General features: G+C 45.9%; 3 protein-coding genes and 1 long non-coding RNA gene across 9 annotated transcripts; 2 read left to right on the plus strand and 2 right to left on the minus strand.

The window, feature by feature from the left end:
- Positions 1 to 245: 245 nt before the first annotated feature.
- On the plus strand, positions 246 to 29,704 carry mxd3 (MAX dimerization protein 3). Of its 2 annotated transcripts, XM_046322841.1 has the most exons (6): positions 246 to 432; positions 15,110 to 15,215; positions 16,995 to 17,024; positions 24,544 to 24,658; positions 26,601 to 26,832; positions 28,440 to 29,704. In XM_046322841.1, the coding sequence occupies exons 1-6, from the start codon at positions 363 to 365 to the stop codon at positions 28,562 to 28,564; spliced, it is 678 nt and encodes a 225-aa protein (XP_046178797.1). In that variant the 5' UTR covers positions 246 to 362; the 3' UTR covers positions 28,565 to 29,704. The 2 variants fall into 2 exon arrangements, with proteins under 2 accessions (XP_046178797.1, XP_046178796.1); XM_046322840.1 differs by lacking the exon at positions 246 to 432 and having other exon boundaries at positions 14,773 to 15,215.
- A 5,485-nt stretch (positions 29,705 to 35,189) lies between these two features.
- Positions 35,190 to 37,347, plus strand: LOC124011409. Its single transcript, XR_006834578.1, has 2 exons — positions 35,190 to 37,134; positions 37,166 to 37,347. It is a non-coding gene; the product is annotated as an uncharacterized LOC124011409 (long non-coding RNA).
- A 3,560-nt stretch (positions 37,348 to 40,907) lies between these two features.
- Positions 40,908 to 49,723, minus strand: LOC124011149 (PRELI domain-containing protein 1, mitochondrial-like). Of its 5 annotated transcripts, none has more exons than XM_046324215.1 (6): positions 49,579 to 49,723; positions 48,861 to 49,002; positions 45,610 to 45,835; positions 45,151 to 45,264; positions 42,782 to 42,860; positions 40,908 to 41,853 (listed from the first exon to the last, which is right to left on the minus strand). In XM_046324215.1, exons 2-6 carry the CDS (start codon positions 48,950 to 48,952, stop codon positions 41,729 to 41,731), a joined length of 636 nt encoding a protein of 211 aa, XP_046180171.1. In that variant the 5' UTR covers positions 48,953 to 49,002; positions 49,579 to 49,723; the 3' UTR covers positions 40,908 to 41,728. The 5 variants fall into 5 exon arrangements, with proteins under 5 accessions (XP_046180171.1, XP_046180169.1, XP_046180172.1 ...); XM_046324213.1 differs by having other exon boundaries at positions 48,861 to 49,005; XM_046324216.1 differs by lacking the exon at positions 49,579 to 49,723 and adding an exon at positions 49,281 to 49,394.
- A 12,340-nt stretch (positions 49,724 to 62,063) lies between these two features.
- LOC124010496 (neuropeptide Y receptor type 2-like) lies at positions 62,064 to 63,146 on the minus strand. Its single transcript, XM_046322983.1, has one exon. The coding sequence runs from the start codon at positions 63,144 to 63,146 to the stop codon at positions 62,064 to 62,066; it is 1,083 nt and encodes a 360-aa protein (XP_046178939.1).
- Between the last annotated feature and the right edge of the window lie 8,943 nt (positions 63,147 to 72,089).

A 72,089-nucleotide genomic window follows, 5' to 3' on the forward strand; every position in this document is an offset into this window, starting at 1 on the left:
GTGAAAATCGCGCGCTCCTCGGACGGAGGCGGCTGGAAAACAAGGGAGCGGTAAGTCTGGGAGGCGGCTGGAAAACAAAGCGGTAAGTCTGGGAGGCGGCTGGAAAACAAGGGAGCGGTAAGTCTGGGAGGCGGCTGGTAAGTCTGGGAGGCAGCTGGAAAACAAGGGAGCGGTAAGTCTGGGAGGCGGCTGGAAAACAAGGGAGCGGTAAGTCTGGGAGGCGGCGGACTGACGTCAATCACGTCGTCAGAGAAGGTGATTCCTCACTGAAGCGCAGAAGACCAAGCGCATACTACTGCAGCACTCTTGTCGTTGAGATACATTTTGATTGGTATATTTACCTATATTTCAACTATTTTACAATGGACGCGAACACTTGCAACATTCAGGTTCTTCTGCAAGCTGCTGAGTTCTTGGAGAGAAGAGAACGAGGTAAACGGAAGGTTTATAGGTTTCTGTTCTGTCAACTTCACTTGTCAACCAGCTGGGGCACAATAACGAAATGTACACAAATAGCGAATATCTATTAATTAACTGCAAATATCTGACACAGATTGTGCATGTTACGGTTAAGATCGTTACTATTCAGTAATAACGCGATGCAGTAAGCAGTTAAGGGAGTCTAGGTTTATATCTGACTCTGTGACCTAGATACGGGACTCATAGTTGTACACAAAGGCGCCAAGTCTGGAGCGGTTTTGAAAATAAAGCCAGAGCAGCGATATAATTTAATGAATGACAATGCATGAACCGATAAAGATTTTGCAATTCCAGCAGTTGTTCTTTGTAGCCGAATGGCACGAATAACCAAAATAGTCCATATTGATGTACTGTGATACAATTGGGTGATCGCGCCAAAAAAAAAACCCCGAATAAACCAAACGTCAGCAGCATCTGTGTCTGACACTTGGATGGAAGAATAGAACAAGACACCCGGCTTTTCTTTCTTCTGCACAATAGCCATGCCGCATAAAATTGATCTTTGTGTTTGCAATCACAGCTATATTTCCTCACTTCACCTGTTTATTGAGTGTTGTTCAATATCCCATGTAGCGGTTAAGTTCTGGGGACTTGTGTATATTTGTCATCTGAAACATCCTACAGTTTGCAGTGCCTTCAGAAAGTATTCAATAATAGCCCTCGATTTATTCCACAGTTTGTTGTAAAAACAATTATTTCACCCATCTACACACAATACCCCATAATGAAAAAGTCTAAACATTTAGAAATGTTAGCAAATGTATTGAAAATTAAATACAGAAATATCTATTAGATGTAGGCTAGTTGTCTCGTAATATTGGTGTCTAGTGATATTGGTGTCTAGCTGTAGGCTAGGAGTCTAATGATGTTGGTGTCTAGCTGTAGGCTAGTTGTCTAGTGATATTGGTGTCTATCTGTAGGCTAGTTGTCTAGTGATATTGGTGTCTATCTGTAGACTAGTTGTCTAATGATATTATTGGTGTCTAGCTGTAGACTAGTTGTCTAATGATATTATTGGTGTCTATCTGTAGGCTAGTTGTCTAGTGATATTGGTGTCTAGCTGTAGACTAGTTGTCTAATGATATTATTGGTGTCTATCTGTAGGCTAGTTGTCTAGTGATATTGGTGTCTAGCTGTAGGCTAGTTGTCTAATGATGTTGGTGTCTAGCTGTAGGCTAGTTGTCTAGTGATATTGGTGTCTAGCTGTAGGCTAGTTGTCTAGTGATATTGGTGTCTATCTGTAGGCTAGTTGTCTAATGATATTGGTGTCTAGCTGTAGGCTAGTTGTCTAGTGATATTGGTGTCTAGCTGTAGGCTAGTTGTCTAGTGATATTGGTGTCTAGTGATATTGGTGTCTAGCTGTAGGCTAGTTGTCTAGTGATATTGGTGTCTAGCTGTAGGCTAGTTGTCTAGTGATATTATTGGTGTCTAGCTGTAGGCTAGTTGTCTAGTGATATTGGTGTCTAGTGATATTGGTGTCTAGTGATATTGGTGTCTAGCTGTAGGCTAGTTGTCTAGTGATATTATTGGTGTCTAGCTGTAGGCTAGTTGTCTAGTGATATTGGTGTCTATCTGTAGGCTAGTTGTCTAGTGATATTATTGGTGTCTAGCTGTAGGCTAGTTGTCTAGTGATATTGGTGTCTAGTGATATTATTGGTGTCTAGATGTAGGCTAGTTGTCTAGTGATATTGGTGTCTATCTATAGGCTAGTTGTCTGGTGATATTGGTGTCTATCTATAGGCTAGTTGTCTAGTGATATTGGTGTCGAGCTGTAGGCTAGTGATATTATTGGTGTCTAGCTGTACACTAGTTGTCTAGCGATATTGGTGTCTAGCTGTTGTCTGGTGATATTATCGGTGTCTAGCTGTAGACTAGTTGTCTAGTGATATTGGTGTCTAGCTGTAGACTAGTTGTCTAATGATATTATTGGTGTCCAGCTGTACACTAGTTGTCTAGTGATATTGGTGTCTAGCTGTTGTCTAGTGATATTATTGGTGTCTAGCTGTAGACTAGTTGTCTAATGATATTATTGGTGTCTAGCTGTATGCTAGTTGTCTAGTGATATTGGTGTCTAGCTGTAGGCTAGTTGTCTAGTGATATTGGTGTCGAGCTGTAGGCTAGGTGTCTAGTGATATTGGTGTCTAGCTGTAGGCTAGTTGTCTAATGATATTATTGGTGTCTAGCTGTAGGCTGTTGTCTAATGATATTATTGGTTTCTAGCTGTAGGCTAGTTGTCTAGTGATATTGGTGTCTAGCTGTAGGCTAGTTGGCTAGTGATATTGGTGTCTAGCTGTAGGCTAGTTGGCTAGTGATATTGGTGTCTAGCTGTAGGCTAGTTGTCTAGTGATATTGGTGTCTAGTGATATTGGTGTCTAGCTGTATGCTAGTTGTCTAGTGATATTGGTGTCTAGCTGTAGGCTAGTTGTCTAGTGATATTGGTGTCGAGCTGTAGGCTAGGTGTCTAGTGATATTGGTGTCTAGCTGTAGGCTAGTTGTCTAATGATATTATTGGTGTCTAGCTGTAGGCTAGTTGTCTAATGATATTATTGGTTTCTAGCTGTAGGCTAGTTGTCTAGTGATATTGGTGTCTAGCTGTAGGCTAGTTGGCTAGTGATATTGGTGTCTAGCTGTAGGCTAGTTGTCTAGTGATATTGGTGTCTAGCTGTAGGCTAGTTGTCTAGTGATATTGGTGTCTAGCTGTAGGCTAGTTGTCTAGTGATATTGGTGTCTAGCTGTAGGCTAGTTGGCTAGTGATATTGGTGTCTAGCTGTAGGCTAGTTGTCTAGTGATATTGGTGTCTAGCTGTAGGCTAGTTGTCTAGTGATATTGGTGTCTAGCTGTAGGCTAGTTGTCTAGTGATGTTGGTGTCTAGCTGTAGGCTAGTTGTCTAGTGATATTGGTGTCTAGCTGTAGGCTAGTGATATTGGTGTCTATCTGTAGGCTAGTGATATTGGTGTCTAGCTGTTGGCTAGTTGTCTCGTGATATTGGTGTCTAGCTGTAGGCTAGTTGTCTAGTGATATTGGTGTCTATCTGTAGGCTAGTTGTCTAGTGATATTGTTGTCTAGTGATATTGGTGTCTAGCTGTAGGCCAGTTGTCTAGTGATATTGGTGTCTAGCTGTAGGCTAGGTGTCTAGTGTTATTGGTGTCTAGCTATAGACTAGGTGTCTAGTGATATTGGTGTCTAGTGATATTGGTGTCTAGCTGTAGGCTAGTTGTCTAGTGATATTGGTGTCTAGCTGTAGGCCAGTTGTCTAGTGATATTGGTGTCTAGCTGTAGGCTAGTTGTCTAGTGATATTGGTGTCTAGCTATAGACTAGGTGTCTAGTGATATTGGTGTCTAGTGATATTGGTGTCTAGCTGTAGGCTAGTTGTCTAGTGATATTGGTGTCTAGCTGTAGGCTAGTTGTCTAGTGATATTGGTGTCTAGCTGTAGGCTAGTTGTCTGCTCCAGTTTCAACTGTTCTGCCTTGTTATTATTCTACCATGCTGGTCATTTATGAACATTTGAACATCTTGGCCATGTTCTGTTATAATCTCCACCCGGCACAGCCAGAATAGGACTGGCCACCCCACATAGCCTGGTTCCTCTCTAGGTTTCTAATCTCCACCCGGCACAGCCAGAAGAGGACTGGCCACCCCTCATAGCCTGGTTCCTCTCTAGGTTTATAATCTCCACCCGGCACAGCCAGAAGAGGACTGGCCACCCCACATAGCCTGGTTCCTCTCTAGGTTTCTTACTAGGTTTTGGCCTTTCTAGGGAGTTTTTCCTAGCCACCGTGCTTCTACACCTGCATTGCTTGCTGTTTGGGGTTTTAGGCTGGGTTTCTGTACAGCACTTTGAGATATCAGCTGATGTACGAAGGGCTATATAAATACATTTGATTTGATATTATTGGTGTCTAGCTGTAGGCAAGGTGTCTGGTGATATTGGTGTCTAGCTGTAGACTAGTTGTCTAGTGATATTGGTGTCTATGTAACAGATGTGAAATGGCTAGCTTAGTTAGCGGTGATGGCACTTGCTCTGAGACCTTGAAGTAGTAGTTCCCCTTGCTCTGCAAGGGCCGCGGCTTTTGTGGAGCGATGTGTAACGATGCTTCGTGGGTGACTGTTGTTGATGTGTGCAGAGGGTCCCTGATTCCCGCTCGGGTATGGGCGAGGGGACGGTCTAAAGTTATACTGTTACATCTAGCTGTAGGCTAGTTGTCGAGTGATTTTGGTGTCTAGCTGTAGGCTAGTTGTCTGGTGATATTGGTGTCGAGCTGTAGGCTAGGTGTCTAGTGATATTGGTGTCTAGCTGTTGTCTAGTGATATTGGTGTCTAGCTGTAGGCTAGTTGTCTGGTGATATTGGTGTCTATCTATAGGCTAGGAGTCTAGTGATATTGGTGTCTAGCTGTAGGCTAGTTGTCTGGTGATATTGGTGTCTAGCTGTTGGCTTGTTGTCTCGTGATGTTGGTGTCTATCTGTAGGCTAGTTGTCTAGTGATATTGGTGTCTAGCTGTTGTCTAGTGGTATTGGTGTCTAGCTGTTGTCTAGTGGTATTGGTGTCTAGCTGTAGGCTAGTTGTCTAGTGATATTGGTGTCTAGCTGTTGGCTAGTTGTCTAGTGATATTGGTGTCTAGCTGTTGTCTAGTGGTATTGGTGTCTAGTGATATTGGTGTCTATCTATAGGCTAGTTGTCTAGTGATATTGATGTCTAGCTGTAGGCTAGTTGTCTAGTGATATTGGTGTCTAGCTGTTGTCTAGTGGTATTGGTGTCTAGTGATATTGGTGTCTAGTGATATTGGTGTCTAGTGATATAGGCGTCTAGTGATATTGGTGTCTAGTGATATTGGTGTCTAGCTGTAGGCTAGTTGTCTAGTGATATTGGTGTCTAGCTGTAGGCTAGTTGTCTAGTAGGCTAATATCAGTGATGTTGTTGACCATCATCAGCTGATCCAGGAAATAAAACAAATACTCATAGAAAACAAAAAAAAGTTAAATAAGTGAACTACTTCTTGTGGCCACTGATTTCACAGAGAACACCAATACCCACGGTGCACCTGTAAAATCAATCAGCGCTCTAAACATCTGGCTGACCAAAGCAGACAGTGATACATCAATGTATACATCTAATGGAATAAAGGCTAAGGACAAAAACAAAGGGAGAAGAAGTGCAAAGGGATATCTGTTCTTATAGGAGCTGAGGCTGAAATTCAGCACTACTGAGGGCTGGACCATTCGTCAACAAGGAGATGGAGCCACATAGAAACACATGGTTTAAACCAAGACACAGAGGTGGGAGGTGTTGCTTTCATTTGGAAGCTTTTATTTTCATATTCACCACTAAAATATATTCACCACTAAAACATATTCACCACTAAAACATATTTACCACTAAAACATATTTACCACTAAAACATATTCACCACTAAAACATATTCACCACTAAAACATATTCACCACTAAAACATATTTACCACTAAAACATATTTACCACTAAAACATATTTACCACTAAAACATATTTACCACTAAAACATATTCACCACTAAAACATATTCACCACTAAAACATATTCACCACTAAAACATATTCACCACTAAAACATATTCACCACTAAAACATATTCACCACTAAAACATATTCACCACTAAAACATATTCACCACTAAAACATATTCACCACTAAAACATATTCACCACTAAAACATACTCACCACTAAAACATATTCACCACTAAAACATATTCACCACTAAAACATATTTACCACTGTATTATAAATAATAGGAGAATGGTTAAATGTCTTTATTTAGAGACCATCCCCAAAGTTGAACTCAGGGGAGCTGAGGAAAACCTCCCTGGTCTTTGTGGTTGAATCTGTGTTTGAAATTCACTGCTCAACTGAGGGACCTTACAATTATCTGTATGTGTGGGGTACAGAGATGAGGTAGTCATTCAGAAATCATGTTAAACACTATTATTGCACACAGAGTGAGTCCATGTAACGTATTATGTGACTTGTTAAGCACATTTGTACTCCTGAACCAGTTTAGGCATAACAAAAAGAGGCTGAATCCTTATTGACTAAAGACATTTCAGATTTTAATTTATTTTTATTTTGTTGTTGTTGTTGTTGTTGTTGTTGTTGTTGTTGTAAACATTTCTAAAAACACAAGTCCACTTTGACATTATGGCATATTGTATGTCGTCCAGTGACACAAACATCTGCATTGAATCCATTTTAACTTCAGCTTGTAACAACAACACGAAGTGCAAAAGTCTCGGGCATCAATACGTTCTGTAACAACAACACGATGGGCATCAATACGTTCTGTAACAACAACACGATGGGCATCAATACACGATGGGCATCAATACGTTCTGTAACAACAACATGATGGGCATCAATACGTTCTGTAACAACAACACGAAGTGCAAAAGTCTCGGGCATCAATACGTTCTGTAACAACAACACGATGGGCATCAATACATGATGGGCATCAATACGTTCTGTAACAACAACACGATGGGCATCAATACACGATGGGCATCAATACGTTCTGTAACAACAACACGATGGGCATCAATACATGATGTGCATCAATACGTTCTGTAACAACAACATGATGGGCATCAATACGTTCTGTAACAACAACACGGTGGGCATCAATACGTTCTGTAACAACAACACGGTGGGCATCAATACACGATGGGCATCAATACGTTCTGTAACAACAACACGGTGGGCATCAATACGTTCGGTAACAACAACACGATGGGCATCAATACACGATGGGCATCAATACGTTCTGTAACAACAACACGGTGGGCATCAATACACAATGGGCATCAATACGTTCTGTAACAACAACACGGTGGGCATCAATACGTTCGGTAACAACAACACGATGGGCATCAATACACGATGGGCATCAATACGTTCTGTAACAACAACACGGTGGGCATCAATACACGATGGGCATCAATACGTTCTGTAACAACAACACGGTGGGCATCAATACACGATGGGCATCAATACGTTCTGTAACAACAACACGGTGGGCATCAATACACGATGGGCATCAATACGTTCTGTAACAACAACACGATGGGCATCAATACGTTCTGTAACAACAACACGATGGGCATCAATACGTTCTGTAGCAACACGGTGGGCATCAATACGTTCTGTAACAACAACAACACAATGGGCATCAATACGTTCTGTAAAAACAACACGGTGGGCATCAATACACGGTGGGCATCAATACGTTCTGTAACAACAACACGGTGGGCATCAATACGTTCTGTAACAACAACACGATGGGCATCAATACGTTCTGTAACAACAACACGATGGGCATCAACACGTTCTGTAACAACAACACGATGGGCATCAATACGTTCTGTAACAACAACACGGTGGGCATCAATACGTTCTGTAACAACAACACGATGGGCATCAATACGTTCTGTAACAACAACACGATGGGCATCAATACGTTCTGTAACAACAACACGATGGGCATCAATACACGGTGGGCATCAATACATTCTGTAACAACAACACAGTGGGCATCAATACGTTCTGTAACAACAACACGATGGGCATCAATACACGGTGGGCATCAATACACGATGGGCATCAATACACGATGGGCATCAATACACGATGGGCATCAATACACGGTGGGCATCAATACACGATGGGCATCAATACGTTCTGTAACAACAACACGATGGGCATCAATACGTTCTGTAACAACAACACAATGGGCATCAACACGTTCTGTAACAACAACACGATGGGCATCAATACGTTCTGTAACAACACGATGTGCATCAATACGTTCTGTAACAACAACACGGTGGGCATCAATACGTTCTGTAACAACAACACGATGGGCATCAATACGTTCTGTAACAACAACACGATGGGCATCAATACGTTCTGTAACAACAACACGATGGGCATCAATACACGGTGGGCATCAATACGTTCTGTAACAACAACACGATGGGCATCAATACGTTCTGTAACAACAACACGATGGGCATCAATACGTTCTGTAACAACAACACGATGGGCATCAATACGTTCTGTAACAACAACACGATGCGCATCAATACGTTCTGTAACAACAACACGATGGGCATCAATACGTTCTGTAACAACAACACGATGGGCATCAATACGTTCTGTAACAACAACATGATGGGCATCAATACACGATGGGCATCAATACACGATGGGCATCAATACGTTCTGTAACAACAACACGATGGGCATCAATACGTTCTGTAACAACAACACGATGGGCATCAATACGTTCTGTAACAACAACACGATGGGGATGGGCATCAATACGTTCTGTAACAACAACATGATGGGCATCAATACGTTCTGTAACAACAACACGATGGGCATCAATACACGATGGGCATCAATACGTTCTGTAACAACAACACAATGGGCATCAATACTTTCCGTAACAACAACATGATGGGCATCAATACACGGTGGGCATCAATACGTTCTGTAACAACAACACGATGGGCATCAATACGTTCTGTAACAACAACACGATGGGCATCAATACGTTCTGTAACAACAACACGATGGGCATCAATACGTTCTGTAATAACAACACGATGGGCATCAATACGTTCTGTAACAACAACACGGTGGGCATCAATACGTTCTGTAACAACAACACGATGGGCATCAATACGTTCTGTAACAACAACACGATGGGCATCAATACGTTCTGTAACAACAACAACACGGTGGGCATCAATACGTTCTGTAACAACAACACTGTGGGCATCAATACACGATGGGCATCAATACGTTCTGTAACAACAACACGGTGGGCATCAATACGTTCGGTAACAACAACACGATGGGCATCAATACACGATGGGCATCAATACGTTCTGTAACAACAACACGGTGGGCATCAATACACAATGGGCATCAATACGTTCTGTAACAACAACACGGTGGGCATCAATACGTTCTGTAACAACAACACGGTGGGCATCAATACACGATGGGCGTCAATACGTTCTGTAACAACAACACGGTGGGCATCAATACACGATGGGCATCAATACGTTCTGTAACAACAACACGGTGGGCATCAATACACGATGGGCATCAATACGTTCTGTAACAACAACACGATGGGCATCAATACGTTCTGTAACAACAACACGATGGGCATCAATACGTTCTGTAGCAACACGGTGGGCATCAATACGTTCTGTAACAACAACAACACAATGGGCATCAATACGTTCTGTAAAAACAACACGGTGGGCATCAATACACGGTGGGCATCAATACGTTCTGTAACAACAACACGGTGGGCATCAATACGTTCTGTAACAACAACACGATGGGCATCAATACGTTCTGTAACAACAACACGATGGGCATCAACACGTTCTGTAACAACAACACGATGGGCATCAATACGTTCTGTAACAACAACACGGTGGGCATCAATACGTTCTGTAACAACAACACGATGGGCATCAATACGTTCTGTAACAACAACACGATGGGCATCAATACGTTCTGTAACAACAACACGATGGGCATCAATACACGGTGGGCATCAATACATTCTGTAACAACAACACAGTGGGCATCAATACGTTCTGTAACAACAACACGATGGGCATCAATACACGGTGGGCATCAATACACGATGGGCATCAATACACGATGGGCATCAATACACGATGGGCATCAATACGGTGGGCATCAATACACGATGGGCATCAATACGTTCTGTAACAACAACACGATGGGCATCAATACGTTCTGTAACAACAACACGATGGGCATCATTACGTTCTGTAACAACAACACGATGGGCATCAATACGTTCTGTAACAACACGATGTGCATCAATACGTTCTGTAACAGCACGGTGGGCATCAATACGTTCTGTAACAACAACACGATGGGCATCAATACGTTCTGTAACAACAACACGATGGGCACGTTCTGTAACAACAACACGATGGGCATCAATACACGGTGGGCATCAATACGTTCTGTAACAACAACACGATGGGCATCAATACGTTCTGTAACAACAACACGATGGGCATCAATACGTTCTGTAACAACAACACGATGGGCATCAATACGTTCTGTAACAACAACACGATGGGCATCAATACGTTCTGTAACAACAACACGATGGGCATCAATACGTTCTGTAACAACAACATGATGGGCATCAATACGTTCTGTAACAACAACATGATGGGCATCAATACACGATGGGCATCAATACACGATGGGCATCAATACGTTCTGTAACAACAACACGATGGGCATCAATACGTTCTGTAACAACAACACGATGGGCATCAATACGTTCTGTAACAACAACACGATGGGCATCAATACACGATGGGCATCAATACGTTCTGTAACAACAACATGATGGGCATCAATACGTTCTGTAACAACAACACGATGGGCATCAATACACGATGGGCATCAATACGTTCTGTAACAACAACACAATGGGCATCAATACTTTCCGTAACAACAACATGATGGGCATCAATACACGGTGGGCATCAATACGTTCTGTAACAACAACACGATGGGCATCAATACGTTCTGTAACAACAACACGATGGGCATCAATACGTTCTGTAACAACAACACGATGGGCATCAATACGTTCTGTAACAACAACACGATGGGCATCAATACGTTCTGTAACAACAACACGATGGGCATCAATACGTTCTGTAACAACAACACGATGGGCATCAATACGTTCTGTAACAACAACACGATGGGCATCAATACGTTCTGTAACAACAACAACACGATGGGCATCAATACGTTCTGTAACAGCATGATGGGCATCAATACATGATGGGCGTCAATACGTTCTGTAACAACAACACGATGGGCATCAATACGTTCTGTAACAACAACATGATGGGCATCAATACGTTCTGTAACAACAACACGATGGGCATCAATACACGATGGGCATCAATACGTTCTGTAACAACAACACGATGGGCATCATTACGTTCTGTAACAACAACACGATGGGCATCAATACGTTCTGTAACAACAACACGATGGGCATCAATACACGATGGGCATCAATACGTTCTGTAACAACAACACGATGGGCATCAATACGTTCTGTAACAACACGATGTGCATCAATACGTTCTGTAACAGCACGGTGGGCATCAATACGTTCTGTAACAACAACACGATGGGCATCAATACGTTCTGTAACAACAACACGGTGGGCATCAATACACGATGGGCATCAATACGTTCTGTAACAACAACACGATGGGCATCAATACGTTCTGTAACAACAACACGGTGGGCATCAATACGTTCTGTAACAACAACACGATGGGCATCAATACGTTCTGTAACAGCAACACGATGGGCATCAATACATTCTGTAACAACAACACGATGGGCATCAATACGTTCTGTAACAACAACATGATGGGCATCAATACGTTCTGTAACAACAACATGATGGGCATCAATACGTTCTGTAACAACAACACGATGGGCATCAATACGTTCTGTAACAACAACACGATGGGCATCAATACGTTCTGTAACAACAACACGATGGGCATCAATACGTTCTGTAACAACAACACGATGGGCATCAATACACGGTGGGCATCAATACGTTCTGTAACAACAACACGATGGGCATCAATACGTTCTGTAACAACAACACGATGGGCATCAATACGTTCTGTAACAACAACACGATGGGCATCAATACGTTCTGTAACAACAACACGATGGGCATCAATACGTTCTGTAACAACAACACGATGGGCATCAATACGTTCTGTAACAACAACACGATGGGCATCAATACGTTCTGTAACAACAACATGATGGGCATCAATACGTTGGGCAACAACAACACGATGGGCATCAATACGTTCTGTAACAACAACACGATGGGCATCAATACGTTCTGTAACAACAACACGATGGGCATCAATACGTTCTGTAACAACAACACGATGGGCATCAATACGATGGGCATCTACGTTCTGTAACAACAACATGATGGGCATCAATACGTTCTGTAACAACAACACGATGGGCATCAATACACGACGTTCTGTAACAACAACACGATGGGCATCAAATAACGTTCTGATAACAACAACACGATGGGCATCAATACGTTCTGTAACAACAACACGATGGGCATCAATACGTTCTGTAACAACAACACGATGGGCATCAATACGTTCTGTAACAACAACACGATGGGCATCAATACGTTCTGTAACAACAACACGATGGGCATCAATACGTTCTGTAACAACAACACGATGGGCATCAATACGTTCTGTAACAACAACACGATGGGCATCAATACGTTCTGTAACAACAACACGATGGGCATCAATACGTTCTGTAACAACAACACGATGGGCATCAATACGTTCTGTAACAACATGATGGGCATCACGATGGGCATCAATACGTTCTGTAACAACAACACGATGGGCATCAATACGTTCTGTAACAACAACATGATGGGCATCAATACGTTCTGTAACAACAACACGATGGGCATCAATACACGATGGGCATCAATACGTTCTGTAACAACAACACGATGGGCATCAATACGTTCTGTAACAACAACACGACGGTGGGCATCAATACGTTCTGTAACAACAACACGATGGGCATCAATACGTTCTGTAACAACAACACGATGGGCATCAATACGTTCTGTAACAACAACATACGTTCTGATGGGCATCAATACGTTCTGTAACAACAACACGATGGGCATCAATACGTTCTGTAACAACAACACGATGGGCATCAATACACTGTAACAACAACATGATGGGCATCAATACGTTCTGTAACAACAACACGATGGGCATCAATACGTTCTGTAACAACAACACGATGGGCATCAATACGTTCTGTAACAACAACACGATGGGCATCAATACGTTCTGTAACAACAACACGATGGGCATCAATACGTTCTGTAACAACAACACGATGGGCATCAATACGTTCTGTAACAACAACATGATGGGATAACAACAACATGATGGGCATCAATACGTTCTGTAACAACAACACGATGGGCATCAATACGTTCTGTAACAACAACACGATGGGCATCAATACGTTCTGTAACAACAACACGATGGGGGCATCAATACGTTCTGTAACAACAACACGATGGGCATCAATACGTTCTGTAACAACAACACGATGGGCATCAATACGATGGGCATCAATACGTTCTGTAACAACAACACGATGGGCATCATTACGTTCTGTAACAACAGCACGATGGGCATCAATACGTTCTGTAACAACAACACGATGGGCATCAATACGTTCTGTAACAACAACACGATGGGCATCAATACGTTCGTTCTGTAACAACAACACGATGGGCATCAATACGTTCTGTAACAACAACACGATGGGCATCAATATGGGTTCTGTAACAACAACACGATGGGCATCAATACGTTCTGTAAACAACAACACGATGGGCATCAATACGTTCTGTAACAACAACACGATGGGCATCAATACGTTCTGTAACAGCAACATGATGGGCATCAATACATTCTGTAACAACAACACGATGGGCATCAATACGTTCTGTAACAACAACATGATGGGCATTTACGTTCTGTAACAACAACACGATGGGCATTTACGTTCTGTAACAACAACACGATGGGCATCATTACGTTCTGTAACAACAACACGATGGGCATCATTACGTTCTGTAACAACAACACGATGGGCATCAATACGTTCTGTAACAACAACACGATGGGCATCAATACGTTCTGTAACAACTATGGGCATCAATACGTTCTGTAACAACAACACGATGGGCATCAATACGTTCTGTAACAACAACACGATGGGCATCAATACGTTCTGTAACAACAACACGATGGGCATCAATACGTTCTGTAACAACAACACGATGGGCATCAATACGTTCTGTAACAACAACACGATGGGCATCAACACGATGGGTTCTGTAACAACAACACGATGGGCATCAATACGTTCTGTAACAACAACACGATGGGCATCGGGGTAACAACAACACTGGCATCAATCTGTAACAACAACATGATGGGCATCAATACGTTCTGTAACAACAACATGATGGGCATTAATACGTTCTGTAACAACAACACGATGGGCATCAATACGTTCTGTAACAGCATGATGGGCATCAATACACGATGGGCGTCAATACGTTCTGTAACAACAACACGATGGGCATCAATACGTTCTGTAACAACAACATGATGGGCATCAATACGTTCTGTAACAACAACATGATGGGCATCAATACGTTCTGATGGCTCTGTGAGTGTCAATTAAAAATGGTCCTTTCAGGCAGAACATGGCTATGCATCAGTCAAACGCCTAAAATTGAACTTTGTGTTTTTTTTTTTTTTTTGCCTGTCGTTGATTTTCCCATTTACAATAGTCTATGAAAACATGAGTTTATTTGCAACCCGAAGTAAGGACTTGATGTCACGACGTCCCATTGAAACGCTCCTCTCCTTTCTCTCTCTCTCTCCAGAGGCAGAGCATGGCTATGCATCACTGTTGCCCTTCTACTGTCCAGGGGACTCTGAGAAGAAGAGTAAGCAGAAGAACAAGAAGCTGCAGGCTGCCGGTAGTAACAGGTGATTAGGGACGGGGTTCTGGCTCTCTGAAACTACTAGTCTGTCTGACAGCTAGCTAGGGACGGGGTTCTGGCTCTCTGAAACTATTAGTCTGTCTGACAGCTAGCTAGGGACGGGGTTCTGGCTCTCTGAAACTACTAGTCTGTCTGACAGCTAGCTAGGGACGGGGTTCTGGCTCTCTGAAACTACTAGTCTGTCTGACAGCTAGCTAGGGACGGGGTTCTGGCTCTCTGAAACTACTAGACTGTCTGACAGCTAGCTAGGGACGGGGTTCTGGCTCTCTGAAACTACTAGTCTGTCTGACAGCTAGCTAGGGACGGGGTTCTGGCTCTCTGAAACTACTAGTCTGTCTGACAGCTAGCTAGGGACGGGGTTCTGGCTCTCTGAAACTACTACGGGGTTCTGGCTCTCTGAAACTACTAGTCTGTCTGACAGCTAGCTAGGGACGGGGTTCTGGCTCTCTGAAACTATTAGTCTGTCTGACAGCTAGCTAGGGACGGGGTCTGGCTCTCTGAAACTACTAGTCTGTCTGACAGCTAGCTAGGGACGGGGTTCTGGCTCTCTGAAACTACTAGTCTGTCTGACAGCTAGCTAGGGACGGGGTTCTGGCTCTCTGAAACTATTAGTCTGTCTGACAGCTAGCTAGGGACGGGGTTCTGGCTCTCTGAAACTACTAGTCTGTCTGACAGCTAGCTAGGGACGGGGTTCTGGCTCTCTGAAACTACTAGTCTGTCTGACAGCTAGCTAGGGACGGGGTTCTGGCTCTCTGAAACTACTAGTCTGTCTGACAGCTAGCTAGGGACGGGGTTCTGGCTCTCTGAAACTATTAGTCTGTCTGACAGCTAGCTAGGGACGGGGTTCTGGCTCTCTGAAACTACTAGTCTGTCTGACAGCTAGCTAGGGACGGGGTTCTGGCTCTCTGAAACTATTAGTCTGTCTGACAGCTAGCTAGGGACGGGGTTCTGGCTCTCTGAAACTATTAGTCTGTCTGACAGCTAGCTAGGGACGGGGTTCTGGCTCTCTGAAACTACTAGTCTGTCTGACAGCTAGCTAGGGACGGGGTTCTGGCTCTCTGAAACTACTAGTCTGTCTGACAGCTAGCTAGGGACGGGGTTCTGGCTCTCTGAAACTACTAGTCTGTCTGACAGCTAGCTAGGGACGGGGTTCTGGCTCTCTGAAACTACTAGTCTGTCTGACAGCTAGCTAGGGACGGGGTTCTGGCTCTCTGAAACTACTAGTCTGTCTGACAGCTAGCTAGGGACGGGGTTCTGGCTCTCTGAAACTATTAGTCTGTCTGACAGCTAGCTAGGGACGGGGTTCTGGCTCTCTGAAACTACTAGTCTGTCCGACAGCTAGCTAGGGACGGGGTTCTGGCTCTCTGAAACTACTAGTCTGTCTGACAGCTAGCTAGGGACGGGGTTCTGGCTCTCTGAAACTACTAGGATGTCTGACAGCTAGCTAGGGACGGGGTTCTGGCTCTCTGAAACTACTAGTCTGTCTGACAGCTAGCTAGGGACGGGGTTCTGGCTCTCTGAAACTACTAGTCTGTCTGACAGCTAGCTAGGGACGGGGTTCTGGCTCTCTGAAACTACTAGTCTGTCTGACAGCTAGCTAGGGACGAGGTGTTGCCATAGTCAGCATTTGGTTGCACTGAAGAATGTGTGTTGACCAGTCTACTTTTTATTGTTAAAATGATATATTATGAATCTGAAATACGTGCCTTTGTGCTTTAGTGTTTATAAACTCACTCATAACGAATTGTGCTTTCTTCGTCCACAGGACAGTCCATAATGAGTTGGAGAAGCACAGGTAAAGAGCCATTCTATCCTGTGACATTCGACCTTCTGCAACCACTGTGTAGATTTCTATTTCCATCGGTACATGTCTAATTCTAATAGTAACAACACAGGCATAAAACTAAAGATAACTGTTAAAGAGCCACTGAACACGCCGATTAGCAAGCGTGTTTTTCTGTCGTTCATGAGAAAAAAAGACTAATTTCAGCACTTGGGGGTGTGTTTCCTGACAGATTCTGTGTTTGGTTAATGACGATTGTACCTCATAAGACAATGTAGCCTAATTCACTTCCTCTAAATCCCCAGGATTAATCTAAAACAACTCAAGAAGTCTGTAATTAATCTTGACGTTTTTTTGCCAAGGATGATTTAGTTAGGCAATTGAAATCTATCTTAAGTTGTTTGGTGCAGTATTTCACAAGTTAAAAAAAATGTGCAATGTTTTGTCTTATGTAAACAAAGTTGGAGCTGCTGGGCAGGTCTGTCTCACTGTCTGTGCTAGTGGATAGAGAGCGGCAGCTGTTCATTTATTTAACTATTCAAGTCAGTTTAGAACAAATTCTTATTTACAATGACGGCCGACCAAAAGGCAAAAGGCATCCTGTGGGGACAGGGATTAAACATTAAAACAATATATAAATATAGGACAAAACACACATCACGACGAGACAACACTACATAAAGAGAGACCTAAGACAACAACATAGCAAGGCAGCAACACAACATGACAATAACATGGTAGCAACACAACATGACAATAACATGGCAGCAACACAACATGGTAGCAGGACAACATGACAACAACATGGTAGCAACACAAAGTGGTAGCAGCACAACATGGTAGCAACACAACGTGATAGCAACAGAACATGGTAGCAGCACAACGTGGTAGCAACACAACATGGTAGCAGCACAACATGGTAGCAACACAACGTGGTAGCAGCACAACATGGTAGCAACACAACGTGGTAGCAGCACAACATGGTAGCAACAAAACATGACAGCAGTACAACATGGTAGCAGCACAACATGGTAGCAGTGCAACATGGTAGCAGCACAACATGGCAGCAGCGCAACATGGTAGCAGCACAACATGGTAGCAGCGCAATATGGTAGCAGCGCAATATGGTAGCAGTACAAAAACATGGTACAAACATTATTGGCCACAGACAACAGCACACAGGGCAAGAAGATAGAGACAACAATACATCACAGACAACAGCACACAGGGCAAGAAGATAGAGACAACAGCACACAGGGCAAGAAGGTAGAGACAACAATACATCACAGACAACAGCACACAGGGCAAGAAGATAGAGACAACAGCACACAGGGCAAGAAGGTAGAGACAACAATACATCACAGACAACAGCACACAGGGCAAGAAGATAGAGACAACAATACATCACGAAAATCAGCCACAACCGTCAGTAACCGTGTCCATGATTGAGTCTTTGAATGAAGAAATGGAGATAAAACTGTCCAGTTTGAGTGTTTGTTGCAGCTCGTTCCAGTCGCGAGCTGCAGAGAACTGAATAGAGGTTCACCCCATGTTAGTGGGCCTTCACCATGTTAGTGGGCCTTCACCATGTTAGTGGGCCTTCACCATGTTAGTGGGCCTTCACCATGTTAGTGGGCCTTCACCATGTTAGTGGGCCTTCACCATGTTAGTGGGCCTTCACCATGTTAGTGGGCCTTCACCATGTTAGTGGGCCTTCACCATGTTAGTGGGCCTTCACCATGTTAGTGGGCCTTCACCATGTTAGTGGGCCTTCACCATGTTAGTGGGCCTTCACCATGTTAGTGGGCCTTCACCATGTTAGTGGGCCTTCACCATGTTAGTGGGCCTTCACCATGTTAGTGGGCCTTCACCATGTTAGTGGGCCTTCACCATGTTAGTGGGCCTTCACCATGTTAGTGGGCCTTCACCATGTTAGTGGGCCTTCACCATGTTAGTGGGCCTTCACCATGTTAGTGGGCCTTCACCATGTTAGTGGGCCTTCACCATGTTAGTGGGCCTTCACCATGTTAGTGGGCCTTCACCATGTTAGTGGGCCTTCACCATGTTAGTGGGCCTTCCCCATGTTAGTGGGCCTTCACCATGTTAGTGGGCCTTCACCATGTTAGTGGGCCTTCACCATGTTAGTGGGCCTTCACCATGTTAGTGGGCCTTCACCATGTTAGTGGGCCTTCCCCATGTTAGTGGGCCTTCACCATGTTAGTGGGCCTTCACCATGTTAGTGGGCCTTCACCATGTTAGTGGGCCTTCACCATGTTAGTGGGCCTTCACCATGTTAGTGGGCCTTCACCATGTTAGTGGGCCTTCACCATGTTAGTGGGCCTTCACCATGTTAGTGGGCCTTCACCATGTTAGTGGGCCTTCACCATGTTAGTGGGCCTTCACCATGTTAGTGGGCCTTCACCATGTTAGTGGGCCTTCACCATGTTAGTGGGCCTTCACCATGTTAGTGGGCCTTCACCATGTTAGTGGGCCTTCACCATGTTAGTGGGCCTTCACCATGTTAGTGGGCCTTCACCATGTTAGTGGGCCTTCCCCATGTTAGTGGGCCTTCACCATGTTAGTGGGCCTTCACCATGTTAGTGGGCCTTCACCATGTTAGTGGGCCTTCACCATGTTAGTGGGCCTTCACCATGTTAGTGGGCCTTCACCATGTTAGTGGGCCTTCACCATGTTAGTGGGCCTTCACCATGTTAGTGGGCCTTCACTTCTTGTTCCAAACTTAGTTTTAGATGACTGACTTTATTTTTAAAATGTATTTCGTTCTTTTTTTTTTTCCCCCAATTTCGTGGTATCCAGTTGGTAGTTACAGTCTTGTCCCGTATGGACTCGGGAGAGGCGAAGGTCGAGAGCCACGTGTCCTTCGCTGCAACTCCCGTATGGACTCGGGAGAGGCGAAGGTCGAGAGCCATGTGTCCTCCGAAACACAACCCAGCCAAGCCGCACTGCTTCTTGACACAACGCCCACTTAACCCGGAAGCCGGCCGCACCAATGTGTTGAAGGAAACATTGTGCACCTGGCGACAGTGTCAGCGTGCATTGCACCCGGCCCGCCACAGGAGTCGCTAGTGTGCGATGGGACAGGAACATCCCTGCCGGGCCAAACCCTCCCCTGACCCGGACGACGATGGGCCAAACCCTCCCCTAACCCAGACGACGCTGGGCCAAACCCTCCCCTAACCCAGACGACGCTGGGCCAAACCCTCCCCTAACCCAGACGACGCTGGGCCAAACCCTCCCCTAACCCAGACGACGCTGGGCCAAACCCTCCCCTAACCCAGACGACGCTGGGCCAAACCCTCCCCTAACCCAGACGGCGCTGGGCCAAACCCTCCCCTAACCCAGACGACGCTGGGCCAAACCCTCCCCTAACCCAGACTGTCTGCGACTCATCGATGCCACCAGACGACGCTGGGCCAAACCCTTCCCTAACCCAGACTGTCTGTGACTCATCGATGCCACCAGACGACGCTGGGCCAAACCCTCCCCTAACCCAGATGACGCTGGGCCAAACCCTCCCCTAACCCAGACGACGCTGGGCCAAACCCTCCCCTAACCCAGACTCCCGGCTGGCCAAACCCTCCCTAACCCAGACGACGCTGGGCCAAACCCTTCCCTAACCCGGACGACACTGGGCCAAACCCTCCCCAGATGATTCTGGGCCAAACCCTCCCCTGATGATACTGGGCCAAACCCTCCCCAGATGATACTGGGCCAAACCCTTCCCTAACCCAGACTGTCTGTGACTCATCGATGCCACCAGACGACGCTGGGCCAAACCCTCCCCTAACCCAGACGACGCTGGGCCAAACCCTCTCCTAACCCAGACGACGCTGGGCCAAACCCTCCCCTAACCCAGACTCCCGGCTGGCCAAACCCTCCCCTAACCCAGACGACGCTGGGCCAAACCCTTCCCTAACCCGGACGACACTGGGCCAAACCCTCCCCAGATGATTCTGGGCCAAACCCTCCCCTGATGATACTGGGCCAAACCCTCCCCAGATGATACTGGGCCAAACCCTCCCCTAACCCAGACGGTGCGGGGCCAAACCCTCCCCTAACCCAGACGGCGCTGGGCCAAACCCTCCCCTAACCCAGACGGCGCTGGGCCAAACCCTCCCCTAACCCAGACGACGCTGGGCCAAACCCTCCCCTAACCCAGACGGCGCTGGGCCAAACCCTCCCCTAAACCAGACTGTCTGCGACTCATCGATGCCACCAGACGACGCTGGGCCAAACCCTCCCCTAACCCAGACTGTCTGTGACTCATCGATGCCACCAGACGACGTTGGGCCAAACCCTCCCCTAACCCAGATTGTCTGCGACTCATCGATGCCACCAGACGACGCTGGGCCAAACCCTCCCCTAACCCAGACGACGCTGGGCCAAACCCTCCCCTAACCCAGACTCCCGGCTGGCCAAACCCTCCCCTAACCCAGACGACACTGGGCCAAACCCTCCCCTAACCCAGACGACACTGGGCCAAACCCTTCCCTAACCCAGACGACACTGGGCCAAACCCTCCCCTAACCCAGACGACACTGGGCCAAACCCTTCCCTAACCCAGACGACGCTGGGCCAAACCCTCCCCTAACCCAGACGACACTGGGCCAAACCCTCCCCTAACCCAGACGACACTGGGCCAAACCCTTCCCTAACCCAGACGACACTGGGCCAAACCCTCCCCTAACCCAGACGACACTGGGCCAAATCCTCCCCTAACCCAGACGACGCTGGGCCAAACCCTCCCCTAACCCAGACGACGCTGGGCCAAACCCTCCCCTAACCCAGACTCCCGGCTGGCCAAACCCTCCCCTAACCCAGACGACACTGGGCCAAACCCTCCCCTAACCCAGACGACGCTGGGCCAAACCCTCCCCTAACCCAGACGGCGCTGGGCCAAACCCTCCCCTAACCCAGACTGTCTGCGACTCATCGATGCCACCAGACGACGCTGGGCCAAACCCTCCCCTAACCCAGACGACGCTGGGCCAAACCCTCCCCTAACCCGGACGACACTGGGTCAAACCCTCCCCTAACCCAGACGACGCTGGGCCAAACCCTCCCCTAACCCAGACAACACTGGGCCAAACCCTCCCCAGATGATACTGGGCCAAACCCTCCCCAGATGATACTGGGCCAAACCCTCCCCAGATGATACTGGGCCAAACCCTCCCCTAACCCAGACGGCGCTGGGCCAAACCCTCCCCTAACCCAGACGGCGCTGGGCCAAACCCTCCCCTAACCCAGACGACGCTGGGCCAAACCCTCCCCTAAACCAGACTGTCTGCGACTCATCGATGCCACCAGACGACGCTGGGCCAAACCCTCCCCTAACCCAGACTGTCTGTGACTCATCGATGCCACCAGACGACGCTGGGCCAAACCCTCCCCTAACCCAGACTGTCTGCGACTCATCGATGCCACCAGACGACGCTGGGCCAAACCCTCCCCTAACCCAGACTGTCTGGCCAAACCCTCCCCGATGCCACCAGACGACACTGGGCCAAACCCTCCCCTAACCCAGACGACGCTGGGCCAAACCCTCCCCTAACCCAGACGACACTGGGCCAAACCCTTCCCTAACCCAGACGACACTGGGCCAAACCCTCCCCTAACCCAGACGACACTGGGCCAAACCCTCCCCTAACCCAGACGACGCTGGGCCAAACCCTCCCCTAACCCAGACTCCCGGCTGGCCAAACCCTCCCCTAACCCAGACGACACTGGGCCAAACCCTCCCCTAACCCAGACGACGCTGGGCCAAACCCTCCCCTAACCCAGGCGGCGCTGGGCCAAACCCTCCCCTAACCCAGACTGTCTGCGACTCATCGATGCCACCAGACGCTGGGCCAAACCCTCCCCTAACCCAGACGACGCTGGGCCAAACCCTCCCCTAACCCAGACTGTCTGCGACTCATCGATGCCACCAGACGACGCTGGGCCAAACCCTCCCCTAACCCAGACGACGCTGGGCCAAACCCTCCCCTAACCCAGACTGTCTGCGACTCATCGATGCCACCAGACGACGCTGGGCCAAACCCTCCCCTAACCCAGACGACGCTGGGCCAAACCCACAGGCCGTTTTCAAAGGCATCTGGTGCCACTCCTTTACATCTTATTTCATTTCATGTTTAAGTGCAACTGGGCTTGAGTTTTATTAAATAAAGTATGTAGCCTTGTCCGAACCAGAACGGCCGTAGGGCAGGAGTCCATCTCCTGTTTCTGTAGAGTGAACCAGAACGGCCGTAGGGCTGGAGTCTATCTCCTGTTTCTGTAGAGTGAACCAGAACGGCCCGTGGGGCAGGAGTCCATCTCCTGTTTCTGTACAGTGAACCAGAACGGCCCGTAGGGCAGGAGACCATCTCCTGTTTCTGTAGAGTGATGCAGCTTAATGTGCAGTACATCCCCTGGACAGGGCAGGGTCTAGTTTATGAATAGTTATATTATTGTAACAGACGTGCTCAGTTGAGACATTGTGTCATTGTGTTGTAACATTGTGTCATTGTGTTGTAACATTGTGTCATTGTGTTGTAATATTGTGTCATTGTGTTGTAACAGACGTGCTCAGTTGTAACATTGTGTCATTGTGTTGTAACATTGTGTCATTGTGTTGTAACATTGTGTCATTGTGTTGTAATATTGTGTCATTGTGTTGTTGTAACATTGTGTCATTGTGTTGTTGTAACATTGTGTTGTTGTAACATTGTTGAGACATTGTGTCATTGTGTTGTTGTAACATTGTGTCATTGTGTTGTTGTAACATTGTGTCATTGTGTTGTAATATTGTGTCATTGTGTTGTTGTAACATTGTGTCATTGTGTTGTAATATTGTGTCATTGTGTTGTTGTAACATTGTGTCATTGTGTTGTTGTAACATTGTGTTGTTGTAACAGACGTGCTCAGTTGAGACATTGTGTCATTGTGTTGTTGTAACATTGTGTCATTGTGTTGTTGTAACATTGTGTCATTGTGTTGTTGTAACATTGTGTTGTTGTAACAGACGTGCTCAGTTGAGACATTGTGTCATTGTGTTGTTGTAACATTGTGTCATTGTGTTGTAATATTGTGTCATTGTGTTGTTGTAACATTGTGTCATTGTGTTGTTGTAACATTGTGTCATTGTGTTGTTGTAACATTGTGTTGTTGTAACAGACGTGCTCAGTTGAGACATTGTGTCATTGTGTTGTTGTAACATTGTGTCATTGTGTTGTTGTAACATTGTGTCATTGTGTTGTTGTAACAGACGTGCTCAGTTGTCTCATTGTGTCATTGTGTTGTAACATTGTGTCATTGTGTTGTTGTAACATTGTGTCATTGTGTTGTTGTAACATTGTGTCATTGTGTTGTTGTAACAGACGTGCTCAGTTGTCTCATTGTGTCATTGTGTTGTAACATTGTGTCATTGTGTTGTTGTAACATTGTGTCATTGTGTTGTTGTAACAGACGTGCTCAGTTGAGACATTGTGTCATTGTGTTGTTGTAACATTGTGTCATTGTGTTGTTGTAACAGACGTGCTCAGTTGAGACACCACCTGGAACAGTTGAAGCAGCAGGTTCCTCAGGTGTCTGACTCCATGAGAAACACCACCCTGAACCTGCTGAGACGGGCTCAGACACACATCAAGGTGAGATGAACCCTAAACCCTACCCCCTACCCTAACCACTACCCTACCCTAACCACTACCCTAAATCCTACCCTAACCCTAAACACCACCCTAACCCTAAACCCTGCCCACTACCATAAACCCTACCCTAACCACTACCCCCTACCCTAACCCTAAACCCTGCCAACTACCCTACCCACTACCCTAAACCCTACCCTAACCACTACCCCCTACCCTGCCCACTACCCTAAGCCCTACCCTAACCACTACCCTAAACCCTACCCTAACCCTAAACCCTGCCAACTACCCTAAACCCTACACTAACCACTACCCCCTACCCTGCCCACTACCCTAAGCCCTACCCTAACCACTACCCTAAACCCTACCCTAACCCTAAACCCTACCCACTACCCTAAACATTACCTTAACCCGAACCACTACCCTAAACCCTAACCATTACTAGCTTTACTCATGTGTCTCTCTCTCTCTCTGTATAACTGTCCTCGTGTCTCTCTGTATAACTGTCCTCGTGTCTCTCTCTCTCTCTGTATAACTGTCCTCGTGTCTCTCTCTCTCCCTGTATAACTGTCCTCGTGTCTCTCTGTATAACTGTCCTCATGTCTCTCTCTCTGTATAACTGTCCTCATCTCTCTCTGTATAACTGTCCTCATGTCTCTCTGTATAACTGTCCTCATCTCTCTGTATAACTGTCCTCATCTCTCTGTATAACTGTCCTCATGTCTCTCTGTATAACTGTCCTCATCTCTCTCTGTATAACTGTCCTCATGTCTCTCTGTATAACTGTCCTCATCTCTCTGTATAACTGTCCTCATCTCTCTCTGTATAACTGTCCTCATCTCTCTCTGTATAACTGTCCTCATCTCTCTCTGTATAACTGTCCTCATCTCTCTCTCTCTCTCTCTGTATAACTGTCCTCATGGCTCTCTCTGTATAACTGTCCTCATGGCTCTCTGTGTATAACTGTCCGCATGGCTCTCTCTGTATAACTGTCCTCATCTCTCTCTGTATAACTGTCCTCGTGTCTCTCTGCGTAACTGTCCTCTTCTCTCTCTGTATAACTGTCCTCACGTCTCTCTCTCTCTCTGTATAACTGTCCTCATGGCTCTCTCTGTATAACTGTCCTCATTTCTCTCTGTATAACTGTCCTCATGTCTCTCTGTGTAACTGTCCTCATCTCGCTCTGTATAACTGTCCTCATGTCTCTCTCTCTCTCTGTATAACTGTCCTCATGGCTCTCTCTGTATAACTGTCCTCATGTCTCTCTGTATAACTGTCCTCATCTCTCTCTGTATAACTGTCCTCATCTCTCTCTCTCTGTATAACTGTCCTCATCTCTCTCTCTCTCTCTGTATAACTGTCCTCGTGTCTCTCTGTATAACTGTCCTCATGTCTCTCTGTATAACTGTCCTCATGTCTCTCTCTCTCTGTATAACTGTCCTCATGTCTCTCTGTATAACTGTCCTCATGTCTCTCTGTATAACTGTCCTCATCTCTCTCTCTCTGTATAACTGTCCTCATCTCTCTCTCTCTCTGTATAACTGTCCTCATGTCTCTCTCTCTCTGTATAACTGTCCTCGTGTCTCTCTGTATAACTGTCCTCATGTCTCTCTCTCTCTCTCTGTATAACTGTCCTCATGTCTCTCTCTCTCTCTGTATAACTGTCCTCATCTCTCTGTATAACTGTCCTCGTGTCTCTCTGTATAACTGTCCTCATGTCTCTCTCTCTCTCTGTATAACTGTCCTCATCTCTCTCTGTATAACTGTCCTCATGTCTCTCTCTCTCTGTATAACTGTCCTCGTGTCTCTCTGTATAACTGTCCTCATCTCTCTCTGTATAACTGTCCTCGTGTCTCTCTGTATAACTGTCCTCGTGTCTCTCTGTATGTGTCCTCATCTCTCTCTGTATAAGTGTCCTCATGTCTCTCTCCTTCGCCCCCATCAGAAGCTGCAGGATCAGGATGAACGTGCGGAGCAGTTGAAGGGTCGTCTGCGTTGGGAGCAGAGAGAGCTGAGGGTGAGGTTAGAGCAGCTCCAGGGACATGGAGGACCTGGGGGTCTGACTGGTCTGGGCCCTGGGGGTCAGGGAGGAGCTGGAGCGGTCTCAGAGAGGATGAGGAACGACAGCCTGGGCTCAGCAGCCATGTCCTCTTCAGAGAGATCTGACTCTGACAGAGGTGAGTCTCACGGTCGTCACAGCTCTCTTACCCAATCACAGCTCTCTTCTCCAATCACAGCTCTCTTACCCAATCACAGCTCTCTTCTCCAATCACAGCTCTCTTCTCCAATCACAGCTCTCTTCTCCAATCACAGCTATCTTACCCATGTTTAGTAACCAATCACAGCTCTCTTCTCCAATCACAGCTCTCTTACCCATGTTTAGTAACCAATCACAGCTCTCTTACCCATGTTTAGTATCCAATCACAGCTCTCTTACCCATGTTTAGTAACCAATCACAGCTATCTTACCCATGTTTAGTAACCAATCACAGCTCTCTTACCCATGTTTAGTAACCAATCACAGCTCTCTTACCCATGTTTAGTAACCAATCACAGCTATCTTACCCATGTTTAGTAACCAATCACAGCTCTCTTACCCATGTTTAGTATCCAATCACAGCACTCTTACCCATGTTTAGTAACCAATCACAGCTCTCTTACCCATTTTTAGTAACCAATCACAGCTATCTTACCCATGTTTAGTAACCAATCACAGCTCTCTTACCCATGTTTAGTAACCAATCACAGCTCTCTTACCCATGTTTAGTAACCAATCACAGCTATCTTACCCATGTTTAGTAACCAATCACAGCTCTCTTAACCATGTTTAGTAACCAATCACAGCTCTCTTACCCATGTTTAGTAACCAATCACAGCTCTCTTACCCATGTTTAGTATCCAATCACAGCTCTCTTACCCATGTTTAGTAACCAATCACAGCTATCTTACCCATGTTTAGTAACCAATCACGCTCTTACCCATGTTTAGCTCTCTTACCCATGTTTAGTAACCAATCACAGCTCTCTTACCCATGTTTAGTAACCAATCACAGCTATCTTACCCATGTTTAGTAACCAATCACAGCTCTCTTACCCATGTTTAGTAACCAATCACAGCTCTCTTACCCATGTTTAGTAACCAATCACAGCTCTCTTACCCATGTTTAGTAACCAATCACAGCTCTCTTACCCATGTTTAGTATCCAATCACAGCTCTTACCCATGTTTAGTAACCAATCACAGCTCTCTTACCCATGTTTAGTAACCAATCACAGCTCTCTTACCCATGTTTAGTAACCAATCACAGCTCTCTTACCCATGTTTAGTAACCAATCACAGCTCTCTTACCCATGTTTAGTAACCAATCACAGCTATCTTACCCATGTTTAGTAACCAATCACAGCTCTCTTACCCATGTTTAGTAACCAATCACAGCTCTCTTACCCATGTTTAGTAACCAATCACAGCTCTCTTACCCATGTTTAGTAACCAATCACAGCTCTCTTACCCATGTTTAGTAACCAATCACAGCTCTCTCTCTCAGTGTTCAGTGTTCATCTCCGTGTTAGGGATGTAGGTCTACATCTTCAGGTTTTGTCGACCGAAGTGTCCGGAGGTGTTCATGTTTAAAGTTATTCAGCTTAATGTTTCATATCAGAAATATGGTGTCTTAAGTACAACTAAAACACACATTGATTTTAGATTTGAGTCAGAACAGATTCATATTTGACAGATTATAGATTGTCTTTGATAACCTGAGATGTGTTGGTTTTTGTTTTTTGCAGAAGACGTGGAGGTTGATGTGGAGAGCATAGTGTTTGACTGTCTGGACTCTGATGGACTGGGGACGGTCCCTCACACAGGCACAGATCACTGTTACTCCAGCAGCCCCATCTGGGCTGGGCTATGACCTACCTATCACTGCATACACACGCCTCTGGGAGGGACACACACGCCTCTGGGAGGGACACACACGCCTCTGGGAGGGACACAACGGCGTCCTACGTCGGACTTTAAAGGGACGAGCGTTGGAGTGAGGTCACCTGACGTAAGACGCCGGGGACACAAAGGAGGAAAAACATTCCAAATAAGACAAAGGACAAAAAAATAAGGAAAGAAGAGAATGAGGAACAACCTCAACATTACTGAACAGAACAGGAGGAACAACCTCAATATTACTGAACAGGAGGAACAACCTCAACATTACTGAACAGGACAGGAGGAACAACCTCAATATTACTGAACAGGACAGGAGGAACAACCTCAATATTACTGAACAGGAGGAACAACCTCAATATTACTGAACAGGACAGGAGGAACAACCTCAACATTACTGAACAGGAGGAACAACCTCAATATTACTGAACAGGACAGGAGGAACAACCTCAATATTACTGAACAGAACAGGAGGAACAACCTCAACATTACTGAACAGAACAGGAGGAACAACCTCAATATTACTGAACAGGACAGGAGGAACAACCTCAACATTACTGAACAGGAGGAACAACCTCAACATTACTGAACAGGACAGGAGGAACAACCTCAACATTACTGAACAGGAGGAACAAACCTCAACATTACTGAACAGGACAGGAGGAACAACCTCAACATTACTGAACAGGAGGAACAACCTCAACATTACTGAACAGGAGGAACAACCTCAACATTACTGAACAGGAAGAACAACCTCAACATTACTGAACAGGACAGGAGGAACAACCTCAACATTACTGAACAGGAGGAACAACCTCAACATTACTGAACAGGACAGGAGGAACAACCTCAACATTACTGAACAGGACAGGAGGAACCACCTCAACATTACTGAGGACAGGAAGAACAACCTCAACATTACTGAACAGGAAGAACAACCTCAACATTACTGAACAGGACAGGAGGAACCACCTCAACATTACTGAACAGGACAGGAGGAACAACCTCAACATTACTGAACAGGACAGGAAGAACAACCTCAACATTACTGAACAGGACAGGAGGAACAACCTCAACATTACTGAACAGGACAGGAGGAACCACCTCAACATTACTGAACAGGAGGAACAACCTCAACATTACTGAACAGGACAGGAGGAACAACCTCAACATTACTGAACAGGAGGAACAACCTCAACATTACTGAACAGGAGGAACAACCTCAACATTACTGAACAGGACAGGAGGAACAACCTCAACATTACTGAACAGGACAGGAGGAACAACCTCAATATTACTGAACAGGACAGGAGGAACAACCTCAACATTACTGAACAGGAGGAACAACCTCAACATTACTGAACAGGAAGAACAACCTCAACATTACTGAACAGGAGGAACAACCTCAATATTACTGAACAGGAAGAACCACCTCAACATTACTGAACAGGACAGGAGGAACCACCTCAACATTACTGAACAGGAAGAACCACCTCAACATTACTGAACAGGACAGGAGGAACCACCTCAACATTACTGAACAGGACAGGAAGAACAACCTCAACATTACTGAACAGGACAGGAGGAACAACCTCAACATTACTGAACAGGACAGGAGGAACCACCTCAACATTACTGAAAAGGACAGGAAGAACAACCTCAACATTACTGAACAGGACAGGAGGAACCACCTCAACATTACTGAACAGGAAGAACAACCTCAACATTACTGAACAGGACAGGAGGAACAACCTCAACATTACTGAACAGGAGGAACAACCTCAACATTACTGAACAGGAGGAACAACCTCAACATTACTGAACAGGAAGAACAACCTCAACATTACTGAACAGGAGGAACAACCTCAACATTACTGAACAGGACAGGAGGAACAACCTCAACATTACTGAACAGGAAGAACAACCTCAACATTACTGAACAGGAGGAACAACCTCAACATTACTGAACAGGAGGAACAACCTCAACATTACTGAACAGGACAGGAGGAACAACCTCAACATTACTGAACAGGAGGAACAACCTCAACATTACTGAACAGGAGGAACAACCTCAACATTACTGAACAGGAGGAACAACCTCAACATTACTGAACAGGACAGGAGGAACCACCTCAACATTACTGAACAGGAGGAACAACCTCAATATTACTGAACAGGACAGGAGGAACAACCTCAACATTACTGAACAGGAGGAACAACCTCAACATTACTGAACAGGACAGGAGGAACAACCTCAACATTACTGAACAGGAGGAACAACCTCAACATTACTGAACAGGAGGAACAACCTCAACATTACTGAACAGGAGGAACAACCTCAACATTACTGAACAGGAGGAACAACCTCAACATTACTGAACAGGACAGGAGGAACAACCTCAACATTACTGAACAGGAGGAACAACCTCAACATTACTCACTTTTCAAAACATTTGATTTGATCTAACTTCTCGTTCAGCTCTGACTTACTGTGAGCTGGATCTGTTTTTAAAATATATATTTTGCTCAAATCTCTGAACAGGTTTAAAAAAAAAAAAAATCTTAGTCTGACCTCTTAAACAGCATCAAACTCAAGGACAGTCCAACCATCGTTTGCTGGATGGTTTTATTTCTCTTCTTTTACACCAGTGTGTATTATCAGCATGTGTGAATTGGAAATGTGTTTTGTTTCCATGTCTCAACTCTCCCCTGAGACACCTTCAGAGTCACAGCCTGGGGGGTTAGCCATTATCATTAAGTGCCTTGCTCAAGGGCACATCGACAGATTTTTCACCTCGTCTGCTTGCAGATTCAAAGTAGCAACCTTTCGGTGACTGGCCGCTAACCGCTAGGCTAGCTGCCGTCGTATGAATGGCGGTCGGAATCATTAAGCTCCATTATACTTTCTGACCACAGTATCATTGACTTCCAATAGACACAACAGGGTAGTATTCATTAGAAAACACACTGAAACAAGGAGAGACTACCCGTCCAATAAGAAGAGCTCTGGTTTGTTTTCCGTTGCAAAGCGTTTTGCCACCGCGTGCTCTAATGAAGGCGATTCCACCGAGCGTCATGGATTGAATAGGTGCTCTGCTCACTGTCCACGACCGTGACCCCGGGATTGTGTCCCAAATGGAAGCCTGTTTCCTATATAGTGCACTACTTTAGACAGGGCCCAATAATGTAGTGCACTACTTTAGACAGGTCCCTATTCCCTATGTAGTGCACTACTTTAGACAGGTCCCTATTCCCTATGTAGTGCACTACATTTACATTTACATTACATTTAAGTCATTTAGCAGACGCTCTTATCCAGAGCGACTTACAAATTGGTGCATTCACCTTATGACATCCAGTGGAACAGTCACTTAACAATAGTGCATCTAAAACTTAGGGGGGGTGAGAGGGATTACTTATCCTATCCTAGGTATTCCTTAAAGAGGTGGGGTTTCAGGTGTCTCCGGAAGGTGGTGATTGACTCCGCTGTCCTGGCGTCGTGAGGGAGTTTGTTCCACCATTGGGGGGCCAGGGCACTACTTTAGACAGGGCCCAATAATGTAGTGCACTACTTTAGACAGGTCCCTATTCCCTATGTAGTGCACTACTTTAGACAGGTCCCTATTCCCTATGTAGTGCACTACTTTAGACAGGGCCCAATAATGTAGTGCACTACTTTAGACAGGTCCCTATTCCCTATGTAGTGCACTACTTTAGACAGGTCCCTATTCCCTATGTAGTGCACTACTTTAGACAGGGCCCAATAATGTAGTGCACTACTTTAGACAGGTCCCTATGTAGTGCACTATGTAGGACAGGGTTTCCCAAAGCTGATTGTATTGATTTATTGTTGTACGTCAGGCTACAAAAATACCAGCAAATCAATTTGGTTTAATCTACTAATTATCTGTAATTATAATCTGGCCCCAGTCTACTAATTATAATCTGGCCCCAGTCTACTAATTATCTGTAATTATGATCTGGCCCCAGTCTACTAATTATCTGTCATTATAATCTGGCCCCAGTCTACTAATTATCTGTAATTATAATCTGGCCCCAGTCTACTAATTATAATCTGGCCCCAGTCTACTAATTATCTGTCATTATAATCTGGCCCCAGTCTACTAATTATCTGTAATTATGATCTGGCCCCAGTCTACTAATTATCTGTCATTATAATCTGGCCCCAGTCTACTAATTATCTGTAATTATGATCTGGCCCCAGTCTACTAATTATGACTTGGCCCCAGTCTACTATTTATAATCTGGCCCCAGTCTACTAATTATAATCTGGCCCCAGTCTACTAATTATCTGTAATTATAATCTGGCCACAGTCTACTGATTATCTGTAATTATAATCTGGCCCCAGTCTACTAATTATCTGTCATTATAATCTGGCCCCAGTCTACTAATTATAATCTGGCCCCAGTCTACTAATTATAATCTGGCCCCAGTCTACTATTTATAATCTGGCCCCAGTCTACTAATTATAATCTGGCCCCAGTCTACTAATTATAATCTGGCCCCAGTCTACTATTTATAATCTGGCCCCAGTCTACTAATTATAATCTGGCCCCAGTCTACTAATTATAATCTGGCCCCAGTCTACTAATTATCTGTAATTATGATCTGGCCCCAGTCTACTAATTATCTGTAATTATAATCTGGCCCCAGTCTACTAATTATCTGTAATTATAATCTGGCCCCAGTCTACTAATTATCTGTAATTATAATCTGGCCCCAGTCTACTATTTATCTGTAATTATAATCTGGCCCCAGTCTACTAATTATCTGTAATTATAATCTGGCCCCAGTCTACTAATTATAATCTGGCCCCAGTCTACTAATTATAATCTGGCCCCAGTCTACTAATTATCTGTAATTATGATCTGGCCCCAGTCTACTAATTATCTGTAATTATAATCTTGCCCCAGTCTACTAATTATCTGTAATTATAATCTGGCCCCAGTCTACTAATTATCTGTAATTATAATCTGGCCCCAGTCTACTATTTATAATCTGGCCCCAGTCTACTAATTATAATCTGGCCCCAGTCTACTAATTATAATCTGGCCCCAGTCTACTAATTATAATCTGGCCCCAGTCTACTAACTATAATCTGGCCCCAGTCTACTAATTATCTGTCATTATAATCTGGCCCCAGTCTACTAATTATCTGTCATTATAATCTGGCCCCAGTCTACTAATTATCTGTCATTGTAATCTGGCCCCAGTCTACTAATTATCTGTCATTATAATCTGGCCCCAGTCTACTAATTATCTGTCATTATAATCTGGCCCCAGTCTACTAAAGACATTATAATCTGGCCCCAGTCTACTAATTATCTGTCATTATAATCTGGCCCCAGTCTACTAATTATCTGTCATTATAATCTGGCCCCAGTCTACTAATTATCTGTCATTATAATCTGGCCCCAGTCTACTAATTATAATCTGGCCCCAGTCTACTAATTATAATCTGGCCCCAGTCTACTAACTATAATCTGGCCCCAGTCTACTAATTATCTGTCATTATAATCTGGCCCCAGTCTCCTAATTATCTGTATTTATAATCTGGCCCTGTCTACTGTATCTGTCATTATAATTTGACCAGTCTCTAATTATCTGTCATTATAATTTGTTCTAATTATCTGTAATTATAACTGGAGTCTCTAATTATCTGTCTGTCTGTTCTAATTATCTGTAATTATAATTTGGCCCCAGTCTACTAATTATCTGTAATTATCTGTCTCTACTAATTATCTGTCATTATAATTTGGCCTGAGTCTCTAATTATCTGTAATTATAATCTGGCCTCAGTCTACTAATTATCTGGCCCCCTGACCATCCGCTCAAGAATTGTTTTTGTCTGTTCTGTTGATGTTCTCTGACATGACCCTAGGAACCTGTCAGTTCACCAAACGGTGTCTGTTCTCTCAGGTCTTCTTCACAAGAAGACCTTATATTGGAAAACGGTACCTTAAACTCTCCAGCCTTTCGCTCCAGCTAACAAGCTTCAGGAATATTATAACGTCACCATGTACAGCACTTATTAAGTCTGTAGTCTGTCTGTCTGTCTGTTCTGTTATTGTGAATGAGTCTGTCTTTTCTGTCTGTTCTGTTATTGTGTCTGTCTGTCTGTTCTGTTATTGTGACTGAGTCTGTCTGTCTGTCTGTCTGTTCTGTTATTGTGACTGAGTCTGTCTGTTCTGTCTGTTCTGTTATTGTGACTGAGTCTGTCTGTCTGTCTGTTCTGTTATTGTGTCTGTCTGTCTGTTCTGTTATTGTGACTGAGTCTGTCTGTCTGTCTGTCTGTTCTGTTATTGTGACTGAGTCTGTCTGTTCTGTTATTGTGACTGAGTCTGTCTGTCTGTCTGTCTGTTCTGTTATTGTGACTCAGTCTGTCTGTCTGTCTGTCTGTTCTGTTATTGTGACTGAGTCTGTCTGTCTGTCTGTCTGTCTGTTCTGTTATTGTGACTGAGTCTGTCTGTCTGTCTGTCTGTCTGTCTGTCTGTCTGTCTGTCTGTCTGTCTGTCTGTCTGTCTGTCTGTCTATCTGTCTGTCTGTCTGTCTGTCTGTCTGTCTGTCTGTCTGTCTGTTCTGTTATTGTGTCTGTCTGTCTGTTCTGTTATTGTGACTGAGTCTGTCTGTCTGTCTGTTCTGTTATTGTATTTTGTTTTGTTTTGTTGCACAAAACTATCCACACAGTACTTCTTCTTTGCATCCCAAAAAAGCACAATAATTCTCTTTTCTAGTGCACTACTGTTGACCAGGCTCCATAAGGCTTCAGTTAAAGTAGTGCACTACTGTTGACCAGGCTCCATAAGGCTTCAGTTAAAGTAGTGCACTACTGTTGAACCCCTTGCAGTTCAGACCCCACTTGGAGAACCCCTGATATAGGGGATAGGGTGCTATTTGGCGATGTACCCCTTATATTGTAAAGGTTGTGGGCAATATAACTCTGAGCAATGCTTCTACTGAACTGTGGAGTGAGTTTCTCCAGAAAACAAAGATTATCTTTAGCCTTCAGATCATTGTCTATCCATTGGACTTGAGATGATATTTTACATTTTTAGGAAACGTACCCCTGGACTTTCCCAGACACATTAAGATTAGTAGTCCTGGACAAAACAATATTTTTGATATAGATTCTCCTTTGAGCTTTTTAATCCACGGCTGAGGCAGGGATTCAATCCGGTCGCAGGTTACAGGCAGTGTTCCCACGTCCGTGGAGAACCCATGCACAGTAAACGCTACGTATGGCAGCTCAATCGGAAATTACCTTTAAAAAAACGCAACGCTTATAACCCGCGATCGGATTTAATCAGGTCTAAATCGTGTGCCCAGGAAACCACCATCTTTCAGTTACCTAGCCATATTGTAACAGACTGTATTTAATTAGTTTCATGTTTCTGACGTGGACATTATGGAACTCATAGGAAATGCAGGTGTCTTTGCTAAGTGTCCATAGGGGTGCTGCAATGATGCATATTTTGCAAACATTTGATTGACAATTGCTCGTATGAACTTAGAGCCATTGAATATGCATTACTCAGTATATGTTGATTATACCTGCAATAGAGGCCACCATGTTTGGGCAGAAAGCATTGTTTTGATATGTAATACAGTACCTGCAATTTACATGTATGCAACTGTAGCCTTGGATACCAGGCGTAGCCAACGAGACCAGATCTGGAAGGATGGTTCCGCGAGACTAATGCAACGGTCTTACAAGTACCGGTCTACTAAAAAAAAACTCACTGTGGATTTGATCCTCTGTGCTGACTGCCTGCCTGTTACCCACTGAGGTGACTGCCTGGATGTTACCCACTGAGGTGACTGACTGGATGTTACCCACTGAGGTGACTGACTGGATGTTACCCACTGAGGTGACTGCCTGGATGTTACCCACTGAGGTGACTGACTGGATGTTACCCACTGAGGTGACTGACTGGATGTTACCCACTGAGGTGACTGACTGGATGTTACCCACTGAGGTGACTGCCTGCCTGCCTGTTACCCACTGAGGTGACTGCCTGGATGTTACCCACTGAGGTGACTGCCTGGATGTTACCCACTGAGGTGACTGCCTGGATGTTACCCACTGAGGTGACTGACTGCCTGCCTGTTACCCACTGAGGTGACTGACCGACTGCCTGTTACCCACTGAGGTGACTGACCGCCTGCCTGTTACCCACTGAGGTGACTGACCGCCTGCCTGTTACCCACTGAGGTGACTGACCGCCTGCCTGTTACCCACTGAGGTGACTGACCGCCTGCCTGTTACCCACTGAGGTGACTGACCGCCTGCCTGTTACCCACTGAGGTGACTGACCGCCTGCCTGTTACCCACTGAGGTGACTGACCGCCTGCCTGTTACCCACTGAGGTGACTGACCGCCTGCCTGTTACCCACTGAGGTGACTGACCGCCTGCCTGTTACCCACTGAGGTGACTGACCGCCTGCCTGTTACCCACTGAGGTGACTGACCGCCTGCCTGTTACCCACTGAGGTGACTGACCGCCTGCCTGTTACCCACTGAGGTGACTGACCGCCTGCCTGTTACCCACTGAGGTGACTGACCGACTGCCTTCAGGATGTTTATACCCCAACAAGATGCCTTATGACCTTGTCATCGCAACAAGGAAATGTCTGTATATCTATATGCACTTAGTCTTCCTCTGTCCCAGTACTATCATGTAGCATTTGTATAGGTATGTATGCCTTTTGTATGAATAAATATTTGTAATATTTAACACTAATCACTTCCTTGTTATTCAAAAGGCAGTATGAGATTTAAAAAATGATCCAGAAAAGAAAATATTTATTAGTATTCATCAATAAGTCCATACTGTTGCTCAAACATTACACATTCATACTTTGTATAGATTAATTTTCTTTAAAAAGAAGATTCTCGGGTACTTGTGTACTTTTATAGCCAGGAGTTATGAAAGTAAGCGCTCATGAGCCAAAAGTGGTACCCGAAAATGGTGTACTACATCATACATGTGTACTATGTCATTGCCCCGCCTCTCGTTCTGCTGTGTGTGCAACCTTACTAGCTGTCACTCAAATGGAGAGGGCCCGAAGCTCAGAACTCTAATTGGTTGGGGGCTGGCCCATGTAGGGGGGGAAAAGGGTTAGAAAAACAGTCTTTCAAACGAGGGATTTTGTGGCTAATTGAGGTAAAAAAAAAAAAAATAGTAATTCTGCTCATAGATTATCTCATGTTTATAAACGGGATGATCAGAGGCCTTGAATGCTGATTGGCTGACAGCCATGGTATATCAGACCATATACCACAGGTATGAGAACATACATTTTTACTTCTCTAATTACATTGGTAACCAGTTTATAATAGCAATAAGGCATCTCAGGGAGTTTGTGATATATGGCCAATATATCACGGCTAAGGGCTGTGTCCAGGCACTCCGCGTTGCGACGTGCCATATACCACACCCCCTCGTGCCTTATTGCTTAAACTAACGACACATTGACACATCCAGCCCGTTTAAGAAAACAAAACATAGTTGTCAAAGTTCCGGAGCAAGTCTAAGTGAAATTATTTTTAAAAAAATTGTGCAAATTTGGCTAATTTTCTGAAGCTAATTTCTTCAAGCACAGACAGACAGACAGAGATATCCACAGCAATCCTGTCTTTTCAGAGAGAGCCAAGTAGCAGCTCTCCCTCTAGCCAAGGATGATCACTTCCAAGTAACGACTGCAAAATAACTTGGAACCCCCCCCCTCATCACACCAGTAACAACTTCAATTTGAAGCAATGAATTTTCATTCTGAAATTTTTTTGTTTTGTTTACATACATACATACATACATACATACATACATACATACATACATACATACATACATACATACATACATACATACATACATACATACATACATACATACATACATACATACATACATACATACATACATACATACATACATACATACATACATACATACATACATACATATAGTAGCGCTATAACTGAAATCAATTAACCTGTATTTAAGAATCAAGATTCAGGGAGATTACTTTGAGAATTTTTTTTGAGTAGTCTAGTTAACAGAAAACAAAAGATGATTTTGAAAAAGATTAAATATTTACAAATCGTAAGCCTAAAATCTAAAGTAACTGAAGATACGCAGTCAGTCTCATCTACAGTGTGAGAAACAAAACTATATGAAGGTCAGGGAATTACGACAGACAGGAGAAATGCTTCTTGTAATGTTGTCGACTCTTGTAAACGGAATAGACAGAAGTGCACGAGGGGTTAAAAGAGTCCATAAGTCTCTGGTCTAAAGTAGTACACTATGTAGGGGAATAGGGTTCTATAGGGCTCTGGTCTAAAGTAGTGCACTATGTAGGGGAATAGGGTTCTATAGGGCTCTGGTCTAAAGTAGTGCACTATGTAGGGGAATAGGGTTCTATAGGGCTCTGGTCTAAAGTAGTGCACTATGTAGGGGAATAAGGTTCTATAGGGCTCTGGTCTAAAGTAGTGCACTATGTAGGGGAATAAGGTTCTATAGGGCTCTGGTCTAAAGTAGTGCACTATGTAGGGGAATAGGGTTCTATAGGGCTCTGGTCTAAAGTAGTGCACTATGTAGGGGAATAGGGTTCTATAGGGCTCTGGTCTAAAGTAGTGCACTATGTAGGGGAATAAGGTTCTATAGGGCTCTGGTCTAAAGTAGTGCACTATGTAGGGGAATAGGGTTCTATAGGGCTCTGGTCTAAAGTAGTGCACTATGTAGGGGAATAGGGTTCTATAGGGCTCTGGTCTAAAGTAGTGCACTATATAGGAAATAGGGTGCCATTTGGGACTCAACCCACTGAGTTGGAGGGAAATGGTTGGTAGGCCTACAGATCTAGGATCAGCTTCCCCTCTAACCAATCCTAACCTTAGCCATTATTGGGAAAATGCTAAAAACTGACCCACTATCAGCAAGGAACTCCCTCGTCGTCCCCTACGGCTATGACAGTATTCAGTAGGTCACTAAAAACAACTCGAGTCACACAGTAATTTCTGGAGACATGAACCAGTCTCTTGTACTAGCTAGCCACCATGCCCAGTAGATCACCTGCTGGGTGGGACTGGTGTTGTCCTGTCCCCAATGCTGCCACATGCCTCCAACAAGATCAACCCAGTTACTCAGTTTACATTCTCTGCAGGTACACTTCTATAGCGTTTAGCCTCTTCCATTTCTCATCTCTTTCTGCTGCAGGTTTGTCTCATCGAGATAAGCATCTACACACCAACTGATAAGACCACGACAGGCGAAGGGAGAAGAATGGAAACTAGCCCGGCGCGTTCACCTCCCTGTTAGAGTACAGTATTGAAGGAAAGGAGGCAAGGAAAGGAAGCTAGTGAGGACTATTGAGACCCAGCCCAGACACTTGTGTTAGAAGACACAAGTCTAAAAAAAGGTGCCGCATGGTCAATCCCATGTCTGCGGCTGCAGCACAGAGTGTTGCTGTGTTACTGTGTCGCTGCAGTACAGAGTGTTGCTGTGTTACTGTGTCGCGGCAGCACAGCGTGTTGCTGTGTTACTGTGTCGCTGCAGTACAGAGTGTTGCTGTGTTACTGTGTCGCTGCAGTACAGAGTGTTGCTGTGTTACTGTGTCGCTGCAGTACAGAGTGTTGCTGTGTTACTGTGTCGCGGCAGTACAGAGTGTTGCTGTGTTACTGTGTCGCGGCAGTACAGAGTGTTGCTGTGTTACTGTGTCGCGGCAGTACAGAGTGTTGCTGTGTTACTGTGTCGCGGCAGTACAGAGTGTTGCTGTGTTACTGTGTCGCTGCAGTACAGAGTGTTGCTGTGTTACTGTGTCGCTGCAGTACAGAGTGTTGCTGTGTTACTGTGTTGCGGCAGCACAGAGTGTTGCTGTGTCGCTGCAGTACAGAGTGTTGCTGTGTTACTGTGTCGCTGCAGTACAGAGTGTTGCTGTGTTACTGTGTCGCGGCAGTACAGAGTGTTGCTGTGTAACTGTGTCGCTGCAGTACAGAGTGTTGCTGTGTTACTGTGTCGCGGCAGTACAGTGTTGCTGTGTTACTGTGTCGCGGCAGCACAGTGTGTTACTGTGTCGCGGCAGCACAGCGCGTTACTGTGTCGCGGCAGCACAGCGCGTTACTGTGTCGCGGCAGCACAGCGCGTTACTGTGTCGCGGCAGCACAGCGCGTTACTGTGTCGCGGCAGCACAGCGCGTTACTGTGTCGCGGCAGCACAGCGCGTTACTGTGTCGCGGCAGCACAGCGTTACTGTGTCGCGGCAGCACAGCGCGTTACTGTGTCGCGGCAGCACAGCGCGTTAGCAGCACAGCGCGTTACTGTGTCGCGGCAGCACAGCGCGTTACTGTGTCGCGGCAGCACAGCGCGTTACTGTGTCGCGGCAGCACAGCGCGTTACTGTGATGCAGCCTCTGCCGAAGTCAGAGCAAACATACTTTTTGGAGCTTCCCAGAGCTGTTGTGAAGGAAGTTGTCGAGGGAGTTAGGTTGTTTATACAGGACCTCCCGTCAACCAATCATGTCTATGCGGAGCCCTCCACATTGTTGCAACATTTGAGAGGTGCACAGCGATGCGGTATGGAGCTTGATTCGGCCTCTGCACGTCTCCGGAGCCTCGTCGCACCCTCCATATGGCCTCCACCATTTGATCAGATTCTGCATAAAATTGTCTTTAACTAAATGGTTCATCCCCTAGATCACTGTCACACCTAGAGTCACAATTACAGAAACATTCACAAAACGACCAGGTTTTCCAGAAATCCTGGTTGGAGGATTCCGGATTTCCTTCTTAGGCTAATCTTTCAATTTCTGGAAAACCTGGTAATTTTGGTTAACGGATTTTGCATCCATACCCACAGATCTAGGATCAGATTCCCATACCTCAATAAGATCTGATCCCAGATCTGAGTAGGGACAACCAGACCTGGGTTCAAATAGTGCCAGCCAGGCAGGCTCAATCCATCCCAGATAAAGTCTTTGAATCAAGGCAGGACTGACAGTGGCCAATGTCTACTTCCTCCCACTGGCACCTCGCATTCTGGGTTTAAGTTTCTAGGATCAGCTTCGCCTGCGCCAATCCTAAACACATCAGCATCCAGGGGAAACTTCACCCTACACTGGCAGCTCAGACATACTGTTGTTTCTTGTGAGCCTGTGAGGCCAGGCCTTTGGCTTTCTCTTTAGCTACCAGAGCCGTCTCCCTGGCCCTCTCTGCAGCATGCTCAGCCAGGGTCCTGGAGGGGGTATCACCTGGAGGAGAGAGGAAAACATGGTGGTTAGAGAAGGGAGTGGTTTCAGGGCCTGGTTTAGACCTGGGACACCAGCCGTTGTTCCCCTGTAATCAGGGCCTGGTTTAGACCTGGGACACCAGCCATTGTTCCCCTGTAATCAGGGCCTGGTTTAGACCTGGGACACCAGCCATTGCTCCCTGTAATCAGGGCCTGGTTTAGACCTGGGACACCAGCCATTGTTCCCCTGTAATCAGGGCCTGGTTTAGGCCAGAAAAGCAGCAGTAGTCTGAACCTCATAGGGTAAGAATTAAATGTAGTCGTTGAATATTATTGTAATTGATGAGAATAACTGTAAACTGTGAACTGTAAACTAGAGTAGTAATAGCCCGTCCCTTTAATAGCACATTGAACTGTAAACTAGAGTAGTAATAGCCCGTCCCTTTAATAGCACATTGAACTGTAAACTAGAGTAGTAATAGCCCGTCCCTTTAATAGCACATTGAACTGTAAAATTAGAGAGCAGTAATAGCCCGTCCCTTTAATAGCACATTGAACTGTAAACTAGAGTAGTAATAGCCCGTCCCTTTAATAGCACATTGAACTGTAAACTAGAGTAGTAATAGCCCGTCCCTTTAATAGCACATTGAACTGTAAAATTAGAGAGCAGTAATAGCCCGTCCCTTTAATAGCACATTGAACTGTAAAATTAGAGAGCAGTAATAGCCCGTCCCTTTAATAGCACATTGAACTGTAAACTAGAGTAGTAAATAGCCTGTCCCTCACCTACAGCAGTTCATACATCTGATTCAACCGTTTCCGCCCCAACACAGTCCCGTTTCCGCCCCAACACAGTCCCGTTTCCGCCCCAACAGTACCGCTAATAATAAGGAACTGAACTGATAGCCCCACCTTATTTTACAGCGTAATAAAACTGGCCTCCATCTTACCTTGCATTTTGGCCAGGACGTATTCAAACCCTTTCATGGTCTTGGTAACACTGGTCTTGAACCGGGCAAGGCCGAATTCCTGTAAAATGAGGCCAGACATTAATTAAAGTTATCACTAACAGGAATCTGTTTAGACACAGAAGAAGCTTCCTCACTAACACATCAGTCATGCCATCACAACAAGACCATCACAACAAGACCATCACAACAAGACCATCACTCCCCATCAGTCATGCCATCACAACAAGACCATCACTCCATCAGTCAGACCATCACAACAAGACCATCACTCCCCATCAGTCATACCATCACAACAAGACCAGTATTCCCCATCAGTCAGACCATCACAACAAGACCATCACTCCCCATCAGTCAGACCATCACAACAAACCATCACTCCCCATCAGTCAGACCATCACAACAAGACCAGTATTCCCCATCAGTCAGACCATCACTCCCCATCAGTCAGACCATCACAACAAGACCATCACTCCCCATCAGTCATGCCATCACAACAAGACCAGTATTCCCCATCAGTCAGACCATCACTCCCCATCAGTCAGACCATCACAACAAGACCATCACTCCCCATCAGTCATGCCATCACAACAAGACCAGTATTCCCCATCAGTCATGCCATCACAACAAGACCATCACTCCCCATCAGCCATCAGATGGCTACACACCAGAGATGGCTACACACCAGAGATGGCTACACACCAGAGATGGCTACACACCAGAGATGGCTACACACCAGAGATGGCTACACACCAGAGATGGCTACACACCAGAGATGGCTACACACCAGAGATGGCTACACATCTACATAGACAGTTACATACTATAGATGGCTACACACTATAGATGGCTACACACTATAGATGGCTACACACCAGAGATGGCTACACACCAGAGATGGCTACACACCAGAGATGGCTACACACCAGAGATGGCTACACACCAGAGATGGCTACACACCAGAGATGGCTACACACCAGAGATGGCTACACACCTACATAGACAGTTACATACTAGAGACGGCTACGCACTATAGACGGCTACGCACCATAGACGGCTACGCACTATAGACGGCTACGCACCAGAGACGGCTACACACCGGAGACGCACCGGAGACGGCTACACACCGGAGATGGCTACACACCGGAGATGGCTACACACCGGAGATGGCTACACACCAGAGATGGCTACACACCAGAGATGGCTACACACCTACATAGACAGTTACATACTAGAGACGGCTACGCACCAGAGACGGCTACGCACCAGAGACGGCTACGCACCAGAGACGGCTACGCACCAGAGACGGCTACGCACCAGAGACGGCTACGCACTATAGACGGCTACACACTATAGACGGCTACGCACTATAGATGGCTACACATCTACAGACAGTTACTATAGATGGCTACACACTATAGATGGCTACACACTATAGTTGGCTACACACTATAGATGGCTACACACTATAGATGGCTACACACTATAGATGGCTACACACTATAGATGGCTACACACTATAGATGGCTACACACTATAGATGGCTACACACTATAGATGGCTACACACTATAGATGGCTACACACTATAGATGGCTACACACTATAGATGGCTACATATCTACATAGACAGTTACATACTATAGATGGCTACGCACTATAGTTGGCTACACATCTACAGACAGTTACATACTATAGATGGCTACACATCTACAGACAGTTACATACTATAGATGGCTACACATCTACATAGACAGTTACACACTATAGATGGCTACGCACTATAGTTGGCTACACATCTACAGACAGTTACATACTATAGATGGCTACGCACTATAGTTGGCTACACATCTACAGACAGTTACATACTATAGACTATAGATGGCTACACACTATAGATGGCTACACACTATAGGTGGCTACGCACTATAGGTGGCTACGCACTATAGGTGGCTACGCACTATAGATGGCTACACACTATAGTTGGCTACATACTATAGACGGCTACACACTATAGATGGCTACACACTATAGACGGCTACACACTATAGATGGCTACATACTATAAACGGCTACACACTATAGATGGCTACGCACTATAGATGGCTACATATCTACATAGACGGCTACACACTATAGATGGCTACACACTATAGATGGCTAGATAGATGGTGGTGGAAAGATTGTCAAGTCAGGGGCTTTCTAGGGACCCCACCCTTCCAGTACCACAGGAAGGGTGTGGATTTGGTTTCCACTGGCCTGGATAACACACACACACACACACACACACACACACACACACACACACACACACACACACACACACACACACACACACACACACACACACACCTGTATAGCTCTGGAGAGCCCGTAGATGTTAGACGAGATCCAGGCCTCTCTGTTAATCTCCGTCCAGCTGGTGTTGTCAGGGTTAATTCTGTACTCACAACGCTCCTCCACAGACTGACAGGGGAATCAAAGCATAGACCTTATTATGATAGTATATGCAGCCCATGGAGTCTTATAATGTGATTTAACAACTGGAGCAGGAGATGTAGAGTAGTATTACAAGCTGGTCGTCATAGTGACTTCAGGGTAACTTCCCACCAGAGAAATACGGCTCAAATTCAAATAGATTCAGATTGAAAGATGGAAGACTTGCGTTGGCTCCCTGAGCGAATGCCTAGGCTTTAGCTCAGCGGGCTAACACAGTCACAGACCAACAGGAGACCCACGTTCAATTCCCGGTCGGTCACACATACCATGGCTAATACGGTCACGGTTCAATTCCCAGTCGGTCACACGTACCATCATTCGTGCGTGGCTGATGTTCCAAGTCAGCGTTGTCATGGTTCTGTTCTGGGGGTCCACGATGGAATCCTCGATGATGTAGGCGTGCCTGGCCATGGTAACCGGCAGGTACTTCTCCATCCAGCGAGGAGCGCGGTTAGTTTTGGTCAGCAGTCGCCTAGAGACCAGACGGTTACCGGGAGTTACTTCCCTGAAGATGATGTCCTCCGTTAGGACATGGTTACTGTAGGGAGAAAAGAGATGACAATTGTAAAAACAGTATCAGAGACTTTAGGGAGAGAGAGGAGATGAGAGTTTATTGTAATATTGTATTACTGTTAAAGACATGCTAGGGAGAGAGGAGATGAGATGGGTGAATTAGGTTGGATTCAGAGAGACTTTCCAGCTTAAAGGGATACTGCAAGATTATAGGTCACAACGATGTCTACACATCTCTATGCTACAACGTTGCGATGTCTACACATCTCTATGCTACAACGTTGCGATGTCTACGCGTCTCTATGCTACAACGTTGCGATGTCTACGCGTCTCTATGCTACAACGTTGCGATGTCTACGCGTCTATGCTACAACGTTGCGATGTCTACGCGTCTCTATGCTACAACGTTGCGATGTATACCTGTAGGGGTTGGGGGTAATCTATTTTACCTGTAGGGGTTGGGGGTAATCTTTCTTACCTGTAGGGGTTGGGGGTAATCTTTCTTACCTGTAGGGGTTGGGGATAATCTATTTTACCTGTAGGGGTTGGGGGTAATCTTTCTTACCTGTAGGGGTTGGGGGTAATCTATTTTACCTGTAGGGGTTGGGGGTAATCTATTCTACCTGTAGGGGTTGGGGGTAATCTATTTGACCTGTAGGGGTTGGGGGTAATCTTTCTTACCTGTAGGGGTTGGGGATAATCTTTCTTACCTGTAGGTGTTGGGGTAATCTATTCTACCTGTAGGGGTTGGGGGTAATCTATTCTACCTGTAGGGGTTGGGGGTAATCTATTCTACCTGTAGGGGTTGGGGTAATCTATTCTACCTGTAGGGGTTGGGGGTAATCTATTCTACCTGTAGGGTTGGGGGTAATCCATTCTACCTGTAGGGGTTGGGGGTAATCCATTCTACCTGTAGGGGTTGGGGGTAATCCATTCTACCTGTAGGGGTTGGGGGTAATCTATTCTACCTGTAGGGGTTGGGGGTAATCTATTCTACCTGTAGGGGTTGGGGAGGTAATCTATTCTACCTGTAGGGGTTGGGGAGGTAATCTATTCTACCTGTAGGGGTTGGGGAGGTAATCTATTCTACCTGTAGGGGTTGGGGAGGTAATCTATTCTACCTGTAGGGGTTGGGGAGGTAATCTATTCTACCTGTAGGGGTTGGGGAGGTAATCTATTCTACCTGTAGGGGTTGGGGAGGTAATCTATTCTACCTGTAGGGGTTGGGGAGGTAATCTATTCTACCTGTAGGGGTTGGGGAGGTAATCTATTCTACCTGTAGGGGTTGGGGAGGTAATCTATTCTACCTGTAGGGGTTGGGGGGAGGTAATCTATTCTACCTGTAGGGGTTGGGGGGGGTAATCTTTCTTACCTGTAGGGGTTGGGGAGGTAATCTATTCTACCTGTAGGGGTTGGGGAGGTAATCTATTCTACCTGTAGGGGTTGGGGAGGTAATCTATTCTACCTGTAGGGGTTGGGGGTAATCTATTCTACCTGTAGGGGTTGGGGAGGTAATCTATTCTACCTGTAGGGGTTGGGGGGGTAATCTTTCTTACCTGTAGGGGTTGGGGTAATCTATTCTTACCTGTAGGGGTTGGGGGTAATCTATTCTACCTGTAGGGGTTGGGGGTAATCTATTTTACCTGTAGGGGTTGGGGGTAATCTTTCTTACCAGTAGGGGTTGGGGGTAATCTATTCTACCTGTAGGGGTTGGGGGTAATCTATTCTACCTGTAGGGGTTGGGGGGGGTAATCTTTCTTACCTGTAGGGGTTGGGGGGGTAATCTTTCTTACCTGTAGGGGTTGGGGGGGTAATCTTTCTTACCTGTAGGGGTTGGGGGTAATCTATTCTACCTGTAGGGGTTGGGGTAATCTATTTTACCTGTAGGGGTTGGGGGTAATCTTTTTTACCTGTAGGGGTTGGGGGTAATCTTTTTTTACCAGTAGGGGTTGGGGGGTAATCTTTCTTACCTGTAGGGGTTCTTTCTTACCTGTAGGGGTTGGGGGGGGGTAATCTTTCTTACCTGTAGGGGTTGGGGGGTAATCTTTCTTACCTGTAGGGGTTGGGGGTAATCTTTCTTACCTGTAGGGGTTGGGGGTAATCTTTCTTACCTGTAGGGGTTGGGGGGTAATCTTTCTTACCTGTAGGGGTTGGGGGGTAATCTTTCTTACCTGTAGGGGTTGGGGGGGTAATCTTTCTTACCTGTAGGGGTTGGGGGGGGGGGTAATCTTTCTTACCTGTAGGGGTTGGGGGGGGGGGTAATCTTTCTTACCTGTAGGGGTTGGGGGGGGGGGTAATCTTTCTTACCTGTAGGGGTTGGGGGAGGTAATCTTTCTTACCTGTAGGGGTTGGGGGAGGTAATCTTTCTTACCTGTAGGGGTTGGGGTAATCTTTCTTACCTGTAGGGGTTAGGGGGGGGTAATCTTTCTTACCTGTAGGGGTTGGGGGGGGGTAATCTTTCTTACCTGTAGGGGTTGGGGGAGGTAATCTTTCTTACCTGTAGGGGTTGGGGGGGGGGGGGTAATCTTTCTTACCTGTAGGGGTTGGGGGGAGGTAATCTTTCTTACCTGTAGGGGTTGGGGGAGGGGTAATCTTTCTTACCTGTAGGGGTTGGGGGGGGGGGGGTAATCTTTCTTACCTGTAGGGGTTGGGGGAGGTAATCTTTCTTACCTGTAGGGGTTGGGGGGGGTAATCTTTCTTACCTGTAGGGGTTGGGGGGTAATCTTTCTTACCTGTAGGGGTTGGGGGGGTAATCTTTCTTACCTGTAGGGGTTGGGGGGGTAATCTTTCTTACCTGTAGGGGTTGGGGGGGTAATCTTTCTTACCTGTAGGGGTTGGGGGGTAATCTTTCCTACCTGTAGGGGTTGGGGGGGGGTAATCTTTCTTACCTGTAGGGGTTGGGGGGTAATCTTTCTTACCTGTAGGGGTTGGGGGGGGGGGGTAATCTTTCCTACCTGTAGGGGTTGGGGGGGGTAATCTTTCCTACCTGTAGGGGTTGGGGGGTAATCTTTCTTACCTGTAGGGGTTGGGGGGGGGGTAATCTTTCTTACCTGTAGGGGTTGGGGTATCGCTCCCAGAAAGCGATGCAGACTTGGTCCCAGGAACTTTTCAGATGACCCACGCAGGCAAAGTACTTCACCATTGTTCCCGAAAATTGATGACTTCATATGTAACTTACACTTTGGCAAATACCTGCTAGAAGAACAGGACACGTGAGTCAACTCAAATTAACTCGTACGTTATCAAGTGCATGCACGCTCGCCCAATCAATCGTGAAATTAGAAGGCTGCGCTAAAAAATTAACGAAACTCCTAGATTACATTTACATTTAAGTAAATTGGTGCATTCACCTTAAGGATGGTGCAGATAAAGCATAAGGAAGTGGAATGGTGTATTTTAAATGACAGCTGTCAATCAAATGTAGTGAAATTAAATCAGTAACGTGCGCACTAGTCACAGCTAACGTTCACCTGTTCATAATATAGCTATATTTATGTCCATATATACCGCTCGATATGCAACGTATTTCTTCTAAGAACGTCGTTAGTGACAGTTTGACAGATAATGGAATACAAACGGAAGTCTACAAACTGAAATGGTCACGTCCGCACGGAGTCCCTCGAGTCTTCCTAGAATGCTAAGATAAAGATCTAGCTAGCTTAGCTTAGCATAGCTTAGCATAGCGTTGGGAGTCAACGCCATGAATTAATTAACTACATAATTTGACCGATTTTCATGAAGAATTAAAAAAATAATAATAATGATTACCTTGTTGGCAACACCATTTACAGCGGAGATAAGTGCATTTTCTACTACTTTTAGAAGAATGTAGCTTGCAGCTACATGACAAACTGACTTGGGGCGGAAGGTCAGCAACAACGACATATCCGGTGCGAGGAGGGTGTAAGGAAGGAAGAACGTCGCGAGAGAAAAATAAAAAAGGAAGAACGTCGCGAGAGAAAAAGAAAAAAGAAAGAGGCGTCGCGAGAGTATAACTGACTCCAAAAATCTGTCTTTCTCCAGCAGGCGGCGTTGTTTCGCTGGAGGGACGAGGTTGCAAGCGAAGAAGAAGCTTGAATCTGATTGGGGAAGAAATAAGGATGAAATAAGGATGAATTGAAGTACAATTATTTTGGGAAAAGGGCAGGAAAAGGGCGGCAGGGTAGCCTACTGGTTAGAGCGTTGGAGTAGTAACCGAAAGGTTGCAAGTTCAAACCCCCGAGCTGACAAGGTACAAATCTGTCGTTCTGCCCCTGAACAGGCAGTTAACCCACTGTTCCTAGGCCGTCATTAAAAATACGAATTTGTTCTTAACTGACTTGCCTCGTAAAATAAAAAAGGAATCCACATTATATCAATTCAAATACAGACATTAGTTTAATTTTTGTCTCATTTCTTCGTGGAATCCCTCTGGCTGTTATGTTTATGTTTTGCATGTTACTGTAATATAAATTAAATAACAAAATATTATTTTGGGAAAGGAAACGTTTTAGTGTTGGTATTACCCCAATGTATCTGGTAGGAGTTTGTTTTCTGGGAGTATTGGAGATGTTATTTTTTTATTTTTCGATTTTGCTGGTTCCGTTGAGAGTATCCAATAGGGTGAAGAAAACATTGGGTCATTAGTCTGTTAAATACGAGGGCGCCTCTTCCTCTTCTGTTAAATACGAGGGCGCCTCTTCCTCTTCTGTTAAATACGAGGGCGCCTCTTCCTCTTCTGTTAAATACGAGGACGCCTCTTCCTCTTCTGTTAAATACGAGGGCGCCTCTTCCTCTTCTGTTAAATACGAGGACGCCTCTTCCTCTTCTGTTAAATACGAGGGCGCCTCTTCCACTTCTGTTAAATACGAGGACGCCTCTTCCTCTTCTGTTAAATACGAGGACGCCTCTTCCTCTTCTGTTAAATACGAGGGCGCCTCTTCCTCTTCTGTTAAATACGAGGGCGCCTCTTCCTCTTCTGTTAAATACGAGGGCGCCTCTTCCACTTCTGTTAAATACGAGGACGCCTCTTCCTCTTCTGTTAAATACGAGGGCGCCTCTTCCTCTTCTGTTAAATACGAGGGCGCCTCTTCCTCTTCTGTTAAATACGAGGGCGCCTCTTCCTCTTCTGTTAAATACGAGGACGCCTCTTCCTCTTCTGTTAAATACGAGGGCGCCTCTTCCTCTTCTGTTAAATACGAGGGCGCCTCTTCCTCTTCTGTTAAATACGAGGGCGCCTCTTCCTCTTCTGTTAAATACGAGGGCGCCTCTTCCTCTTCTGTTAAATACGAGGGCGCCTCTTCCTCTTCTGTTAAATACGAGGGCGCCTCTTCCTCTTCTGTTAAATACGAGGGCGCCTCTTCCTCTTCTGTTAAATACGAGGGCGCCTCTTCCTCTTCTGTTAAATACGAGGGCGCCTCTTCCTCTTCTGTTAAATACGAGGGCGCCTCTTCCTCTTCTGTTAAATACGAGGGCGCCTCTTCCTCTTCTGTTAAATACGAGGGCGCCTCTTCCTCTTCTGTTAAATACGAGGGCGCCTCTTCCTCTTCTGTTAAATACGAGGGCGCCTCTTCCTCTTCTGTTAAATACGAGGGCGCCTCTTCCTCTTCTGTTAAATACGAGGGCGCCTCTTCCTCTTCTGTTAAATACGAGGGCGCCTCTTCCACTTCTGTTAAATACGAGGGCGCCTCTTCCACTTCTGTTAAATACGAGGGCGCCTCTTCCTCTTCTGTTAAATACGAGGGCGCCTCTTCCTCTTCTGTTAAATACGAGGGCGCCTCTTCCACTTCTGTTAAATACGAGGGCGCCTCTTCCACTTCTGTTAAATACGAGGGCGCCTCTTCCCCTTCTGTTAAATACGAGGGCGCCTCTTCCTCTTCTGTTAAATACGAGGGCGCCTCTTCCTCTTCTGTTAAATACGAGGGCGCCTCTTCCTCTTCTGTTAAATACGAGGGCGCCTCTTCCACTTCTGTTAAATACGAGGGCGCCTCTTCCACTTCTGTTAAATATGAGGACGCCTCTTCCTCTTCTGTTAAATACGAGGGCGCCTCTTCCCCTTCTGTTAAATATGAGGACGCCTCTTCCTCTTCTGTTAAATACGAGGACGCCTCTTCCTCTTCTGTTAAATATGAGGACGCCTCTTCCTCTTCTGTTAAATACGAGGGCGCCTCTTCCACTTCTGTTAAATACGAGGGCGCCTCTTCCACTTCTGTTAAATACGAGGACGCCTCTTCCTCTTCTGTTAAATACGAGGGCGCCTCTTCCTCTTCTGTTAAATACGAGGGCGCCTCTTCCACTTCTGTTAAATATGAGGACGCCTCTTCCTCTTCTGTTAAATACGAGGGCGCCTCTTCCTCTTCTGTTAAATACGAGGACGCCTCTTCCTCTTCTGTTAAATACGAGGGCGCCTCTTCCTCTTCTGTTAAATACGAGGGCGCCTCTTCCCCTTCTGTTAAATACGAGGGCGCCTCTTCCCCTTCTGTTAAATACGAGGGCGCCTCTTCCTCTTCTGTTAAATACGAGGGCGCCTCTTCCCCTTCTGTTAAATACGAGGGCGCCTCTTCCTCTTCTGTTAAATACGAGGGCGCCTCTTCCCCTTCTGTTAAATACGAGGGCGCCTCTTCCTCTTCTGTTAAATACTTGTCAAAATAGTCATTTTTGGAGTGTCAGATGATGTTGACATTTTAATGCAAAAGAAATCATGTGGTTTCAGCCCCTAGAGTTGGGCCCATGGCCGCTAGAGTTGGGCCCAGGGCTGCTAGAGTTGGGCCCAGGGCCGCTAGAGTTGGGCCCAGGGCCGCTAGAGTTGGGCCCAGGGCCGCTAGAGTTGGGCCCAGGGCCCCTAGAGTTGGGCCCAGGTCCCCTAGAGTTGGGACCAGGGCCCCTAGAGTTGATGGTTTGAGGGCCAGAGTGGGAATTTAGCCAGGACACCGGGGTTAATACCCCTACTCTTACGATAAGTGCCATGGGATCTTTAATGACCTCAGAGAGTCAGGACACCCTACACAGGGCAGTGTCCCCAATATTTTTTTAGACCAGAGGAAAGAGTGCCTCCTACTGGCCCTCCAACACCACTTCCATTAGCATCTGGTCTCCCATCCAGGTACTGACCAGAACCAACCCTGCTTAGCTTCAGAAGCAAGCCAGCAGTGGTATGCAGTGCTGCTAATGGGGCCCAGGGCTGCTAAAGGGGCCCAGGGCTGCTCAGGGGGCCCAGGGCTGCTAAAGGGGCCCAGGGCTGCTAACGGGGCCCAGGGCTGCTAAAGGGGCCCAGGGCTGCTAACGGGGCCCAGGGCTGCTAAAGGGGCCCAGGGCTGCTAACGGGGCCCAGGGCTGCTAACGGGGCCCAGGGCTGCTAACGGGGTCCAGGGCTGCTAAAGGGGCCCAGGGCTGCTAACGGGGCCCAGGGCTGCTAACGGGGCCCAGGGCTGCTAACGTGGCCCAGGGCTGCTAACGGGGCCCAGGGCTGCTAAAGGGGCCCAGGGCTGCTAACGTGGCCCAGGGCTGCTAACGGGGCCCAGGGCTGCTAAAGGGGCTCAGGGCTGCTAAAGGGGCCCAGAGCTGCTAATGGGGCCCAGGGCTGCTAAAGGGGCCCAGGGCTGCTAGAGTTGGGCCCAGAGCTGCTAAAGTCGCCCAGGGCTGCTAACGGGGCCCAGGGCTGCTACAGGGGCCCAGGGCTGCTAAAGGGGCCCAGGGCTGCTAGAGTTGGGCCCAGGGCTGATAAAGGGGTCCAGGGCTGCAAACGGGGCCCAGGTCTGCCCAAGTGGCTCAGGGCTGCTGACGGGGCCCAGGTCTGCTCAAGTGGCTCAGGGCTGCTGACGGGGCCCAGAGCTGCTGACGGGGCCCAGGGTTGCTAGAGTTGGGCCCAGAGCTGCTAAAGAGGCCCATGGCTGCTAAAGGGGCCCAGGGCTGCTGAAGGGGCCCAGAGCTGCTAAAGGGGCCCAGGGCTGCCAACGGGGCCCAGGGCTGCTAAAGGGGCCCAGGGCTGCTGAAGGGGCCCAGAGCTGCTAAAGGGGCCCAGGGCTGCTAACGGGGCCCAGGGCTGCTAAAGGGGCCCAGGGCTGCTGAAGGGGCCCAGAGCTGCTCAAGGGGCCCAGGGCTGCTCAAGGGGCCCAGGGCTGCTGAAGGGGCCCAGAGCTGCTAAAGGGGCCCAGGGCTGCTAACGGGGCCCAGGGCTGCTAAAGGGGCCCAGGGCTGCTGAAGGGGCCCAGAGCTGCTAAAGAGGCCCAGGGCTGCCAAAGGGGCCCAGGGCTGCTAAAGGGGCCCAGGGCTGCTAACGGGGCCCAGGGCCCCTAGAGTTGGCTCTGACACCTCCGTAGCTCTGACACCTTTCACCGCAGATGTGGAAGGCCGACATCAACTGATTGAAAAAAAATGATATCGCTACAACTGATATCGCTACAACTGATATCTCTACAACTGATATCTCTACAACTGATATCTCTAGCTAGAACAGACATATTTTGATGGGGTTGTTATGCCAAATAGGTTTTTTAAGGTGCGGCTGCATCGACTCTATCTTTTCAAATCAAGGTTCCTATTCAGGCCCTATAACAAGGGTCATATCCCTGCCCTATAACAAGGGTCATATCCCTGCCCTATAACAAGGGTCATATTCCTGCCCAATAACAAGGGTCATATTCCTGCCCCATAACAAGGGTCATATTCCTGCCCTATAACAAGGGTCATATTCCTGCCCTATAACAAGGGTCATATTCCTGCCCTATAACAAGGGTAATATTCCTACCCTATAACAAGGGTCGTATTCCTGCCCAATAACAAGGGTCATATTCCTGCCCTATAACAAGGGTCATATTCCTGCCCTATAACAAGGGTCGTATTCCTGCCCTATAACAAGGGTCATATTCCTGCGCTATATGTAGTTAATTAATTCATGGCGTTGACTCCCAACGCTATGCTATGCTATGCTAAGCTAGCTAGCTAGATCTTTATCTTAGCATTCTAGGAAGACTCGAGGGACTGCGTGCGGACGTGACCATTTCAGTTTGTAGACTTCAGTTTGTATTCCATTACCTGTCAAACTGTCACTAACGATGTTCTTAGAAGAAATACGTTGGCTATATTCTACTGGTTATGATTCATTATTCCTGGTAGATACTACTGGTTAACGCTAGCGGCCCTGGGCCCAACTCTAGAGGCCCTGGGCCCAACTCTAGAGGCCCTGGGCCCAACTCTAGAGGCCCTGGGCCCAACTCTAGAGGCCCTGGGCCCAACTCTAGAAGCCCTGGGCCCAACTCTAGAGGCCCTGGGCCCAACTCTAGCGGCTCTGGGCCCAACTCTAGCAGCCCTGGGCCCATCTCTAGGGGCCCTGGGCCCAACTCTAGCGGCCCTGGGCCCAACTCTAGGGGCCCTGGGCCCAACTCTAGGGGCCCTGGGCCCAACTCTAGAGGCCCTGGGCCCAACTCTAGAGGCCCTGGGCCCTACTCTAGGTGCCCTGGGCCCAACTCTAGGGGGTTATAGAGAAGGAATACAAACCTTTGAGAAGATTTAAAATGTCTCCTTCCTTCCTTCCTTCTCTTTCTCGTCTTCCACAGAGAGAAATGGATTCTTTGTTTTACAGCATCAGAACCTTAAAGTAGCAGATTCATATAGTTGTTTAACATCTTCCAAGAACAGCTATTTATTTATATACTGTAGTAGCAGAAACAAAATATCATTTATATACACTGCTCAAAAAAATAAAGGGAACACTAAAATAACACATCCTAGAACTGAATGAATGAAATATTTTTATTAAATACTTTTTTCTTTACATTACATTTGAATGTGCTGACAACAAAATCACACAAAAATGATCAAATGGAAATCAAATTTATCAACCCATGGAGGTCTGGCTTTGGAGTCACACTCAAAATTAAATTGGAAAACCCCACTACAGGCTGATCCAACTTTGATGTAATGTCCTTAAAACAAGTCAAAATGAGGCTCAGTAGTGGGTGTGGCCTCCACGTGCCTGTATGACCTCCCTACAACGCCTAGGCATGCTCCTGATGAGGTGGTGGATGGTCTCCTGAGGGATCTCCTCCCAGACCTGGACTAAAGCATCTGCCAACTCCTGGACAGTCTGTGGTGCAACGTGGTGTTGGTGGATGGAGCGAGACATGATGTCCCAGGGGAACGTTCTGGGGAACGGGCCAGTCCATAGCATCAATGCCTTCCTCTTGCAAGAACTGCTGACACACTCCAGCCACATGAGGTCTGGCATTATCTTGCATTAGGAGGAACCCAGGGCCAACCGCACCAGCATATGGTCTCACAAGGGGTCTGAGGATCTCATCTCGGTACCTAGTCTGGCCCTCATTTTACCACCCTCATGGAGTCTGTTTCTGACCGTTTGAGCAGACACATGCACATTTGTGGCCTGCTGGAGGTAATTTAGCAGGGCTCGGGCAGTGCTCCTCCTGCTCCTCCTTGCACAAAGGCGGAGGTAGCGTTCCTGCTGCTGGGTTGTTGCCCTCCTACGGCCTCATCCACGTCTCCTGATGTACTGGCCTGTCTCCTGGTAGCACCTCCATGCTCTGGACACTACGCTGACAGACAAAGCAAACCTTCTTGCCACAGCTCGCATTGATGTTCCATCCTGGATGAGCTGCACTACCTGAGCCACTTGTGTGGGTTGTAAACTCCGTCTCATGCTACCACTAGAGTGAAAGCACCGCCAGCATTCAAAAGTGACCAAAACATCAGCCAGGAAGCATAGGAACAGAGAAATGGTCTGTGGTCCCCACCTGCAGAACCACTCCTTTATTGGGGGTGTCTTGCTAATTGCCTATAATTTCCACCTGTTGTCTATTCCATTTGTACAACAGCATGTGACATTTATTGTCAATCAGTGTTGCTTCCTAAGTGGACAGTTTGATTTCACAGAAGTGTGATTGACTTGGAGTTACATTGTGTTGTTTAAGTGTTCCCTTTATTTTGTTGAGCGGTGTATATATATAAACTTTAAATCCCCCAAATCCTCCATTATGAAGTAGACCCCTGGGCCACAGGCGAGTAGCCACGTACCGGGCCATGACAGACGGACAGGGGATACACCTACAATGTCCCTCCCTCTACTACTGATGACCAACCAGCAGTAATATACACAACTACAATGTCCCTCCCACTACTTACTATACACCCTCCCACATGTCTAGATATGAGCCTAGTTGTGTTGGGCAGGGGAAAAATTAGCAGTTGTTTTGATATTATTGCGAACGAAAGTTATTGCCAACAAGAGATTTAAAAATGTCAAGAAAGATTGACATGATTGTTTCTGGGATTTTTTTTCTTTTTGTTAGGTTACAGCGTTATTCTAAAATTGATTCAATTGTTTTTTCCCCTCATCAATTTACACACAAAACCCATAATGACCAGCAGGTGGAAGTGTATGACATGTTAACATCTGTTATCCTCATATTGACCAGCAGGTGGCAGTGTATGACCTGTTAACATCTATTAACCTCATATTGACCAGCAGGGGACAGTGTATGACCATGTTATCCTCATATTGACCAGCAGGGGACAGTGTATGACCATGTTATCCTCATATTGACCAGCAGGGGACAGTGTATGAGCATGTTATCCTCATATTGACCAGCAGGGGACAGTGTATGACCATGTTATCCTCATATTGACCAGCAGGGGACAGTGTATGACCATGTTATCCTCATATTGACCAACAGGGGACAGTGTATGACCATGTTATCCTCATATTGACCAGCAGGGGACAGTGTATGACCATGTTATCCTCATATTGACCAGCAGGGGACAGTGTATGACCATGTTATCCTCATATTGACCAGCAGGGGACAGTGTATGACCATGTTATCCTCATATTGACCAGCAGGGGACAGTGTATGACCATGTTATCCTCATATTGACCAGCAGGGGACAGTGTATGACCATGTTATCCTCATATTGAACAGCAGGGGACAGTGTATGACCTGTTACCATCTATTATCCTCATATTGACCAGTAGGTGGCAGTGTATGACCTGTTAACATCTATTATCCTCATATTGACCAGCAGGTGGCAGTGTATGACCATGTTATCCTCATATTGACCAGCAGGTGGCAGTTTATGACCATGTTATCCTCATATTGACCAGCAGGTGGCAGTGTATGACCATGTTATCCTCATATTGACCAGCAGGTGGCAGTGTATGACCATGTTATCCTCATATTGACCAGCAGGTGGCAGTGTATGACCATGTTATCCTCATATTGACCAGCAGGGGACAGTGTATGACCATGTTATCCTCATATTGACCAGCAGGGGACAGTGTATGACCATGTTATCCTCATATTGACCAGCAGGGGACAGTGTATGACCATGTTATCCTCATATTGACCAGCAGGGGGCAGTGTATGACCATGTTATCCTCATATTGACCAGCAGGGGACAGTGTATGACCATGTTATCCTCATATTGACCAGCAGGGGACAGTGTATGACCTGTTACCATCTATTATCCTCATATTGAACAGCAGGGGACAGTGTATGACCTGTTAACATCTATTATCCTCATATTGACCAGTAGGTGGCAGTGTATGACCTGTTAACATCTATTATCCTCATATTGACCAGCAGGTGGCAGTGTATGACCATGTTATCCTCATATTGACCAGCAGGTGGCAGTGTATGACCATGTTATCCTCATATTGACCAGCAGGTGGCAGTGTATGACCATGTTATCCTCATATTGACCAGCAGGTGGCAGTGTATGACCATGTTATCCTCATATTGACCAGCAGGTGGCAGTGTATGACCATGTTATCCTCATATTGACCAGCAGGGGGCAGTGTATGACCATGTTATCCTCATATTGACCAGCAGGGGGCAGTGTATGACCATCAAAAAGGCCACACTTTTATTGAGCGACTGAGTTGTCAATCAAAACTTAGAGTAATTTCTCTTTATTTGGGGTTTATACCTAATAAGGAAATATATTTAATTTCACAGACTATGAGAAAATGTCACAGTTATGGTTTTGTTTTAAAAGGTACCATAACAAGCATTTTATTGGAGAAGAATAGATGAGACTTGACCTACAGTACCTGGGTGTGTACAAGATCAATCATTCAAGGTGTTTTGGAAGATCCAGCTCTATAGTTCAGTGACCTCGCTGTCTTACCTGTCTAATTAAAGATATGATATGACTGTGTGTCAGGATCATCCTCCCAACCGTATTAATCCCCGGATCAAAGTCAGGATCATCCTCCCAACCGTATTACTCCCCGGATCAAAGTCAGGATCATCCTCCCAACCGTATTAATCCCCGGATCAAAGTCAGGATCATCCTCCCAACCGTATTAATCCCCGGATCAAAGTCAGGATCATCCTCCCACCTGTACTAAATTCAGGATCAAAGTGGCCAAACCAAAGATGAGCTGCTTTAATGATAAGTACAGAAATTCAGATGTCCTTTATTTTGGCACTAATATCACTCCATACAGCAGTGTAGTGTTCTGTTACAGCCAAAGATAACGATCAATCAACACGTCTTTGAATTCATTGGACAAGAGTCGTTTAATTATTTAGCAGTACCAGTTAGATGAAGTAGGGGCACTTCAAACATTTACACATCCAATGCCTGTAATCATTACAATGCCTTCTCTCAACTTTAAACCTCAGTCAGTCAGGCAGTCAGGTAGAAACCAGGTAATCATTACAATGCCTTCTCTCAACTCTAAACCTCAGTCAGTCAGGTAGAAACCAGGTAATCATTACAATGCCTTCTCTCAACTCTAAACCTCAGTCAGTCAGTCAGTCAGTCAGGTAGAAACCAGGTAATCATTACAATGCCTTCTCTCAACTTTAAACCTCAGTCAGTCAGTCAGTCAGTCAGTCAGGTAGAAACCAGGTAATCATTACAATGCCTTCTCTCAACTTTAAACCTCAGTCAGTCAGTCAGTCAGGTAGAAACCAGGTAATCATTACAATGCCTTCTCTCAACTCTAAACCTCAGTCAGTCAGTCAGGTAGAAACCAGGTAATCATTACAATGCCTTCTCTCAACTCTAAACCTCAGTCAGTCAGGTAGAAACCAGGTAATCATTACAATGCCTTCTCTCAACTCTAAACCTCAGTCAGTCAGGTAGAAACCAGGTAATCATTACAATGCCTTCTCTCAACTCTAAACCTCAGTCAGTCAGTCAGTCAGGTAGAAACCAGGTAATCATTACAATGCCTTATCTCAACTCTAAACCTCAGTCAGTCAGTCAGTCAGGTAGAAACCAGGTAATCATTACAATGCCTTCTCTCAACTTTAAACCTCAGTCAGTCAGTCAGTCAGTCAGGTAGAAACCAGGTAATCATTACAATGCCTTCTCTCAACTTTAAACATCAGTCAGTCAGGTAGAAACCAGGTAATCATTACAATGCCTTCTCTCAACTCTAAACCTCAGTCAGTCAGTCAGTCAGTCAGGTAGAAACCAGGTAATCATTACAATGCCTTCTCTCAACTCTAAACCTCAGTCAGTCAGTCAGTCAGGTAGAAACCAGGTAATCATTACAATGCCTTCTCTCAACTCTAAACCTCAGTCAGTCAGTCAGGTAGAAACCAGGTAATCATTGTAAGGCCATTCAGGCCAGACAGTTGCAGTTTCACCACAACCTTATTAAGGTCCTTATAAAGTGTCATATTAATCCTCAAATAGGGCCAGGAGTTTTTCCTGGTCAGGTAACTATAGGGTCTAGAGTATCCTAGTCATACCACATGGTCAGGTAACTATAGGGTCTAGAGTATCCTAGTTATACCATATGGTCAGGTAACTATAGGGTCCAGAGTTTTTCTTGCACAGGTCGCTTATGAGGTCAGGAAAACTCCTGGTCCTAGTCGTCATCATTGATGAGCTGCTTTAATGTTATGTGCAGCAATTCAGATGTCCTTTATTTTGGCACTAATATCACTCCATACTTACAGCAGTATAGTGTCCTGTCCAGGGGGTGTACTCCACACAGCAGTATAGTGTCCTGTCCAGGGGGTGTACTCCATACAGCAGTATAGTGTCCTGTCCAGGGGGTGTACTCCACACAGCAGTATAGTGTCCTGTCCAGGGGGTGTAATCCACACAGCAGTATAGTGTCCTGTCCAGGGGGTGTACTCCACACAGCAGTATAGTGTCCTGTCCAGGGGGTGTACTCCACACAGCAGTATAGTGTCCTGTCCAGGGGGTGTACTCCACACAGCAGTATAGTATAGATGGACTCCTGTCCTACGGGCCGTTCTGGTTCACTCTACAGAAACAGGAGATGGACTCCTGCCCTACAGAAACAGGAGATGGACTCCTGCCCTTCTGGTTCACTGTACAGAAACAGGAGATGGACTCCTGCCCTACGGGCGTTCGTTCTGGTTCACTGTACAGAAACAGGAGATGGACTCCTGCCCTACAGAAACAGGAGATGGGCCCCGTTCTGGTTCACTCTACAGAAACAGGAGATGGACTCCTGCCCTACGGCCGTTCTGGTTCACTCTACAGAAACAGGATGGATGGACTCCTGCCCTATGGACTCCTGTTCTGGTTCACTCTACAGAAACAGGAGATGGACTCCTGCCCTATGGACCGTTCTGGTTCACTCTACAGAAACAGGAGATGGACTCCTGCCCTACGGACCGTTCTGCCCTACAGAAACAGGAGATGGACCGTTCTGGTTCACTCTACAGAAACAGGAATGGACTCCTGCCCCCGGACGGGCAGAAACAGGAAATGGTTCTGGTTCACTCTACAGAAACAGGAGATGGACTTCTGCCCAGAAACAGGAAATGGACCGGGTTCTGGTTCACTCTACAGAAACAGGAGATGGACTGCCCTACGGACCGTTCTGGTTCACTCTACAGAAACAGGAAATGGACTCCTGCCCTACGGACCGTTCTGGTTCACTCTACAGAAACAGGAGATGGACTCCTGCCCTACAGAAACGGAGATGGTTCTGGTTCACTCTACAGAAACAGGAGATGGACTCCTGCCCTACGGACCGTTCTGGTTCATTCTACAGAAACAGGAGATGGACTCCTGCCCTACGGACCGTTCTGGTTCACTCTACAGAAACAGGAGATGGACTCCTGCCCTACGGACCATTATGGTTCATTCTACAGAAACAGGAGATGGACTCCTGCCCTACGGACCGTTCTGGCTCCGACAAGGTTTATAAAAAAAAAAAAATCAGCAGCCTCAGATTCCCTTTGTAATGGTACTAATTTCACTCCACACAGCAGCCTCAATCAGACGGCAGATCAATCAACCAATCAGACCGCAGACCAATCAACCAATCAGACGGCCGTAGGAGGGTGTCCTCCATTCAGAGACATCCTCCTTAGTGACCGGGTCCTGAAGGATCCCTCAGGGTGAATACTGTCTGGTTTAGCCTCACACCTGAACACCATGAGGAACCCATTCCTGTAGTTCTTATTCATCCAGCCGTACAGGAGCGGGTTGGCGAAGGTGGAGCACATGGCTACCATGTGGAAGAGTGTATAGATGAGCTTGTATTGTCTTAAGCTGAGCACCAGGTCGAGGTCACTGGCTAGTTGAAATACGTGGAAGGGTAGCCAGCATGTGGCGAAGACGACAACCACCATAACCAGCATCTTGGTGGTCTTCTTCCTGCGCTGGATGGCGTCGATGCGGCTCGCTGGACTCACGTGGTTCTTCAGCTTCACCCAGATGCAGATGTAGGCATAACTGATGATGGACAGTGGCAGCACGTACTGCAGCAGTAACATAGACAGGCTGTAAATTACCCCGTCTCTGCTGCTGCCGTAAGGCCACTTCTCATAGCAGACTGAGATCCTCAGGTTGATGGACGGGATCTCCTCCTGACGGTACTCTCTGAAGATGGCGAGCGGGCCGGCCAGCACGGCGGACAGCGTCCAGGTGAGAGCCATGATGAGCAGGCTGCTTCGCCAGGTGAGGCGCTGGCCCAGGTGGAACACGATACACCTGTAGCGCTCCAGAGCGATGACGGTCAGCGTCAGGATCGATACGTGCACGCTCAGCGCCTGGGCAAACGGGACCATGTGACACAGCACCGCGCCGAACTTCCACTCGTCGAGCAAGGTATAAACCAGTGTGAACGGTAAACACAACGTATCCACCAACAGGTCGGCCAGGGCCAGGTTAGCTATGAAGAAGTTAGTGACTGTCCTCATGTTCCGGAAGCGGATGATCATGTAGATGACAAGGGCGTTGCCTACTAGACCCAGTAGGATGATCAGACTATACGCTGTGATCAAAGCAGCCTGGACTCCTACATGCTTGGTGATGTCAGAGTGGAACCCCGGCCGGTCGAGGTGGAGGCTGAGACTGTCGTTACCCAGGATTCCTTGCTGCATGTGGGTGGAGGTGGTGTCCATGTGGACTGGCAGGTCAGGTGCTCGGTCGACCGTGCTGTTGGTGGGAGGGAGGGAGGGGGGGGAGGGAAGGAGGTAGGGGGGGAAGGAAGGAAGGAAAGAAAGGAAGTAAGGAAGGATGGAAGGAAGGAAGGAAGGAAGGAAGGAAGGAAGGAAGGAAGGAAGGAGGGGGGGGGTTCATTGCACAAGAAGAACTAGGTAGATGGTTGCAAATTAGCTTCTAGTAATTTACATTCAGTGGACACCACATGCATGCTGGTCTGGATCCTATACATTCTTGGACGGTGAACTTGAGGAAAATACTGAATCATTACTGGCTCAAAAACAATCAGATAAATATAAGTGGCACCCTGTTCCATAAACAGTGCACTACTTTTAATGTGATCTGATTCGATATATGATCTGATATGATCTATTATCTGATATGATCTATGATCTGATATGATCTATGATCTGATATGATCTGATATGATCTGATATGATCTATGATCTGATATGATCTAATATGATCTGATATGATCTATGATCTATGATCTGATATGATCTGATATGATCTGATATGATCTGATATGATCTATGATCTGATATGATCTATGATCTGATATGATCTGATATGATCTATGATCTATGATCTGATATGATCTATTATCTGATATGATCTATGATCTGATATGATCTATGATCTGATATGATCTATTATCTGATATGATCTATGATCTATTATCTGATATGATCTATGATCTATTATCTGATATGATCTATGATCTGATATGATCTATTATCTGATATGATCTATTATCTGATATGATCTATTATCTGATATGATCTATTATCTGATATGATCTATTATCTGATATGATCTAGTATCTGATATGATCTATTATCTGATATGATCTCATCCCTCCAACCCTCCCAGCACCTCATCCCTGCCAGCCTCCAATCCTCCCAGCACCTCATCCCTGCCATCCTCCAACACTCCCAGCACCTCATCCCTGCCAGCATCCAATCCTCCCAGCACCTCATCCATGCCAGCCTCCAACCCACCCAGCACCTCATCCCTGCCAGCCTCAGCCTCCAATCCTCCCAGCACCTCATCCCTGCCAGTCTCAGCCTCCAACCCACCCAGCACCTTATCCCTGCCAGACCCAGCCTCCAATCCTCCCAGCACCTCATCCCTGCCAGACCCAGCCTCCAATCCTCCCAGCACCTCATCCCTGCCAGCCTCATTCTCCAACCCTCCCAGCACCTCATCCCTGCCAGCCTCCAATCCTCCCAGCACCTCATCCCTGCCAGCCTCCAATCCTCCCAGCACCTCATCCCTGCCAGCCTCCAACCCTCCCAGCAACTCCTCCAAGCCTCAGCCTCCAACCCTCCCAGCAACTCATCCAAGCCTCAGTCTCCAACCCTCCCAGCACCTCATCCCTCCCAGCCTCCAACCCTCCCAGCACCTCATCCCTCCCAGCCTCCAACCCTCCCAGCACCTCATCCCTCCCAGTCTCAGCCTCCAATCCTCCCAGGACCTCATCCCTCCCAGCACCTCAACCCTTCCAGCCTCAGCCTCCATCCCTCCCAACTCCAGGGGAGACAAACACAGATAGAAATGGAATGTGTTCTGGAATGCCAGAAAGAATTTCCGACTGAAATATGGAATCAGAAGCATGCTGCATGCGTCTGGGTCAGAAATAAGGCATATGAATGCATCTGGGTTTGTGTTTATTACGCAGGCTATACTGAGATTGAGACCATAACATCTGGGTTTGTGTTTATTACGCAGGCTATACTGAGATTGAGACCATAACATCTGGGTTTGTGTTTATTACGCAGGCTATACTGAGATTGAGACCATAACATCTGGGTTTGTGTTTATTACGCAGGCTATACTGAGATTGAGACCATAACATCTGGGTTTGTGTTTATTACGCAGGCTATACTGAGTGTAACGGCCCTCGTTTGTAGCATGAAGAGTGGACCAAGGGGCAGCGTGGTAGGCGTACACATCGTCTTTTTATTGATTACACCAACACGAAAATAACAAAGACAACGAAACGAAAGCGAACAGTTCTGTCAGGCACAGACACTAAAAAGAAAACAAGATCCCACAAAACCCAAAAGGAAAATGACAACTTATATGTGATCCCCAATCAGAGACAACGATAGACAGCTGCCTCTGATTGGGAACCACACTCGGCCAAAAACAGAGAAATAGAAAACATAGACTTTCCCACCCAAGTCACACCTTGACCTAACCAAACAGAGAATAATAAGGATCTCTAAGGTCAGGGCGTGACACTGAGACTGAAGTATTAGGTGCTTAGTGATTGCCTCCAGGGCTTTGTAAAGAGCAGGCATTTGATTCCAATAAACGTATATACCACGCAGAAGTCAACTCACCACTTACAGTGGCTTGGGTTTGCGCCAGACATAGCGTTTTCTTTGATGGCCAAAAAGCTCAATTTTATTCTCATCTAACCAGAGTACTTTATTCCATGTGTTTGAGTGTCCCACATGCTTTCTGGCGAACACCAAACGTGTTCGCTTATTTTTTTCTGGCCACTCTTCTGTAAAGCTCAGCTCTGTGGAGTCTACGGCTTAAAGTGGTCCTATGGACAGATACTCCAATCCCCGCTGTGGAGCTTTGCAGCTCCTTCAGGGTTATTGTTGGTCTCTTTGTTGCGTTTCTGATTAATGCCCTTCTTGTCTGGTCTGTGAGTTTTGGTAGGCGGCCCTCTCTTGTCAGGTTTGTTGTGGTGCCATATTCTTTCCATTTTTTCATAATGGATTTAATGGTGCTCCTTGGGATGTTTCAAAGTTTGTGATATTTTTTTATAACCCAACCCTGATCTGTACTTCTCCACAACTTTGTCCCTGACCTGTTTGGAGAGCTCCTTGGTCTTCATGGTGCCGCTTGCTTGGTGGTGCCCCTTGCTTAGTGGTGTTGCAGACTCTGGGGCCTTTCAGAACAGGTGTGTATATATATATATATATATATATATATCTCTATACTGAGATCATGTGACAGATCATGTGACACTTAGATTGCACACAGGTGGACTTTATTTAACTAATTATGTGACTTCTGAAGGTGATTGGTTGCACCAGATCTTATTCAGGGGCTTCATAACAAAGGGGGTGAATACATATGGGGCGGCAGTGTAGCCTAGTGGTTAGAGCGTTGGACTAGTAACCGGAAGGTTGCGAGTTCAAACCCCCGAGCTGACAAGGTACAAATCTGTCGTTCTGCCCCTGAACAGGCAGTTAACCCACTGTTCCCAGGCCGTCATTGAAAATAAGAATGTGACTTGCCTGGTTAAATAAAGGTTTACATTTTTTTTCCAATTAATAAAATTAAAATATGGACCCACCAATTTTCAGTTTTACCTTTTTTGAAACAAGTCATTTTTTTTCATTTCACTTCACCAATTTGGAATATTTTTGTGCATGTCCATTACACTACTCCTCAAGATTCATGCGCAATTTCATTCTCCTTATTGTGTGTTGCGTTTCGTCTGTTGTGGATGTTATTTAATTATGTCTCAGTAGCCTCTATTTACCAAAGGCAGCGCTAATACATTTGACCAGAATCCATCACGCTGTGTAGCACTGAAACAGGAGATGATGGAAGTGGTTGCGTTAAGCTACGGACGGGTCTTTCTGATCCCTACACTATTAACTGTGATATATACCGTCTCGCTTTGACCATCGATCAACAAAAATCAACAGTCATTTTTAATCATGTCAACGCACGCTCCAAATCAGTTCTCTATTATTGTACAGGTAAACTGCATACGTCTTCAGTAACCTATCCACCCGTTCAAACACTCACCTTTCCCCCTCTTAGTCGCAGGCTATAGCTCCTTGGTAAACGAGTCTCCAAATGAGATGTTGCACGGAACAAGTGAAAATCCTGAAGCTCCTCGTGAGCAGAGAAGAGAACTGAGCAGAGTGTAGCGCACATATGGTGTGTGTGCTCTCTCTCTCTCTCTCTCTCTCTCTCTCTCTCTCTCTCTCTCTCTCTCTCTCTCTCTCTCTGTCTCTCTGTCTCTCTCTCTCTCTCTGTCTCTCTCTCTCTCTCTTTCTCTCTACTCTCTCTTTCTCTCTTCTCTCTCTCCTCTCTCTCTCTCTCTCTCTCTTTCAATTCAATTCAATTCAATTCAATTCAAGGGCTTTATTGGCATGGGAAACATGTGTTAACATTGCCAAAGCAAGTGAGGTAGACAACATACAAAGTGAATATATAAAGTGAAAAACAACAAAAATGAACAGTAAACATTACACATACAGAAGTTTAAAAACAGTAAAGACATTACAAATGTCATATTATATATATATATATATACAATGTACAAATAGTTAAAGGACACAAGATAAAATGAATAAGCATAAATATGGGTTGTATTTACAATGGTGTTTGTTCTTCACTGGTTGCTCAGTGAAGAATGCCCTTTTCTCGTGGCAACAGGTCACAAATCTTGCTGCTGTGATGGCACACTGTGGAATTTCACCCAAAAGATATGGGAGTTTTTCAAAATTGGATTTGTTTTCAAATTCTTTGTGGATCTGTGTGATCTGGGGGAAATATGTCTCATTGGGCAGGAGGTTAGGAAGTGCAGCTCAGTTTCCACCTCATTTTGTGGGCAGTGAGCACATAGCCTGTCTTCTCTTGAGAGCCATGTCTGCCTACGGCGGCCTTTCTCAATAGCAAGGCTATGCTCACTGAGTCTGTACATAGTCAAAGCTTTCCTTAATTTTGGGTCAGTCACAGTGGTCAGGTATTCTGCCGCTGTGTACTCTCTGTGTAGGGCCAAATAGCATTCTATTTGGAAGGTTTGTGAATCGGAAGGTTTGTGAATCGCTTCCTTTTAGGTGGTTGTAGAATTTAATGGCTCTTTTCTGGATTTTGATAATTAGTGGGTATCGGCCTAATTCTGCTCTGCATGCATTATTTGGTGTTTTACGTTGTACACGGAGGATATTTTTGCAGAATTCTGCGTGCAGAGTCTCAATTTGGTGTTTGTCCCATTTTGTGAAGTCTTGGTTGGTGAGCGGACCCCAGACCTCACAACCATAAAGAGCAATGGGCTCTATGACTGATTCAAGTATTTTTAGCCAAATCCTAATTGGTATGTTGAAATTTATGTTTCTTTTGATGGCATAGAATGCCCTTCTTGCCTTGTCTCTCAGATCGTTCACAGCTTTGTGGAAGTTACCTGTGGCGCTGATGTTTAGGCCAAGGTATGTATAGTTTTTTGTGTGCTCTAGGGCAACAGTGTCTAGATGGAATTTGTATTTGTGGTCCTGGTGACTGGACCTTTTTTGGAACACCATTATTTTGGTCTTACTGAGATTTACTGTCAGGGTCCAGGTCTGACAGAATCTGTGCATAAGATCTAGGTGCTGCTGTAGGCCCTCCTTGGTTGGTGACAGAAGCACCAGATCATCAGCAAACAGCAGACATTTGACTTTGGATTCTAGCAGGGGGAGGCCGGGTGCTGCAGACTTTTCTAGTGCCCGCGCCAATTCGTTGATATATGTTGAAGAGGGTGGGGCTTAAGCTGCATCCCTGTCTAACCCCACGACCCTGTGTGAAAAAATGTGTGTGTTTTTTGCCAATTTTAACCGCACACTTGTTGTTTGTGTACATGGATTTTATAATGTCGTATGTTTTACCCCCAACACCACTTTCCATCAGTTTGTATAGCAGACCCTCATGCCAGATTGAGTCAAAGGCTTTTTTGAAATCAACAAAGCATGAGAAGACTTTGCCTTTGTTTTGGTTTGTTTGGTTGTCAATTAGGGTGTGCAGGGTGAATACATGGTCTGTTGTACGGTAATTTGGTAAAAAGCCAATTTGACATTTGCTCAGTACATTGTTTTCATTGAGGAAATGTATGAGTCTGCTGTTAATAATAATGCAGAGGATTTTCCCAAGGTTACTGTTGACACATATTCCACGGTAGTTATTGGGGTCAAATTTGTCTCCACTTTTGTGGATTGGGGTGATCAGTCTGTGGTTCCAAATTTTGGGGAAGATGCCAGAGCTAAGTATGATGTTAAAGAGTTTTAGTATAGCCAATTGGAATTTGTTGTCTGTATATTTGATCATTTCATTGAGGATACCATCGACACCACAGGCCTTTTTGGGTTGGAGGGTTTTTATTTTGTCCTGTAACTCATTCAATGTAATTGGAGAATCCAGTGGGTTCTGGAATCCAGTGGGTTCTGGTCTTTAATAGTTGATTCTAAGATCTGTATTTGATCATGTATGTGTTTTTGCTCTTTATTCTTTGTTATAGAGCCAAAAAGATTGGAGAGGTGGTTTACATCTCTATTTTGGATAGATAATTCTTTGTGTTGTTGTTTGTTTAGTGTTTTCCAATTTTCCCAGAAGTGGTTAGAGTCTATGGATTCTTCAATTGCATTGAGCTGATTTCTGACATGCTGTTCCTTCTTTTTCCGTAGTGTATTTCTGTATTGTTTTAGTGATTCACCATAGTGAAGGCGTAGACTCAGGTTTTCCGGGTCTCTATGTTTTTGGTTGGACAGGTTTCTCAATTTCTTTCTTAGATTTTTGCATTCTTCATCAAACCATTTGTCATTATTGTTAATTTTCTTCGGTTTTCTATTTGAGATTTTTAGATTTGATAGGGAAGCTGAGAGGTCAAATATACTGTTAAGATTTTCTACTGCCAAGTTTACACCTTCACTATTACAGTGGAACGTTTTACCCAGGAAATTGTCTAAAAGGGATTGAATTTGTTGTTGCCTAATTGTTTTTGGTAGGTTTCCAAACTGCATTCCTTCCATCTATAGCATTTCTTAATGTTACTCAGTTCCTTTGGCTTTGATGCCTCATGATTGAGTATTGCTCTGTTTAAGTAGACTGTGATTTTGCTGTGGTCTGATAGGGGTGTCAGTGGGCTGACTGTGAATGCTCTGAGAGATTCTGGGTTGAGGTCAGTGATAAAGTAGTCTACAGTACTACTGCCAAGAGATGAGCTATAGGTGTACCTACCATAGGAGTCCCCTCGAAGCCTACCGTCTTTCTCTCTCCTCTCTCTCTCTCTCTCTCTCTCTCTCTCTCTCTCTCTCTCTCTCTCTCTCTCTCTCTCTCTCTCTCTCTCTCTCTCTCTCTCTCTCTCTCTCTCTCTCTCTCTCTCTCTCTCTCTCTCTCTCTCTCTCTCTCTCTCTCTCTCTCTCTCTCTCTCTCTCTCTCTCTCTCTCTCTCTCTCTCTCTCTCTCTCTCTCTCTCTCTCTCTCTCTCTCTCTCTCTCTCTCTCTCTCTCTCTCTCTCTCTCTCTCTCTCTCTCTCTCTCTCTCTCTCTCTCTCTCTCTCTCTCTCTCTCTCTCTCTCTCTCTCTCTCTCTCTCTCTCTCTCTCTCTCTCTCTCTCTCTCTCTCTCTCTCTCTCTCTCTCTCTCTCTCTCTCTCTCTCTCTCTCTCTCTCTCTCTCTCTCTCTCTCTCTCTCTCTCTCTCTCTCTCTCTCTCTCTCTCTCTCTCTCTCTCTCTCTCTCTCTCTCTCTCTCTTTCTCTCTCTCTCTCTCTCTCTCTCTCTCTCTCTCTCTCTCTCTCTCTCTCTCTCTCTCTCTCTCTCTCTCTCTCTCTCTCTCTCTCTCTCTCTCTCTCTCTCTCTCTCTCTCTCTCTCTCTCTCTCTCTCTCTCTCTCTCTCTCTCTCTCTCTCTCTCTCTCTCTCTCTCTCTCTCTCTCTCTCTCTCTCTCTCTCTCTCTCTCTCTCTCTCTCTCTCTCTCTCTCTCTCTCTCTCTCTCTCTCTCTCTCTCTCTCTCTCTCTCTCTCTCTCTCTCTCTCTCTCTCTCTCTCTCTCTCTCTCTCTCTCTCTCTCTCTCTCTGTCTCTCTCTCTCTCTGTCTCTCTCTCTGTCTCTCTCTCTCTCTCTCTCTCTCTCTCTCTCTCTCTCTCTCTCTCTCTCTCTCTCTCTCTCTCTCTCTCTCTCTCTCTCTCTCTCTCTCTCTCTCTCTCTCTCTCTCTCTCTCTCTCTCTCTCTCTCTCTCTCTCTCTCTCTCTCTCTCTCTCTCTCTCTGTCTCTCTCTCTCTCTCAAAATAGGATCTCTCTATAGAATTCTTCTCTCTCTCTCTAGGAATCTTCTCCCTCGATCTCTCTCAAAATAGTCTACTCTGTAATCTAAGAATCTCTCTCTGTCTCTCTCTGTAAACTCTCTCTCTGTCATCTCTCTGTGTCTCTAAACTCTCAGAATCTCTCTCAGAGTAAACTCTCAGAATATGTCTCTGTCTCTCTCTCTCTAAAGACAGAGTTCTCTGTCTCTCTCTCTGTGTCTCTAAAGACTGGTCTCTCTCTCTCTCTCTGTCTCTCTCTCTCTCTAAAAGATAAAGATACTCTGAGGAATGAGAATGTGTCTCTCTCTCTCTCTCTCTCTCTCGTGTAAACTAGCAGCAAAATAGGATAAATTATAGAATTGTTATAGCTAGGGAATCTTGACCCTGCGATCTCTGATCAAAATAGTCACTAGACCAGTACATTGTAATATAAGAATATCATAAAGACAGAGTAAACTCTCAGAATATCATAAAGACAGAGTAAACTCTCAGAATATCGTAAAGACAGAGTAAACTCTCAGAATATCGTAAAGACAGAGTAAACTCTCAGAATATCGTAAAGACAGAGTAAACTCTCAGAATATCGTAAGGACAAATTAAACCACATTAAAAGATAAAGATACATTGAGGAATGAGAATGTGTCTCAAATGGCACCTCACTATCTCAAGGCCCTGGTCTAAAGTAGTGCACTACATAGGGAATAGGGTCTAAAGTAGTGCACTACATAGGGAATAGGGTCTAAAGTAGTGCACTACATAGGGAATAGGGTCTAAAGTAGTGCACTACATAGGGAATAGGGTCTAAAGTAGTGCACTACACAGGGAATAGGGTCTAAAGTAGTGCACTACATAGGGAATAGGGTCTAAAGTAGTGC

This window comes from Oncorhynchus gorbuscha, linkage group LG23, assembly GCF_021184085.1.
Source record: "Oncorhynchus gorbuscha isolate QuinsamMale2020 ecotype Even-year linkage group LG23, OgorEven_v1.0, whole genome shotgun sequence".
NCBI lineage: Eukaryota > Metazoa > Chordata > Actinopteri > Salmoniformes > Salmonidae > Oncorhynchus > Oncorhynchus gorbuscha.

What these genes read in the sequence shown, in the direction of transcription:
- mxd3 (XM_046322840.1), top strand. Translation starts at nt 15,025, where the DNA reads ATGAGTTTATTTGCAACCCGAAGTAAGGACTTGATGTCACGACGTCCC. An exon ending in AATGAGTTGGAGAAGCACAG is followed by an intron (nt 17,025 to 24,543) that starts GTAAAGAGCCAT and finishes TTGTTGTAACAG; the next exon opens with ACGTGCTCAGTTGAGACACC. An exon ending in GGGCTCAGACACACATCAAG is followed by an intron (nt 24,659 to 26,600) that starts GTGAGATGAACC and finishes CGCCCCCATCAG; the next exon opens with AAGCTGCAGGATCAGGATGA.
- LOC124011149 (XM_046324215.1), bottom strand. Translation starts at nt 48,952, where the DNA reads ATGGTGAAGTACTTTGCCTGCGTGGGTCATCTGAAAAGTTCCTGGGAC. An exon ending in CGATACCCCAACCCCTACAG is followed by an intron (nt 45,836 to 48,860) that starts GTAAGAAAGATT and finishes TTCTCCCTACAG; the next exon opens with TAACCATGTCCTAACGGAGG. An exon ending in TCAGCCACGCACGAATGATG is followed by an intron (nt 45,265 to 45,609) that starts GTACGTGTGACC and finishes TTCCCCTGTCAG; the next exon opens with TCTGTGGAGGAGCGTTGTGA.
- LOC124010496 (XM_046322983.1), bottom strand. Translation starts at nt 63,146, where the DNA reads ATGGACACCACCTCCACCCACATGCAGCAAGGAATCCTGGGTAACGAC.